Here is a 57,131-nt window from a genome sequence, read left to right as displayed (position 1 = left end):
GTAACTTTTTCTGTCGGGTTACTGTCTGTCTTACCAGTAAATCAGACGTAAAAAAGAATATAACTGGTTTGTGTGTTTTGTTCTTTTCAAACTCTTGTGTCTGATTCTACACTTTTAAATGTAATTAGCCTGAACTCTGACGATAGCGGGTTGTAAATCCTTCTGGTCTTTTAAGTTAAAGCTGTAATTAATTTGTGGTTGATGTAATTTCCAGATCCAATTGTCATACAGTAATTAGATCAAACAGAACATGCTACAGTTTGGCATCAAAGAAACGATGAATGCATGGAAAAGTACCTCTATGGATGTGATGCTGTGGACGACTTGTCTTGCAACGACCTTTGGAACATTTTTAAAGGGCATCGCCTCGTAGATGTATCAACTTCAACTTTAGAATTAGGCAAAGGGCACTTTTGAGCTCTATTTCGTGTGATTATAAAAGCTAACAATTTGGAGCACTGACAATTAATAATTAAGCAATTTTCATAAAATCATGTTAAGAAAAACGTTTAAAGATTTAATACTTAATTAGTTAATTTGTTCTTTGTGGATCAAGAGTTGACTAGTAAATAAAATGTACGTCAATATTATCTCCACATCTTATGGTGGCTATAGTGCATGTTGTGAAAGCTTTCCCCCCATTACCCACTGCTGCTTTTTTTTGTCCTTTTATTGTCTTAAAAATGTTGTTGTGCCCTGAAGCCACTCAAGATATAGAAAACACACAAAGACAAACTTGTTTCGATGCTTTAGAAATTTAATTTTGAAATAGAAAACAGGGTAAGGTTTAGTTGAGCTAAAAGCATTCTTTTCAGACTACATCCTGTTTGCTCTTTGCCATGTGAGCAAAGAGACAATCCACCTCCTGAATCTTGTCGCTTCACTCATTTCTCAGCGTTACAGCAGCGGCAGAGAAGAAAAAAAAGAGTAGAATTGATTAGACGTCTTGTTTGGGATGTTCCTTCAGCTCTGGTCTTAACCCCGTACACAGACAAACGGGTATCGGTATGAGCATGGGTAGTCTATCCCACATTTGCGAGCTGCAAGTACAAAAAACAAAGATAAGGATAAGGATTGCAACGTTCTTGGCAAGACATGTTTTTTTTTAGCTAAACAGACAAATGTTGTAAATGTAAATATTTTCTCTGTTTATGATTAAATGTCTTGATGGTGTTTGTGTGTGTTTTCTGTGTTAGATTACATGAATAGTTCATCGCGAGGCAGTTAAGACTACGGCTGCTTGAAGGCCTTGATGAGCACCAGTTTCTGAAGAGGAAGCGAGAGCCATCACTCCAGAACCAGTTACGCTCCTGGAAAGTAGGAGGAGAAAGCAGAATAAAGAGTGAACGTATGAAATCTATAAACACTCAGTTCCTTCAACCTTCATTAGACAAGAAATGGATGAGGAAAGCTGATATTTGAAACTTTAAGCTTGCTGTTATTGAGTAAAAGTATCACTTTTACTCATCTATTTCCTATCAGACAGACAGACAGACAGACATACTTTAATAATCCCAGAGGGAAATTACAGAATTTATACTGAAATTCTGGTAAATTTTCCTAAATAAAAGACAAGAAAACAAAAATAAAAACATTTCTGAAATGTCCCACACAAGTTTTGCAGAAGAATAACTAATTGTTTCTCAGACAATACCTGCTCTCCGTCGGAACCGCCGATCCAAGTCATTTTAGATGAACAATCCTTGCTCTGAATGTAGCTTCTAAGCCAGTTGTATTCAGAGGAGCTCCGTACAGATGCAAGGTTTCCACCCCGGGCCACACAGTAGTGCTAGAGAGGCAGTGAAAAACAAAGAAAAGAAACACAGAAACTATATTGACTATATATTGACTTACTTAATACTAAAACAAAACCAAGAAAAACTTAGGAGCAGCAAAAAGATCTAGAGGCCTACCAGCTGCTTTGACAATTTCTCTAAAATACAACATGCTGAGTCTTGGAGAGTGCATCTCCTCCGGTGTACGTGGAAGCCATTAAATCTCCCTAATTGTAGAATTACTATGAATTTCAGGTTTATGTTTACATGTTGCTGTTTGCAATTGTTTTCTGTACAGAGTTAAAAATGGCCAGACTTATTATATATGAACCGATAGCATTAAATAGTTTGCCGTGTGATTGCAGGTGTTACCTCAGCTTGAGCCCAGGTGTAACTGGCTCCAACATAGTAGAAACAGCGAGATCCATATCTTGTCCAGCCACCGGGGCAAGATGTCGCTCTCTTAGCCACGTGACTTTTTCCTGATGAAAATACAAACAAGGATGTCATTCGTTAAAATCTCCACATGTGTTTAAAAGAAAGCTTTGCCATCTTTTCTTTGGTAAAGATCATTCTTGAAAAATAACATCCAGATATAAATATTATCTACCTGATTTGTCAGCATCACTTTCAGTTTCTTCTTCTTCTGAAAGATTTACAGATTTCAAGGTTGTTAATATTTGTAACATTACTTTGTTATTGAATAGTTACTGTAACTATAATCAAGTGGATTTAATTACAACCAACCCTCTGGAGCTGATTTCTCCTCCTCAGATTCATCTTCTACAGCTAGAAAGAACATAAACATTATTTCACGATTTGATCTAGTGTATATTTTGAAAATAATGAGGGATTACCAGATTTTCTAAACCCTCTTTAAGACGAACATTTCATTTTGACTTACCTTCTGGAGCGGTTTCCTCATCCTTGGATTCTACAAAAGATAAATTGAGTCAAATGAAATCTAGAAATACGCAAAAAAGACCTTAATCAGAAATTACTTCTAGTATAACAAAGTATAAGTCACCTCATAAATATGTGAATTAACACACATACATATGTATTTATATACATCTATACACCCAAATAAATATTAAAGCAATGAAAGCATGTCATTTCTTTATTTTTTAGAATAGGCTTACCTTCAGCAGCCTCCTCAGCATCCTTGGTAACAGTTCCCTTTGTGGTATCTGTGGAGGTTAAACACATGGTTCTTGCAGGTATACTTTAAGAACCCAGCTCTTCTTTTTGATCAGAACAGACCATTTGGTTCATTCTGAGCATTGAAGGACTTTCAAACCAGGAATGTTTCAAACTGATCTCCTCTATTGCATTGAGCTTTCAATAGACATAATGGATTAATCACACCTGACCACACTGTAGGCCTCTGTGTTGTGACTGTGGGGGAGTGTTTGCCTACTGGTTAGAGCACTGTGCTTTGCTCCTGCAGCTTCTGAGTTCAACTCCCACAGACTGCCACTCTAGTTCCCTAAGCAAGACCCTTAACTCCGGATGCCGGACAGTGGCAGGATGCCACACAGTGGCAGCCCACTGCTCCACCAGGGGGATGGGTTAAATGTAGTAGTGAATTTCTCCATTGTGAGATCAATAAAGTTAAATTATTAATATAAATGACTGGCCTTAAATTAAGGAGTATCACAAAATCTGCCATATTGAACTATTTCCTTGCCTTCTTGTGCTGCAGAACTACTGATGTTTCAAACATACATCATTAGTTCAAATAGACTTAATGTAGTTTTTTTAACCAGGAGATTGCTGGATTGGACGTTTTCATCAGCGGTTTATGATATTCAGGATCTCCATACTTCACATGTACAGACAAACTTACCCACAGCCAAGCTCAGAGCCAGCAGGGCACAAAGCAGGAACGACAGAGTCAGCAGCTTCATGGTGGAGAAGATGCAGGTCAAATATTCACCTTAAAACAAAGACGATAAGGAAATCAATCAAACAATCAACCAACCAAACATTGTTAGTGTAATAAAAAATATTAAAGCTGTTTTTCCAAACCGCAGAGCAGATGTACCTTATTTCCTTTGGTTGAGATTCAGACTGTAGCCTTGGCTTTCCTGTCTGGAAGTGATGAACAAGTCCAAGACCTGATCTTATATACGATTTCTGCCCGGTTCCAGAACAGGAACTGGGTCCATGCATGTCAACATTTATCAAACACACATGACAAAGCAAACATATAAAATATCTCATGTTCATTCTAACTGGGGTATTGAGTTTCACCTGTCATGCCTGTATCTTAGAACACAAATCTGGGTGTAGTTTCAGTTTGGTGTTGTTTGTTTGGAAAGGAGGTAACAAGAACATTCATCCCTTCAGCCAAAACAGCTGTCTCACGTTTAGTTTAGTTGAAAACTAAGTTTCTGCCTTTCTTAATACTGTGCAATCTGAAGCTAGTAAAAACAAAAGATAAATTGTCAGTTGATCCAGCATCAGTTTTATAGCTTAGTTGCACATCTAGGCTGTTAAAAATGGGCACCAGAATAAATTAAAGGCCAGGTTTAACTGATGAATATTGTCACTCTTTTCAGCAAGACAATTTCACAACCATCAGACCCCAGGAAATAAAAGGCAAAATGTCAGTCACAAAACATAATCTACATTGCTGATATAAAACTATATATGTGGATAGGGCTGGTCAGTAAATTAGCATGGTTTGAGCTGAAACCAAATGAAAGAGCAGCAAGATTTATTTTAGCTGAAAGCCAGCAACATTCTTCAGGTCACATGACACAAAACCATACCGTTTTGTCAGAGTAGAGCTGAAGGTAGATATCAGAGATACAAAGGCATCCTATAAAAGGAGGATGACTCACACCATGCATGGCATGGCATAAGTCAACTTAAAGACATTGACATCAACACAACCACCTGCCGTTTGTAAGGAATGGCAGGTTATCCCCCAGTATATTGTCCCACATGCCAATCATTGTGACGCACTCGCGTAACGCCAATGTACGTGCACGTCCCTTGTTGATTTCCGCTTGATGGTTGTGCACTTCTAGTGTTTATTTATTCGGTTAGCTTAAGTGTTAGCTCCGGTGTTAGCCATCTATGCTGCTCTCACTGTATACTTTGAACATGGCTGAGAGTTGCAAGAAGTAAACTGTATTCACGTTTATGAGAAGAGGTCGGCCTCAGTAGAAAGAAATAAGACCAGAGTGGATTTGGGAGAATTTTTCACATGATGAAAGGTGCGGAAGGTAGTGGGTAAGACGGTCTTGCACATGCAAAGTTATTCAAAAAGGGGCTTGAAAAACTTCTAGAAAATTTGCACTTTCACATGAAACTTACTGGGGACACATCAGCTGCTTCTGATCAAGTTTGTCTCTGCCTGCATCATCTGGTCAAGTTTGTCTCTTCTTGTATCATCTGGTCAAGTTTGTCTTTGATATCAACACCCGGTCAAGTTTGTCTCTTCATGTATCATCTGGTCAAGTTTGTCTCTTCCTGTATCATCTGGTCAAGTTTGTCTCTGATACCAACACCCGGTCAAGTTTGTCTCTGCTTGTATCATCTGGTCAAGTTTGTCTCTTCTTGTATCATCTGGTCAAGTTTGTCTTTGATATTAACATTCGGTCAAGTTTGTCTCTGCCTGTATCATCTGGTCAAGTTTGTCTCTTCCTGTATCATCTGGTCAAGTTTGTCTCTGATATCAACACCCGGTCAAGTTTGTCTCTGCCTGCATCATCTGGTCAAGTTTGTCCTTGATATCAACACCCAGTCAAGTTTGTCTCTGCCTGTACCATCTGGTCAAGTTTGTATCTTCCTGTATCATCTGGTCAAGTTTGTCTCTGATATTAACACCCGGTCAAGTTTGTCTCTGCCTACATCATCTGGTCAAGTTTGTACCTTCCTGTATCATCTGGTCAAGTTTGTCTCTTCCTGTATCATCTGGTCAAGTTTGTCTTTGATATCATCACTCGGTCAAGTTTGTCTCTTCCTGTATCATCTGGTCAAGTTTGTCTTTGATATCATCACCCTGTCAAGTTTGTCTCTGCCTGTATCATCTGGTCAAGTTTGTCTCTTCCTGTATCATCTGGTCAAGTTTGTCTCTGCCTGCATCATCTGGTCAAGTTTGTCTCTAATATCACCACCGGGTCAAGCCTGACTCTGCGGTCTCCAGCCATTGCTGTCTCTTCTGCCACCATCTACATCTTTTATAAATAACTTTTACAAAACACTGTGTCCGGTTCCAAACTCTGGTTTGCAGAACACCCCACATTACATGTGGTTGCAAAAAAACAGCTTTAACAAAACAGCTTCTTCCAGCAGGCTGTCAATCTGATGAAGTGTTAACAAAGTCCCCCGATTGATACAATGCTTATTTAAATCAATCCAACAATTTCTTTCGTTTCATAAAAAAGATGTGTATATACACATTTATATTATAAAAAATATATTTATATATTTCTTCTCGTATGTTTGTGTCACATACTTGCCAATTAAAGTGGATCCTGGTTATTTTTATTAGCACGGTGCGACATGTATTGTATGTGTTTTGAGGACAACTGTTGTATGCACTTAATTAACATTTAAAATTAGCAAAGATCTGCCCTTGCAGCGTTTTGAGTGGAGTTGACTTTCTTGGTTTCTGTGATGTCGTGATGTTGCTTCCTAAAAAAAAAACATAATGTGGATGTGCTTTTTAAACAAAAGGTACTGTTTTCTTCACCCCAGATGTAATGTCTTGCCTAAAGCTAAAAGTGTATTGTAGCTAAATCAGATAAAAAAATGTTTGTTGATAAACTATTGAGGTGCATCGGGTGAATTGAAGAGAAAAACTAAAGCATATGTGATGCCTCTAGAGGAACAAAGCTGGCCCCCACAGTGTTGCTGTGAAGGAAAAATACCAGTGAACTGACTGGTGTATTCTGATAAAGTGTTTTTAGGAACAAATGAACATAAAAGCATATATTTATGAAATGTTTAAGATAAAGTCAAACAATGGAAAATAATCACAAAATAAGTAAAATTTTAGATAAGACACAAGAGTCCCACATATATTTGTAACAATCATAGACAAGAGATTATCAGGGAATGAACTGGAACTTGGTAAGACAAAAGGAAACAAAAACTGTATAAAACCATATTTTTATGTTTTCTAAAGTTTGCAATGAGATGCAAGAGAAACAAACGTGAAAGAACACAAATTACTTTCATCAACATGGTTTTAGAATCCACTTATGTAAACTACATTAAACTGCTACATTAAAAGGATTAAAAGACTATTAATGCAGGCTTCCCAGAGAGAAGTACTTGCACTTAAATACACACATCGGCTCGCTGCACAATGGAAACTCTACACTGTGTTTGCTTGCCTATCGCATTTGCCAGATGCATTACACCAAACTAAAAACATCTCCACCCAGACTGTTGGATTCCAAAGTTTATCTTAATTAACACTGTATGTCATCCATTAGGACATACGTTGCCACATTTATGAATTTGAGGCAACTTTTTGAAGTAAAAATACAGGGAAATCTGATATTATATTTTCTTTATAAATGGGTCCAATAATTTAGTAATTTAAGAGCTCGATTTTTCAGCCCTCGGTTGCCTTCATCCTCATGAGGTCTGCTAAAATTGTGAATTTGTACTTCTGCAAGGAGACAATTGCCATGAGTTAATATCAATTAAAACAATTGTGAATATTTTCTCTCAGTATGGCACTGAAAATGCATTTACTTGTTAATTCTAGCTGGAAGTTAGTTAAAATTTCACTGAAGTATCTTTAACTGTGGTCAAATAATAAAACACCAACTGAGTTTATTAAAAATACATAATTAATTCCACATACAAATTCAATCTGAAAAACTCACACAGAAAGAAGAGACAATTAGAAGAATTTATTGATACAATATTTTAAGACTTTGGCGCTCAGACCTCGGCAGGAAACATTCACGCTGAATTATACTTCAATATGCATAAGCAGGTGTATGAGAATAGGAATGATCCCCCAGGCCTGAAACTGGTGGTGGAGTGGAGATAGAAGGAGTTTGTTCTGTCCATATGGTGATCTGTTTGAGCTAGATGTCCAATTTGATAAACACAGGTTTGCATGATTGTCCATGATGAGCAAGCTTGAAGCGACTGTGGAGAGGAAAAACTCCCCTTTGGGAAGAAACCTCTGGCAGAACCGGGCCCAACATGGCGGTCTTCTGCCGGACCGATTGATATATGACAGCAAATTCTGTAGAGTCCAGGAGGAATTACACTCTAATAGGAACAAGGTTGTAGGAGCACATAGGAAAGCCAGATGGAGCTGCTGATGGTGGAGAAGGGGATGGAGGTGGGTTGAATCCAGTCATCAGAGTCCAGATCCGACATCGCACAGCGACTGCTTGCTTGCTGGGTAGAAGTTGAGCTGGATTTGAAGTTCTTTTAAGATGAATCCAGGACACCGATTGGCTTCTAGGAGGAGCAGTTCAAAGCTGATTGGCTTGCATCGGAGGCGAATGAGTCCCTGATTGATGGAGATAAGCAATGAGTTTCTTCAGTCTGAATTTCCGCATTTAGCTTCATATAAATGTTGCATTTTCCTACCCAAAATTTTACATGTACAAGCAGTTGTCTAAACCTGACCACAAGAAAACAATAGATTTTTTTTTTCTGCACCGGTTGAGACTCAGAGATTAATGTTGCTAGCTGAATACTCATCCATGTACCAAAGTATCTTTTTTCACCTTAGGCAGAAACAGCATATATATATATATATATATATATATATATATATATATATATATATATATATATAATTTTTGGTAGACTGCAACAAAGCTGGTCAAACCTAATTAACATACAGCCTTGGTTCTGCTGTTTTTGCCTTTGAGAGATATATAAATCATGTTAAATCTCAAAAAACAATAATAATAAACATTAAATGCAAAATGACAAACAAAGAATAAAATAAACCCAGTAGGTGACTCCTCCTTCTAAGTGTCCACCTGCCTATTTCTTAGAATAATTGTGCCGAAAAGCATCAGTTTTTCATCTCTAAAAAACAAACCATACGGATGTTGGAGGGTGGATTTATATTTTTGCCATACAATATTAACAGGTCAGATTTTTATCCACTCAGTGATGGAATACAGTAAAAAAAATTCTGCTATTTGCTCTGTCTTCTCTAAAGGTGATGCAATAATAAGATGGTGGCAACATTTTGAGTCAAGCATGAAACTCAGAAAGTTTGTTCAGTGTCAAAAGCCTTATTAAAACTAGTGATGTTAGCCATTGCTTTAAGCACAGGTATTATTCACTTCTGTATCTAATTACTGATACCTGATTGTTTGCTTAAATGACACATTATTTGCATGGGAAACATTTACTGTAAACTCTTTAATGACAGGATTAAACTTGTTCTACTGAATAAAACATTTTCTGAAGATAATTTGCATTTGCACAAATTTTGAAAAATAAACTGTAAAAACAAAACACACGTATATTTCCATAAAATTAACCCCACTTCTCTGAAGCATTCTGCATGTTAGTCAGTTTTAGATTTCACTGTCATGGTTTTGAGGAGGTGCTGCTGAGTTTTAATTCTACTGGAATTCAACTTAAAGAAATTGGTTTGGCTCTTTAAAAGGTCAATGAGGAAGTTCCTTTGTAAGTATTAAACCACAGTGAGATTCAAATCCTCCAAATAATCTAGGAAAAATGAGAAAACCTCTTGGAAAATCAACCAATCCTCAACATATATCTTTTTATTTCATCATGACTCAGGTGTTGATTAATCTTTGTACTTTGTGACTTTTTGCAAGGTGTGTGTCGGTTCAAACCATGAAACTGAATCAGGGAGTTGTCAGAGAGGACTTTGCTCTGCAAACTTCCTTCACTGTATCAGTTTCATGAAAAGTAAATATAAACTTCAGGGTAATTTTGAAAGATTTCTTACTAGATAGCTTTATACAGCATGTTTATTTAAAACTGCAATTATGTATTATGTGGTCGAAAATATCCTTGTTGAGCAATGAGTGGTTCACAAACAAACCCAACTTACTTTTCTAACTTTTTGACAGAGATGATAGGCAAGTCAAGGCAAGGCAAATGTATTTGTATAGCACATTTTAGTAGAAGGACATTGCAAAGTGCTTTACATGATTTAAACATAGGAAAAGAAAAACAGGATAAAAGCAAGTTGGAATAAAATGTAGAAAAATTTAAACAAAATAAAACATGGGAGAATGGAAACTAAGAGTAAATATTAAAAAGAGTCTGTTCTGGTTCTGCAGAGTAAGCTGGAGCTAGAAGACCTTAGTGGTCTGGATGGTTGATACACTGATAACAAGTCTGTAATGTATTTAGGTGCTAAGCCATTCAGGGATTTATAGACTAACAGAAGTATTTTAAAGTCTATTCTCTGAGATACAGGGAGCCAGTGTAAGGACATCAGAACTGGGGTGATGTGCTCTTCTTTCTTAGTTTTAGTGAGGACGCGGGCAGCAGCGTTCTGGATCAGCTGCAGCTGTCTGATCCACTTTTTAGGCAGACCTGTGAAAACACCGTTGCAGTGATCAGTTCTACTAAAGATAAACACATGGATTAATTTTTTCCAGATCCTGCTGAGACATTAGTCCTTTAATCCTGGCAATAGGGCAATAATTAGTCCAACAGTTTAATTCAGAATGCAGAAATCCCAACAGGTAAGAATTGGGTGATACATAAAAGAGCAAAAACCCAGAAACTACAGATTTGATGGGCAGAGTTTAAAACGGGTAAATTTCCTGATAACACAGTTACCTTGTTGCAAGGCCTTCTGTAGCCCCCACTGTTTGCACCATGCTTACACAACCACCTACCTCACTTTGTGTAGACGCACACTGTGCACTAGGTCACTATGACCCCCAGGTAATGTGACCTGGGATGGGGGGGGGGACGGGGGCACTGCATCCATGTTGTCGTCAGAGGATCAGACCAAGGCAAGGGGCCAACGATGTCCTCTATTCACCTGAGGAGCACCCTAGCTGTCCCTCTTAAAGATAGGGGACGTCTTTTGAGATCATTTGTGTGGATATTTTATGTGTTGATCATTACTAAAAGTTCCAGTACTTTTGGGTTCCTTTGTGTTTTGTTCACATATTCATGTTCACATATTCATCTTGTTTTGTGTGTGATCACACGGATAAAACATTATCCATGTGATCAAAAGGGTGGAGTGTTAATGGAGTATTATTCTGAAGTCACTATGGCCTCACACCACTCAGACATGGGAGGCTTGGAGACATGATGGCTGTGTATGAGATCCACTGTTTGGTGATTGCAAGGCCAAATGCTGCGTAGCTACTGTGCGAGATGTTGATTGTCAAGGATAGACTGTCTCTGTTTTGTCTCATGCCAAGGACACTGTGTAGTATTAGGGAGAGCCGAAAGCGAGGAGGGGCAGAGACAGGGCAGACCCAGACTGCAGCGGGACCGTGTGGTGCGATTACTTCGATCTATGTGATCTCTGCTCTGTTTGCCAATAAAAGTGCTGGAACTTCATCACTCTGCTGTCTCCTTGTTCAGTAACTCTGGAAAGTCAGTTGTTATTGTTTAGAATTCCAACCACACAGGAGGGCAGGTATCTTAAAAGAAGACTTAAAAAAACTATTTAACCAAAAGAAATCATTAAACACACAAGCAGGCTTCAGATTTCTTTTTCTGTTAGACCATCTATTGGTACAGTCTTCTTCTCAACCAATCCCACCTTGAAACATGTGACATTTTGGCCAAATTTCTAAATGACATTGTTCAATCATGATCGCTGGATGGGTCAGTGAATCATTTGACCTGTTGCTTCTAACAATGAACTGAAACTACTGAGCCAAACTTAAAAATAATGTTGGGTGGGAGGTACAAAATGTTCAAGAAACCTCTCCGGAAGCACACATTGAAATCATTTCTGCATCTCTTTTTTTTTAGCACATTAGGGGAACTAAGCACTATCCTTCACGTGAAGGAGATAAGACTATAAACACTTGTGCAGCATCATTCTTGCAGAGAAAAAGGTTGATTTGTATCTCTGAGGTTGTTGTGTCACTTCTGTTCTATTTTCTAAGTTTTTTTTTCCTATTTGCAGGTGGGTGTGTTTAAAACCATTTCTTTTATGGTACATCCCATAATATCAATGCTCCAAACTCTCCCTATTTGATCTGCTTCAGTTTGCTTACTGTTCCACAGAGAACGCTATCTTCTCTAAACTCCACCTGAGCCTGAAGCACATGGAGGAGAACAAAACCCACATCTGAATGATTTTTACGGTTTCCTTTAAATCCCCCAGCACCTGGTGAGCAAACTGGCCCTCCTTTGAATCAACAGCCCCCCTGTGTAACTGGCTGCTGGATCTCCTCACAGAGAGACCTCAGTCTGTCTGGGCTGGAAAGAACACCTCCAGTGTCATCTCCCTCGGTAGCAGGTCCGCTCAGGGCTTTGTACTGAGCCCATTGCTCTTCACCCTGATGACCCAGGACTGCTGTGCGATGTTCAGTACGAACCACATCATTAAGTACGCAAACGACGCCCTAAACAAGAAAAAACACCCAAAAGTCCCAAAACAACCCATACAAGTTTGCTCTTTGTCTAATGTAAATAGTGTTGTACTTTCCCTTTTAATTTGCAGCAACCCTAAAAATGAAAAATGGTAAATGGACTGAATCTATATAGCGCTTTTCCAATTCATACTGATCACTGAAAGTGCTTTACTTTAGTGACATTGACTGAATTGCACTCACTAACATGCACACACTTATCTACTGATATGCAGATTGGTAGGCAACTTGAGGTTAAGTGCCAGGGGAACATCGACATGTGACAGGGGGAGGCTGGACTCAAACCTGCAACCTTGCCAGACGACTACTGTACCCACTGAGCCACAGTTTGTCATTTATTTTTCATGGTTTGGTGTTGGTGGTTCAGTTTGTTACACTGTTGGATAATAATAAAAAAAGCCGTGAAGCTTCCATGGATGACACGTCTATTCAATTCAGTTCAGTTTTATTTGTCTAGCGGCAATTCACAACACGTCATCTCAAGGCACTTTACAAAGTCAAATTCAATCAAACCCTCCAGGTTGGTCAGAAAGTTTCCTCTCAAACGAAACCCAACAGGTTGCATCAAGTCTCTCCAAGCAGCATTCACGCCTCCTGGAGAAGCGTAGAGCCACAGTGGACAGTCGTCTGCATTGTTAATGACTTTGCAGCAATCCCTCATACTGAGCATGCATGAAGCGACAGTGGAGAGGAAAACTCCCTTTTAACAGAGAGGAAAACCTCCAGCAGAACCAGAACCAGGCTCAGTGTGAACGCTCATCTGCCTCGACCCACTGGAGGTTAGAGAAGACAGAGCAGAGACACAGAAAGCACAGAAGCTTACATTGATCCAGGAATCTGTTCTACATTAGATGGTAATAGAGGATGATCTGTCTTCCCTGGATTATGTCACAGCTAACAGAACGTCAGACCAGGTGTACCTACTATGAAGAAAAAAATGAAGTTAAAAGCTGAAATAACAACAAGCAATGCAGATTGTAGAACAGTAGAACTCAGTAGAGTGAGAAAAATAGACCCTGATGTCCTCCAGCAGCCTAAGCCTATAGCAGCATAACTATAGAGGTAGCTCAGGGTAACATGAGCCACTCTAACTATAAGCTTTGTCAAAAAGGAAAGTTTTAAGATTAGTCTTAAAAGTAGACGGGGTGTCTGTCTCATGAACCAAAACTGGGAGTTGGTTCCACAGGAGAGGAGCCTGATAGCTAAAGGATCTGCCTCCCATTCTACTTTTAAAAACTCTAGGAACCACCAGCAGACCTGCAGTCTGAGAGCGAAGTGCTCTGTTAGGAACATACGGGGTAATCAGAGCTCTGATATATGATGGAGCTTGATTATTAAGGGCTTTATACGTGAGAAGGAGATTTTTAAACTCTTTTCGTGATTTAACAGGAAGCCAGTGAAGGGAAGCTAAAATAGGAGAAATATGATCCCTCTTGTTGATTTTCATCAGAAGTCTTGCTGCAGCATTTTGGATCAGCTGAAGACTTTGAACTGCGTTTTGTGGACTTCCTAACAGTAAAGAATTACAATAGTCCAGCCTTGAAGTAACAAATGCATGAACTAGATTTTCAGCATTGCTCCGGGGGGGAGTGGTGGCCTAGTGGTTAGAGCATTGAGCTCTAACCACTAGGCCACCACTTTGACCCTAAATCAGATCCATACTCAATGTTTTTCTTCAAAGCAGCCTCAAAATTATTGATCATGTCACATTTAATTTGAGTGTCTGTTACGTCACACAACAAAACCAGATGTTAAAAATGGACTAAACAAGTAAGGTGAATTTTGTCACTGCTTCTTTCCTAAAAATGGACACTAAGGTTCTGCTCCCACTGCAGGCAAATGTGGCCAAGATCTGATTTTTTGGAGCTTCAAGTGACCAAGTCAGACTTTTAAGAACTAGTGTAAACACTGAGATCTGGTCTATATGTGAGTCAGATTTGTGAAACTTCCATATGGGGTCCAGGCCCAGTCTGGCATCTGATCTTAATTGACTCCAGAGAGAACAACCAACACAGATTTGATGTGACGTTGACATCACTTTGCATCAACATTTGTCACAACTTTATGCTGGGGGGATGAGATTGCAGTTAGCAAGACAGATGGCAGCTGTGACAGTACTGCACAGTGGAGGAAAGAGTAAGATTAAACCTTATTCATTATGTAGCAAAACCTCTACTCAAGTCAAATTTAAAGACTTGTATAGGAACCCTTTGGATGAGGCCCGTAGAGAGCCTGGCCGTGCAAACTCTGTCTACAATCCTACATGCGGACTTTGTAATGCCAAAGATTACGATATGCAAACCAATTACACAAAACAATAAGCAAACACAAGCATGCAATGTTATGAACGTGAATCAGGCAAACCCAGTATTCAAGCCAAACAAGTGAGGTTAAGGCAAAAAAACAGGATTTTAATAATGAAAACAGGGACAGGCGGGCTCAATAGTCAAAAGGGCAGTCCAAAATCCGGTACACAAAAAGCAGTCCAAAATAGGCAGAGGTACAGACAGGGCAAAGCAAGCTCGGATAACCATGGGACAGAAACTAGTCGGTAAACCGGTAAATCAGTCAGACAGGGCAGGAAAAACAGATCAGGGAACAGGCTGGCTCAGAATCAAAAAGGCTCTCGGGTTATCATCAACAGGTCAATCAGAATAAAGAATGCTGGAACTAAACTCACCGTGGCTCGTTAATGATCTGGCGGAGAACTAAAGGCCGAGGCAGAACTATATAGTGAAGCGCACAGGTGAAATGGAGTGAAAACTAATTACCGGGAAACAGCTGGAACTAATCAGAGGCAGGGAAGTGACTGACAGTGAACTGAACTGATAGGTTGGTGACTGCTGACAGGGGAGTGAGCTGGCAGGTGAACAGAACTGAGCTAAAAGCTTACAGAACCCTAACAGATAGTATAACACAAAGAACAAAATCAAATCACAACAAAACTCAAACTATTCCATGAATCAAAACTAAGACAGAACCTAAAATCATGACAGAACCCCCTACTTAAGGCCGGATTCCAGACGGCCTAAAGCAAAAAAAAAAAAAAAAGACAGACTAGATCGGGTGGGTGGAGGGAGGTGCAGGACGGAGGGCTAGAATCAAACAAATGTCCAAATACAAACTAAAACAAAGCAAGACGAATCAAGTTCTCAGGCGGGCGTCCAGGAGGACGGCCCCGACGAGTCAGGTTCTCAGGCGGGCGTCCAGTAGGACGACCCCGGCGAGTCAGGTTCTCAGGCGGGCGTCCAGGAGGACGACCCCGGCGTGTCAGGTTCTCAGGCGGGCGTCCAGGAGGACGACCCCGGCGTGTCAGGTTCTCAGGCGGGCGTCCAGGAGGACGACCCAGCCGTGTCAGGTTCTCAGGCGGGCGTCCAGGAGGACGACCCAGCCGTGTCAGGTTCTCCGGCGGACGTCCCGAAGGACGGCCTCGGCGTGTCAGGTTGTCCGGCGGACGTCCCGAAGGACGGCCTCGGCGTGTCAGGTTGTCCGGCGGACGTCCTCGGCGTGTCAGGCTCTCCGGCGGACGTCCTCGGTGTGTCAGGCTCTCCGGCGGACGTCCTCGGCGTGTCAGGCTCTCCGGCGGACGTCCTCGGCGTGTCAGGCTCTCCGGCGGACGTCCTCGGCGTGTCAGGCTCTCCGGCGGACGTCCTCGGCGTGTCAGGCTCTCCGGCGGACGTCCCGGCGGACGACCCCTGTGAGACAGGTAATCCGGCGGGTGTCCTGTAGGACGGCCCCGGTTAGCAAAGATGTCCGGCGGCCGGTGACGGAACAGGTCTCTCATAGACCGGCGGCGGAGCATGTCTCTCGGAGACCGGCGGCGGAGCAGCAACCTCTGATGCCGGCGGCAGAACAGGACCCTCAGGAACCGACGCCTGGAGAGAGAGAGAACAGAACCTGGCGCCGGACTAAGAGCTAGAAGAGACGCCTGGCTAAAGAGTTCAGGAGGCACCTGGCTCAAGAGTTCAGGAGGCGCCTGGCTACAGAGTTCAGGAGGCGCCTGGCTACAGAGTTCAGGAGGCGCCTGGCTACAGAGTTCAGGAGGCGCCTGGCTACAGAGTTCAGGAGGCGCCTGGCTACAGAGTTCAGGAGGCGCCTGGCTACAGAGTTCAGGAGGAGCCTGGCTACAGAGTTCAGGAAGAGCCTGGCTACAGAGTTCAGGAGGAGTCTGGCTACAGGCTTCAGGTTCAGACGGCCCCTGGCTACAGGCTTCAGGTTCAGACGGCCCCTGGCTACAGGCTTCAGGTTCAGACGGCCCCTGGCTACAGGCTTCAGGTTCAGACGGCCCCTGGCTACAGGCTACAGGTTCAGACGGCCCCTGGCTACAGGCTACAGGTTCAGACGGCCCCTGGCTACAGGCTACAGGTTCAGACGGCCCCTGGCTACAGGCTATAGGTTCAGACGGGGCCTGGTTACAGGCTACAGGTTCAGACGGGGCCTGGCTACAGGCTACAGGTTCAGACGGGGCCTGGCTACAGGCTACAGGTTCAGACGGGACCTGGCTACAGGCTACAGGTTCAGACGGGACCTGGCTACAGGCTACAGGTTCAGACGGGACCTGGCTACAGGCTACCGGTTCAGACGGGGCCTGGCTACAGGCTACAGGTTCAGACGGGACCTGGCTACAGGCTTCAGATGCTCCCAGACCCTTTAACACCCAGAACCTCATCAATAACCCTTCCAGAACCTCCGACAAAGACAGTTTGGTCAGCCACTTGGGAAATTGGCTGTCAAGCCAAAGATGAGGGGGTAAGAGCTTCAGAAGAGGTCCAGGGGCCTCTAAGTCTCCATGGGGCTCTGGGTGCTTGTCTTCTCGGCGAGGCCCCCGACGGAGCTTGTCGTTCGGGCGAGGGCCACGACGCCGCTTGTCGTCTGGGCGAGGGCCACGGCGCCGCTTGTCGTCTGGGCGAGGGCCACGGCGCCGCTTGTCGTCTGGGCGAGGGCCACGGCGCCGCTTGTCGTCTGGGCGAGGGCCACGGCGCCCAGTGTCCCGATGAGCCCCCGAGTTGCGGCCTGAAAGAGGGCTCGTCTGAACCCCCTCATCGTGGGCCAGTGGTAGACCCTCCTGGGTTCCCACGTCGCAGACTGGCGGCGGACCCTCCTGGGTTCCCACGTCGCAGACTGGCGGCGGACCCTCCTGGGTTCCCACGTCGCAGACTGGCGGCGGACCCTCCTGGGTTCCCACGTCGCAGACTGGCGGCGGACCCTCCTGGGTTCCCACGTCGCGGGCCGGCGGCGGACCCTCCTGGGTAGCAGCGTCTCGGGCCGGCTGCGGACCCTCCTGGGTTGCAGCGTCTCGGGCCGGCTGCGGACCCTCCGGGGTTGCAGCGTCTCGGGCCGGCTGCGGACCCTCCGGGGTTGCAGCGTCTCGGGCCGGCTGCGGACCCTCCGGGGTTGCAGCGTCTCGGGCCGGCTGCGGACCCTCCGGGGTTGCAGCGTCTTGGGCCGGCTGCGGAGCCTCCGGGGTTGCAACGTCTTGGGCCGGCTGCGGAGCCTCCGGGGTTGCAACGACTTGGGCCGGCTGCGGACCCTCCGGGGTTGCAGCGTCTTGGGCCGGCTGCGGACCCTCCGGGGTTGCAGCGTCTTGGGCCGGCTGCGCAGACAGTGCTGCCTTATAGCTGCCGGAGGCCGGCACTGGAGCTGAGGTAGGAGGCGGGTCCTCTGGGACAGGTGCAGGTGCCGGGGCGTCGGCTGGACCCTTGGGGACAGGATTGAGTCCACTATAGAAACCCTGGAGAGCCGCTCTATAGTGCCCCTCGACCTCCTTTAATTTTGCCTCCAGCTCCTCTGAATACTGGCAGAAAAGAGCCTCCCTAAGGTCTTTAATAATAGGGGCAAAAGCTCTTAACTGGTCCTCCAGAGCCAGATCCTCAGCATCACGGGCGCCACCAGGAGGCGCTGTGGGCTGCTCAGCTCTGGGGAGCACCGGACTCCGATCCACTGGGCAGGAAGTGGCAACGGACGGGCGCGGTACTGACTCGCCTGTCGGCCGAACAGAACGGGGGAAGGAGCGACCCACAGGTTTCCGTCCCCTCCTCCGATGGCGGGACGGCAGGACTTGCTGGAGGTTTGATCCTGTCGGTAGAGCCGGGATCGGCGGAGCCCACAGCGTTCCCTGCATCTCCTCCTCTGGAGGGAGAGAGAGAAAAAGATCCGGGCGAAGATCCCGCACCACCTCCGCTTCGACCTCCATAAACAAAGTTGGGTCTGGATAAAACCCATGGGCAGAGCCGACAGCGGTGTCGCTGGGTGAGTGATTCCCTCTATTCTGAGCAGAACCTGAATTAGTGACAAAAAGCCCTCCCAATCGTAAGCTCGGAGCAGGCAGCGGGTTACTGCTGCTGCGGCTGCTGGAGAGATGGCGTCTGGGACCGATACCAGGGGGACAGAACGCCAATCTGGAACCCTCCCAAGCCATAGCGTGTGGAGGGGAAAAAAAAAAACCTCTAAAAACTTGTTGGGCGATAGGTTTTACTGGGCCAGATCATTCTGTTATGAACGTGAATCAGGCAAACCCAGTATTCAAGCCAAACAAGTGAGGTTAAGGCAAAAAAACAGGATTTTAATAATGAAAACAGGGACAGGCGGGCTCAATAGTCAAAAGGGCAGTCCAAAATCCGGTACACAAAAAGCAGTCCAAAATAGGCAGAGGTACAGACAGGGCAAAGCAAGCTCGGATAACCATGGGACAGAAACTAGTCGGTAAACCGGTAAATCAGTCAGACAGGGCAGGAAAAACAGATCAGGGAACAGGCTGGCTCAGAATCAAAAAGGCTCTCGGGTTATCATCAACAGGTCAATCAGAATAAAGAATGCTGGAACTAAACTCACCGTGGCTCGTTAATGATCTGGCGGAGAACTAAAGACCGAGGCAGAACTATATAGTGAAGCGCACAGGTGAAATGGAGTGAAAACTAATTACCGGGAAACAGCTGGAACTAATCAGAGGCAGGGAAGTGACTGACAGTGAACTGAACTGATAGGTTGGTGACTGCTGACAGGGGAGTGAGCTGGCAGGTGAACAGAACTGAGCTAAAAGCTTACAGAACCCTAACAGATAGTATAACACAAAGAACAAAATCAAATCACAACAAAACTCAAACTATTCCATGAATCAAAACTAAGACAGAACCTAAAATCATGACATGCAAAGCTAAAAACATTTGTTTCACTGAGTCAAAAGAAGATACCATAAAACATTTGATAGTTAACCAGTCCCGATAAAATTTTGTTCTTCGCCGTTACATGACATCCATGCCAAGTTCCTTCGTACTGCAGTTCTCAGAGCCATGACAAGGGGAAAAGATAAGGCATTCATCTGGGGTTGTGATCAGTGATGATGCATTTTTAGGTTAAAAATGTTAAATTCTGAGCTATTTTCTGCTTCAATTCCCTTTTTTATGGTCAGTTCCTCATTTTGTGAGAGATTGTAATTTGACAACAAGCTGTATTTATACCCCCTGTGATCCCAGTTTGAAGGCTAGAAGTGCTGGCTGGTACAGAGCTAGGGATCAATCTGCATCAGGTTTGCTACAACCTTTCTGTTCATCATCTCTACTGGTTCTACTGGGACTGTGATTATTGCTAATACATTGCTTTTTTTTACTTTAGGGTGTAAATCTGCATAATTTCCACCATGAAGATATTGACTCTAGCGTTTCTATTCTTGGCCTTGATGGCTCTGAGCCAAGCTGCCGGTGAGTTTGTCTTTAAATATGGATTCTAACTATAATGTTTTTCGTTTCTCTCAACATCAGAACAAGCTTATGGTACAGCCTAAACCACCTCTGATACAGAGAAAGAAGGAATCCCCTCAGCTGTACATTTGTTATGAAAGTTTAATTGTTGAGCTGACATTAAATCGTGGCATTAAGTTAAAACGATAGTTACTGACAATTAATGTTTCAGAGTATTTGGTTTAATATATTAATTATATCTTAAGGTTCTCCAGTTGCTGTGGCTGAAAGTGAGACTAAAGAAATTCCTGCAGAAGGTGAGCTCAACGTTTCTCCATATTGGTTTAATGGGCAAAAGCTCCTAAAATGAAATCCTGTGTGAAATACGATTGAATACTTTCTAATTTAGGCTTTCATGGAATATCAAATGTGTGAATATGTTAAGCTTTAGACAAACTTTTTTATTTTAGGATTTAAGTATTTCAGCTTTATCAATTACTCAGTTATTTTGTTGGCAGCCCGAGGAAAGGAGAAAGAGTCTAATTGATTTTGGCCACACAGAAAGTTGTACAATGCTGGACTCTCTCCATAAAAAGAGTTTCGTCCATTGCATGAATGCAATGGAAGTCTCAATAAAATATCATAAAATAAATAAATGAATGCTATCACATCACACAAACTAATCAGTATATGTCAAATATCAATTCAAACACAGCTGATAACAAGTAAATGACTATTGTAGCTTTAAACACAATTAACCACAAAGGGCTGATTCTAGCAAGTAGTATATTTCAGTGTAATGTGTTAGTTATATTTAGTTAGAAAATCTTTTGGTTTTCCAGCTGCCAATGATCAACCTGAGACTTTTCCAGAAGATTAGCTCCTGTTTCCCGTATTTCTGATTGTGGAAACAAAATTGGAAATTGTTTTCTAACATGGCATTCTGCGGGATCACATAAGTGTGTGATATGTTCTTTTGTTGAAAAACCAATGACTTAAAATAATTGCATTACTAAAAGTGTTGGACAAACTGTTCCCATTCAAGGAGCCTGTTTCATTGTAACGTGTTGATGATATTCAATGATAAATCCTGCAGGTTCTCCCGATGAAAACGACGAAACTGAGAACGAGGAAACCGTTTCAGAAGGTCAGTTCATGTTTTCCCACTTTTGTAATCTTGTTTTCATTTAACGACTTCCACTGTAATCAAGTGAGAGGGATGAATTACTTTGTAAATCCAGGTTTCCTAAATATTTCTACTGTAAAAAAACAAACATCTCACTTACAGAGATAAAAACAAGAATTTCCCAATTGAAAACTTTAGAAGCGCCAATAATTAAATCAAAACCTTTAGACAAACCACACATGTTTGCTGGTGTCTATTGTTCTGGACAAAAGGGATAAAATAAAATAGGTTTGTTGGAGGAAAAGTTTAAAAAGGACTAAAATATATGTTGAAGCCACTTACTAACAAGATATGGACGTATGAAATGTTATCATTTTATCCCCCTTCTTATTCTAAATTCAAAGTGAATGGGACCTCCAGCCTCCAGTAGGCGTCGGCATTTATTAAACTATATTTGAAAAAACAAAAAGTATTTTGCAAAAAGAACAACTTAAATCACTTTGTGGGAGTTCAAAGTACACTCAAAAAGCTTTCTAAATAATAAAAAAATAGAAGGAACAGGCAAACAAAACCTCTTTATGTTTTGTATTTACAATGATTTGCAAATCCTTATTTTACAGAAATCACATTACTTATTTTAAGTGTTGAGTTCATTGTTGTGATTGTTAAGATTAAATGTTTCAACTACATTTAGGAAAGTTTTGATTTCTCTGTTACCAGTGCGTGCTGCACACCTTCTTTTAACTTGACCTAAAACTCTGTTAAATGAAAAACAGGAAAAAAAAAACAAGAAACACAAGAAAAACGACATTATTTTTCTTCTTGGGATGCATTACCAACCAGCATCATCTTGTCATCTTTATCTGTTGATTTAGAAATTTGTTTTGCACAATTATAAGGATTTCAGTGTCAAGCAAATATAATAAATGATACAATTTTAGGTGATTTTAGACTTCCACATGAGCAATCGTTAGCTCAAAAACTGAGGAAAGAATGACGTGTAAAGTGTAAATAAGCGGCTCTGTATGCTTGTCAGTAAACTCTGACCTGGTCAAGAGGTCTGGATGTTGTCCCGATGGCTGGCATAAGCACAAACGCCGCTGCTTCCGCTTCATCCCAAAAACCATGAAATGGACTGAAGCTGAGGTTTGAATGTCATCATACACACCCTTCCCTTGCACACGCTGTTAAATGATGTTCTGCTTTATCGCAACTCTCTGTTTGACTCCACCGCAGAAAAACTGTGTGTCCTTGGGGGCAAACCTTGCGTCTATCCACAACATTGACGAGTACAAGTTTGTCCAAAAGTTGATAAAGGGTAAAGAAGCATGGATCGGAGGCGCTGATGCGGAGGAGGTATGTTTTACAGAACAGTTGGATGTTTTGAGAAACACTGAATAATATCTACAGAACATTAATTTTATGTTTTTTGTATAGCCTGGTACTTGGTTGTGGAGTGATGGAAGTGCTTTCCACTACACCAACTGGTGCAAGGGAGAGCCCAATAACGGACTCTCCCAGTACTGTTTGCAGATGAACTTTAGCGGTAAGTTAACGTCTGAAACTTCTGAATGTTTTACTGACAGAGAGCTAGATGTTGCTGAATTTTTCAAGTCTTCTTGGTAACTCACAGGGAAACCCTGGTGTTTTAGCAAAGGGTTTCAAGCGTTGGTGACACGCAAATAAGGATTAATTAGGCACCACCTTTATTGTGAAACAAAAAGTAATTACAACATCTTTTCTTTCATAAAATGTGTCAGACTTTGGATTTTTCAGCCTCCTCGATCCATTTTTGGTTACTTAAGATTCTGATTTTGTGCAAGCCTCCTAATATCTAAACCATAGGGTGCTAGACAGGTGACTTTGTATGTACGTCCTAATGCTTTTGTCTGTCTGTTGTGACGTCATGCTGGTTTCTTATATGTTATTTAAGGATTGTTGGGCCACAGCTCTTTGCTCTCATTGCCAATCGGTACAATATGTGTCGTTTTCATCCAATAAGACTAATTCATGTTGGTCTGTTTATCAAAGTCCCCGGCACCCCCGAGATGTGCAGGCATGAACGTTCTGCTAGCATTACAATGCCAACGGAAGAGTCAGATAGCAGATATGACACGACGGAAGAGAATGGTGCAGCAGAAGAAGATTTTGTAATTTATTTACAAAATAATTTCATGAGGCTTTTATTGAAGGGACAGATGCAGTTAAAGAAACTTCACGACCGACCAGACGTGAAAATTCAGCAGCAGACAAGTCACTGTGGATTAATTCCTCTTTGAACAGAGATTGTTGTTGTAATCCTCGGCCTATAGTACTGTCCGACCCCCAGTTGCAGAGCTCTGATTCACCATATTGTTATTGTTTCTAGATGCCAAGTGCTGGGATAATTTGGGTTGTCAAAAACACCGTCCTTTCGTCTGTGCCATGAAAGTCTGAGGGATGACGTCAGCGCCACAACCAACGGAGGATGTGCGTCCATGTTTTTTTTTTTCAACTTCATCTTATGAGCCCTAACCCTCTGAGATAACCCAAAGGCTCTTTCTACCTTTTCAAAGCTTTGCTCATTACTCTCTCTGCAACGCTAACCAAAGGAATAGAGCGACAACTAAGAAACAGCAGCTGGATTTCCTCTCTTTAAAAATAAACCTTTGAAGCATCAAAATGAAATGGTCTGTGTTTCAATTACTATGCTTTAGTTAGTTAGTTAGTTATATATATATATATATATATATATATATTAGGGCTGGGCAAGTTAACGCGTTAATTTCGCGTTAATTCATTAGACTATTAACGGCGATATTTATTTTATCACGCATTAACGCATGTTGCTCACATGCTTTCAGTCAGTGTCAGTCAGCAGGCACACGGCAGCACTCTCCCGCTCCCCCTCCCCTCTCGTACATGGCTCAGCGGCGCCAGCCAATCAGCACGCAGGCTCAGCCTGGCCCGCCCACTTAGGTCTCACACAAACTTAACACACAAACAGCTGAGAGAGAAAGCAGCAGCGAAAAAACATGAACAGAGGAAGTAGCACCGTTTGGCTTTATTTTAATACCGTAAATGAAATCAAGCTGTATGTTTTGTAAAAAGCCGGTTCATTTCAGTGGAAACACAACAAATTTATCTAAGCACGTGAAAAAACATGAAAACGTCGAGCCCCAGAAACGGAGAGAGGAGACGAAACTTCTCTCATTGCCCCGACAGACCCACAGACGTCTCTGACTGAGGCGTTTCAGTCCTCCAGGGAACATCCAGGTAGATCAGTGGATGGATGGATGGATGGATGGATGGATGGATGTTACTGGAGCCCACACATAACATGTAATTAAGACCTTGAAAGAACCAAGTACATATATTAAAAAGTGTTATTTAAGATAAGATAACATTAGCTAATCCTTTTTTTATCCCACGACGGGGAAATTTATAGGATTAAAGCAACAGGCAGGTGCACACAACACAGACAAAATTACATAAGGATTGAAATATATAAGAGGTGGATTAGCGAAAAAACACTGAACATAACATTATTATTATTATTATTATTATTATTATTATTATTATTATTATTATTATTATTTAATTGTAATAATAAAATAAAAACCACAAAACCCAAAAGGTCAACAGTTTCATGATACATCAAGCTTAGGGACTGGCTAATATACAGCAGGTCAAAAAAGACCATATTTTGGCTGCAGTGCTTGCTGTTCTCTTATGAAGAAAAGATCAACTAGTGCACTAAATTCAATAGATGGGTTGAAAATATCCAGTATAAAATAAGTGCTACAAATGTTACAACACTTTTGTTCATATGGCAGCAGGACATTAAAATAAAAGTGCTCTTTACACTACTTTTGAATTCATTCTTGGAGTTTGTAAATACAATGCAATTAATCGCGATTAATCGCGATTAATCAGGGCGATTAATCGCGGTTAAATATTTTAATCGTTGCCCAGCCCTAATATATATATATATATATATATATATATATATATATATATATATATATATATATATCCAACAAAGAGTGATGATCCTGCAGCTCCTTTTAAGCGCCAGTCAGCCTGATCAAGAGATTTGCTCCAGGTGTGCAGGATCCAGAGCTGACGGACTGACGGAGATCTTCTCTGAAACAGGAACTCACTCATACCAAACACACCAGAATCCTAACAAGGCCTCTGTAATACAGCGGGGTGGGTTGCCTAATGGGCTTTTTTTTCATTGATCGGGTTGCTGGTTCCTCTCATAAGACCTAGCAACACTGCAACAGACATCCAAATCCAACCTCCGTGTGGCTCAAGAACAGCGTGGAGATGAGACATGGAATGAATTTAAATCGTCAAACTGCTGCATCCAGACCTAACATCACTGCAGGCCATGGAAAGCAAACAACCTCAGAAGTTGTTACACAACTCTGTAAGTTGATTTCTTTCTGCAACTCTCAAAGTCAAAGGTTGTGGCACGTATATTGGTCATTGAAAAATGTTTGAACAAGTTCTAGTGGAGTTTTTGTCTATAAATATATTTGCAACAGTCCTTAGTTCCTCCATTTGTGAAAGTTGACATGGTTATGGTTGCATTTAAAGCTGAAACCTTACTGTGGAGGTTAAAAGTTCTGGTCGACATAGAAAGACGAGAACCACTCTGGATAAGGTTGGCTCCAAATATTCATCATTTTCTGACTTATTTTGTTTTTGTTTTTTTGTATTCAAACATATCTCGGCTTTGCTCTTTTCACCAACACGTTGGCTTCTCTTGAATTAAAGGCAAATTAGTATGATCTCTTCTCCTCCATCATGAAGATGTTGGCTTTATTTGTTCTGTTTGTGATAGCTCCCAATAAAGCTGCAGGTGAGTGGATACAAAACAAGTAATGTTTCACTCTGATATTTTACTATAAATGGTAACTTCTTTTATCAGCTTGATGAAGATTTCCTTTAAGGTTGTCTAAAAAAACGGCACATAGATACACACTGGTATTAATTAGTTAAAATACATATTGCAAAGAATAGCGTCTTTACATAAGCGTATAATTTTTTAGCAATAAATGAGCTGGTAAAGAGGTCTGGTTCTTGTCTTTCTGGCTGGTCTCTGTTCAGTAATCACTCTCTCCGTTACATCCCAACCCCCATGAGTCTGGCTAAAGCTGAGATAACCTTGCAGCTCGTTTTAAACATTATTCCCCCAGACACTCTTTGGTCTGATTTGGTTTTCTTCATTAGGAGCACCACCAAATTCAGGGCGTGGTAAAAGCCACCAACATTTCAGTTGAAATGACGCCTGGAAAGGAGGCTCTGATGCACAAGAGATCATTTTAATCGGTACAAAGTGATATTTCGTCATACCAAGATTATTTTACTTCTTCGCTTCACCCTTAGGTCGTGAACGGATGAAGCCCTTTCCAGTACTTAAACTGGAAAACAACCAATCCAATATAGATAGATAGATAACAGTCCACTCATTATGACTAAATGGAGCTTACGGTCTTTTTAAATTTGACTCAAATGTTCACCAACGCAACGCTATTAGCTTCCCAGAGGAACAACCGCATTAATAAAATAAAACGTCCTAAAGTTTAGTTTTTAGTGAGCAAATCATTCTCTAAAATGTTATTTTCTCTAATAATGTTTTGTGTAACTCAGGCTTTGCATTGTAAATGGGTTGAAACACATGCCAAATGTTCTAAATTAATTAACCTAATTTGACCTTATTCCACATTCTTTAAGATGAACTTTGGTTCTCTAACTTAGATCTGCAGTGAACCAGGATTCACTGAATCATGATGATGGTTTTCAACCATTTTTAGTTTTTCTGTTTCTTTTGTGTGTACATAGTTCCTTAGCTTCTTTTTATCTTAGTTTTGCTTAGTAGTGTTAAGTTTTACTGGCCTAGTAGAGAGGATTTGTTGATTGAAATATAGTGTTAATTTGGATAAACAGCATTAATAGCAACACTTATCAAGTTTGTTTGACCTCATTTCCATAATTTTAAGTAAAATAATTTCTGCCTCACTAAATCCCCTGCCTTCTGGAGTATGAAAAGTGGTTAAAAATGGATATCAAATCCCGCTATCCCATGCTAAGGAAATTGGGGGAAAATGTTGCATATTGACATGGTTAGGATAATTGTTCTTTTCTTAAATTTTACTACTTTAAAGTTAAGACTTTCACATTTGAGAGAAAATGCTATTATTAGCAACAGATATGTGATTCCTCAAGATAATTGATTGCATGTCACCCATGCTGCCAAAGAAGCTGGTTTCAGGAATTGCCACCATTTTGCTCTGTTAGCCACACCCAGGATGTCATCTCTACAGCACAGTAGAACTATCCAAGGGAAAAAATCCATTAGAGGTCTGGATGCCATGTCCCACACAGTGGGCAAACATTATTTGGTGGGTCTCTGGGGTACGTTCTTCGTACGTTGCTTAAAACATCCGAGATCAAATCACACATCCAAGATGATTTCATCCTGCTAATCATGATCCGGCTAATTGGGTTCTTCCAACACACCTGTTGTTTACGATTAGTATGCCTGGATTGAGTTATCTGAGACAACTGTGCGTTCATGCGTTTGTTTAAAAGGGGAAATGTATCGATAGTAGAAACAAATAATCAGCAACGCTGCTATTGGCTGTTCAGCATGAAAAAAGAACGCCCACAGTTTTTCTGCCAAGCAGAACACGAGCTTTTAATGGAAGGTTATGCCGAATTTGAGTCATTAATTAAAACACCTAAAAATCTGTTAAAGCCAGGAGAGAGGGCAGGCAAAGAGTAGCAGACAAATTAATGCGTAAATACTGTCCATGGTATGGTCCATGCATTTTAATAATTTCATATTTACTTTGTTCTTTTATATCAGAGCCTCCACGGGACCCACTAGAACATGGGGACAAGTAAAAGTGAAATACAAGAATAATCTACAAAATGGTAGCCTTTAATTATTATACTTTATTTTAAAAAGGCACTTATGTCAAGAGATCCAAATTTCAGTGTCATTCCTTAGACAGGGGAAGTAAAGGACACATGCAAACTGGGAATTTTAACAAAAAAAAATCTTTATCCATAAAAAAAGATTTTCCTTTTCCAAGTCATCCACAGTTTACACGGTAAAACTGTCTGTGTCTAGATAATCCAATCATAGTTTTTTCTAATACAATATACGGCTCGACAGGAAGCAAGCCTTTCAAAGTAAAACTAAACTTCACAATAAAATAGCCTGAACAAATCTTCTTACTATAGGATAAAAATAAAAAGCAAATAACTTAAATATTTTAGATTTATGGCTCCAACATCACATTTTCCTCTTTAAAAGCCACTGTTAAATGATGTTTGTCTGTTTATAACAGCCACCAAGAAAATCTCTCTACAATTACACTGTCGCGCTGCGCCAAAGGATCATGCCTATTGCGCAATACGCGATTAATTCGAAAAACTCTGCAAATTATTCTTGCACCTTCCTCAACAGGTTGCTGTCGTAAAAATGGACAGGGCTACGGCAGACTTCTCCATCTCCTCCGCTTATACAGCCGTGATCTAATCTTGTTTACATGAAATAAGCCTGCTCTGGAGCAGGCTTAAGCTGGCGCACATGTTGCTATGACAACAAGTGCAGGATGTCTTTCGAAGAACCAAACGATCCAAGATCAGGCCAAATCGTCAACAATGAAATCCAGCTAACTGAGTTAGCGACGTACGAAGAACGGGCCCCAGGAGAGCTAAACAACTTTTGTAATTTTTTATTATTTTTTATCTCATGCTGCTGAATGTGTTTTGACGATTTGTTGCGTTATGTTGATCACCCTTTTGTCTGAACCAAGAAAATCTGACTTGACACCACAGAGAGGTCAAAAACATACAGTGGGGCATCTGTTTTAGTTTGGTTTCCCAGATGACCTAAAGCCTTTCCTTCCTTCATTCATTCTCTTCTCTTTTCTATTACCATTATTTGTGCTTTTTAAAGAATTAAGCTGGCATCTGTTGTTCATCTGTGTTCCTCAGCTTTGCAAGCTAAAGTTTTGATCTATGAAAGATGGAATAAAAAGTGTTTTATTTTTTTCCCCTGCTGCACAGTTTGTATATCTCAATAAGGTTTTTAATAGGGTTTTGTTTTGACATTCCAGTGAGCAAACACCTTTTAAAATTGCTTGGAGTTTTTTTTTGCATGTTTTCACTGGTATATTATCTAAATTTCTTTGGTGAGCTCCACGTCTTTGATAACTCTTGCTGAGCCACTCCAAGCCATTTAGTGTTCTTAAAGTGATTAGAAATAAATCCCTAAAATATGAGAGTACTTTAAATGTAAAAGGAGAAAGAGATAATATAACAATAATATTATAAATGTTTTTTATGAGGCTCTGGACTACAGTTTCTATAAATACTTTACCTAATCTATGTTAGGACAATGAAAAATAACACCAGCAGTAGTGGTCACATATATAATATTTGAAAATTACTCATTGATAAGAGATGGCTGGACAAACACACGAGGCATTGCTGACGTTTTTGTCTCTACTTTTGTGAGTTCTCCTTTTTTTTTTTTTTACAGAAGGTTAGAACACACAAGAAATTAGATGGTATTTATGATTGATTTTTGTCACTGGCTAAATGGCCAATTAGAAAGTTTTATTGACATAAATCAGAACGTTCTTTGGCACTCAGACCCCAGCAGAAGGCGTGAAAGCTGCGAATGTCTATGAACTTGGATGTTCATTTTAGGATTAGGATCAGTGAAGTCTTCCCCCAGGGTCCGGACACTGGTGGTGGAGGCCGGAGGAGAAAAAGGAAGCCAGTTGGAGCCTGCGAGAGGGGAGGAGGAGAGGAGATGAGGTGGAGGTGCGTCGAAGCTCAGCTGAAGATCAGGAGAATCCATGGATCTAGAGATTATATGTAAAGACTTGCAGAATGATTGGCTGAAGACAGATGAAGACTTGATGCTGATTGGCTGGAGCACAGGCACATCACCCAACAATCAGGGGATGATGCCGTGCATGGAGTGAGTCTTCCAGTTTGAATTTGCGTCTAAACGTCATATCTCCTTCTTTGTTGCGATATGATGTTATATCAATTTGTCTTGATGATGATACGATATTTGCCGATATAACTGTTACGATTTCCAACTAATGCAATATTATGGATATTATGCAATATTATCCAGCATCTAACACTATTATTTACATTAAACTTGCTAAAAAATATGATTAAACCATTTTATTTCTGAGCTCTCACGTGTATTAGGCATTTAATTGGAAAAAAAAAACATTATTCTAATTTTAAAATGATACTAACACGTCAACTGTTAACTATATTTTTATGCCTGAATTTCAAAATAAAGGAGTATCTTAAAAATTTTCATCAATGTAATTGGTTCTTTAATCACTGAATCGTTCCATCGTTGTGGATCGATGTACTGTTACACCCCTACTAAATAAGAAAGCCCAGCAAAATAAAGGGAGTCTGAATTCTAACGAACCTTCATGCAGAGCAAGCATTTTTAAAGAAAATTTTTTTTTTTTTTTTGCTGTCACCTTTGGGTCATGTTGCAAGTGTCTCAGACGATCATATTTTCTGATCTTTGTTTAATTGTGCCACCTGCTGGTGTTTGCTGGTCACTGCAGGATGCTTGATCTGAATTTGTACCTCTTGTTTTAACCTTGCACACTGTTTGTGCTTTGAGAAAGCTGAAAGTACCTGGTTTAACTCCTGCAGACAGTGGCTGTGAGCAAGACCCTCAGCCCTAGAATGCTCCCAGAGGTGTTAAGTAAATTTGGGTTATTTATAGTTTACCGGAGTAGTTATTCTTTAGCCTACTTTTTACTTCTACTCTTTCATGCAAATATCTGAACTTTCTAACATTTACATTTTGAAAATAGTCTCAATACTTCAATTCTATGCCACTTTGTTTTTCCTTCTGGCTTATCAAAAAAAAAGATAAATAACGCCCCCCCGGCAGAGTGAATTTGATTGTAGATGGAGGCAGTATTGCGCCAAATTGTTCGCCAAAAGCCCTCAAAAAAGCCTAAGAAGAAGAAACATCAAAGAACAGGGCTTTTTTAGGCTTATTTTTCTTTTTCTTTAATTTTTTTGATTAACCACATGGATTAATAATTCATTTTGACAGCACTATCTACTGTATATAGACAACCATACCAAGGTTTTTGTTATGAGGGCACGAGGGTAATGCACTCAATTTCTTGTCCAGTTAAGCTGCACAAAACTCATATTCCAATAATAACAAATAGGAGGTTATTGATAATACGTCTCTGAAGTTTTACTTTTTGCATCAAGACGTATGGTCAACGAGACATCAGATCTTCTGCTCCATGAAACGCATGTTGATGCCCAGTATTAAACAAATATGGACCTTTTAATATTTTTGCATTGTACTAAATGGTTTGTTTTCAATGGAAACATATGGGCCAAACTGCTTATTCCAGCGTATTTCAACATTAACATTATATATAGTAATAATTACCTTTTAGAAATATGTCTTTTGTTTGGGGGGGGGGGGGGTAGTGCATTGAAGGCATCTCTGGCGTGCGACGTCTAAGCTTTTGTCCTTAATGGAACTCTTTCACTTTAGTACTTTAAGTAGCTATGAAACTGGTCCTTTTTTATGCTTTTAGCTGAGTAAAAAGTTTGAGTTGATACTTCTGCAGAAATATTCTTAAAACCCTTGTATCTATACTTCCGCTTGAGTAATAAATGTGAATACTTTTGACACCTCCGTATGCTTTTGGGCACTGGACAGCGGAGCCCCCTGCTCCTTGAATAGATCCGTTGAATGAGGGCAAATTTTATGGAATGTTTGTCGCAATGACAAAGGTTGTTGTTGTTGTTATTATTATTATTATTATTATTATTATTATTATTATTATTACCACCAAAGACTTTTGTCTATTCCCTGTGTGTCAAAAGTACTGCCTGCTTACCATGTTCTGCCCAGTACTTATTTTGTGAGGCCCCCAACTCCAATTTAAATATAATACAGATTTAGCAAAGGCGATTGATCCATATTGAAACTTTTTTTTATTCTTGTTCAAAATTATTACAAATTGAAATGGAATGAAATGGAAAATGTTAGGTACAACAGGAAGTGTTTAACACAGCGTCCTATTGCATTTCTTAGAAATTAAGTCTGCATCTACTCAGACATTGACTGAAAGCAGATTTTGGTGAAATCCAAACTTTGCTTAAAAAAAGAGACCCAAACTAGATGCCCTCCATTCACTGAGGTAAAGATCTGAAATCCTTCAAATGTCTTGGACCTATAAATACATGGTTAGTTTATTGTTAAAACAAAGAGAAATACAGCTTTTTTTCATGTTTAATTTTTTTTTTTGTTGTTGTTATACATTGTTGCTGTGCAAACAATTCTGACTTCACGATTTTAGTCCATGTGGCAAAAGGTGTTATCTCTGATAAATGATTGCCTTTTTATTTTAACCTTCCTCATTATGTCTTCGTGGCTTTAGAGAGCTGGACAGGACCATCAGCGGTCCTTAACCAATCAGCAGGACAGGTCTCTGGTCCTTTGTGTGAAGAAGTAGAGAACGAATACTGCCAGAGGCTTACAGTGACCTCCAGTGGCCTGCTGGAAAGTCTCTGACTAAACACTTAGAAACAGGCATGAAGGTATCCTCTACCTCAGTGTCCCCTAAAAGGCCCTGTGCTCACTGTCCGGCACCATGGAGCTCATCAGGCATTTGCTGGAGAACACTAGAAATGTGCAGGTTTGGCAACCGTGCCCTGTTCTTTTCCCAGAGGAGAGCGGGGTCACTCTGAGCTCACATGACAAACATCAAAGGAGCTGGAGAAGCTGCGGTGAACGTTAGGCTGCCTACATTGCTCATCCTGAATAGTTTGGTGGTGGGTGAGTGATGGTCTGGGAGGCATCCTTATGGAGGGACACACAGGCCTGCACAAGATAAACTGTGACACCCCCCCCCCCCCGATTGCTTTCAAGTACCAGGATAAAACCCTTAGACCCATTGTTAGACCTTTCTCTGGTGCAGTGGGTCCCTATGCATGGTAATGTCTGGGCCCCATACGGTAAGACTATGCAGGTAATGCTGACCAGCTCAGTGGCCCCCACTCTCCCATGGGGAAAAAAAAAAAATCCTTTTAATTTTGTTTGACTGACTTCAAATGAAATGCAAATTGAAATTGAATGCAACATTTAAAAACAAGTACCTTCCGGTACTTTTGGAAGGCAAGCGGGATGAACAACCGTATCATCCATGTGCCTACTTAAATTAAAAAGATAATCCCTGAACACCGTGTTTCTGATCCGCTACGCATTGAGAAGCTGATGCAAGTGCGTTATATTAATGTTTCTGTTGTTGCACAAGACAAACCTGGTAGAAAAATATGACTAAATAAGGTAATGTCAATAAACATGTCAAGAGAGCCTCCGTTAAAAATTTGCAGAAGTGGAGAACTTTCGTTTGTGAGGTAGATTGGTCACTGATTAATTTATATAAGTCATGTTTTTTATGTCTCCCACCTATGTTTAAACCAGTATCAGTGTTAAGTGCTTGTTCATCCTTAAGTTCTTCTTTTTTCCATTAAAACAGGTCTTTGTAGCAGCACCACTACACCGAAACGACATTTCGTATAAATATTGCACTTTTTGCACAGTATCTGCTGAGTACACTTCCTTAATGTAACTATGGGTCTGAAGTTTTGTTAATTTTTAAATACATGTTTGACCAAAGTTAAGTCAAGAAGAAACCATTTGTGACTTTAGCAACCATTTAACTCAAACACTCCGATGTTTATGGCAATGCAAGCCGTCACAGGCTTTTTCTGTCAAAGTACTTCTCCAGGTGCAATTTTTTACATTTCTCTAAAGAGAATAATAGAAAAAAGGAAGAAATGGAACAAAACACATATGATAAATTTAAGTATAGTGTTTTTGGCTCTGTCCAAACACAATACAACCAAAAATAATCAAAGATTTAATTAAAGTGATTTTTGAGTTGTTTAATCATTTAAATTAATTGACATGGCGACTGTGCCCCTTGGCAGGGCTCTTAACTCCACATTGCCTACTGATCTGTGTATCAATGCATCAATGTGTGACTGGGTCGTTGTGGCTCTAGTGCAAAGTAGTTTGGGTCGTCAAAAAGACGAGAAAAGCAAAATCCAGTCCGTTTAACTTCCGCCCTGAGTTTGATCGTCTGACCTTTTATGAGAACTTTCACGTAAGAGGAGTAACCTTTCTGACAACACAGAGAAAGAGGAAGAACAGACGTTTCTTCTTGCTTATATTCTGGCTTTCCTTCAATGCGCAAACAGTCTGCGTTGCCCAGCTCACCCTACAACATCAGACTGAAGCTACCAGCATCTTCCACCTTCAAGATGAGAGCCTTGCGTCTTTCAGCATCCATCTGTGCCTTGATGGTTCTGACTAACGCCCTCGGTGAGTTTTTTCAAGTTTTACTTTCATTGACCAATACTAACTTCATTTATTACATTTTAATTTGACAACCAAAGTTTAAACCTACATATACCATGAAGTACTAAAGGAAGTTATTCAATTATTTCAAACTTAACTAATTTATTTCTTATAATGTTGAAAAGCATCACTAAGTCAGATTTAAGGAATTAATAACTTCTCTCAAACTGTCCAGCTGTTCCAGAAGCAAAGTCGGATGATGACGAAACAGGTCAGTGGATAGAGTTCTCACCTTTACAGCATTTTGTCATATTTACACATATGTGCACCTTTTGATTAATTACATATTTTATTGAAATATATACAATTTTATAAGATAAAAAATATGTATCATATGTATAATTTTACATATGTTGAATCCCTTTGGGGGATTATTTTGCTTATTAAAACTTGTTTTAATGTTCAAATGTTTTTGAAAAGCCCCATATTAAGTTGGCCTATTTTCTTTTAACACGCTTGGATTTATGATGTCTCCTAATACTTAATTACATGCTTTAAATTTAAATCATTTAACATAAACTATTTTGTACCTAAATTAGAGTAGTATTGAGTGATTAGATGAATATAAATTATAACACTAATTTCATTATTTACTTTAAGTATTTTATGTGAACAAAAGATGAAGGTAATAAAAAAAAATTAGTTTTACAAAAAGACAAGTTAAAATTGAGGGGCTAATCCAGGCTTCAATGCTCTCGACAAGCATTAGGCTAACAGTCATGGAGAACTTCTTGACTGAACACTCAATGAACATTTCTCCTTTGCAAGTCATTGATTTTATTTCTATTTCCCATCTCGTTAAAAAAAATTAATGTCTTCACTCTCTTTTTCAAAGTTGCCATTTTTAGGACATAAGCCCATTTAGGTGTGATTATTTTTTGCGTGACATCTGTCATGCTAAATCTAGATGTAGAAAGACTACTGTATTTTTCAGTCCATAAGGCACACCGCATTATAAGGCGGATTAAATGTTCGCCAAAATATACCTTTATATTAAATTAACTTATTAAGTTTATTGTTGCTAGCGCGTACTCCGGGTATGGGCTACCTTACACGAATGCACTTCTAGTTTAGACATTACAGTCAGGCAGTCTTGTAGACAGCTCAGGGGTCCTATCAGGTAGTGATACAGTGTACCGTAATGCTTTGAATATCCGTTGAGTGGAGCGGCTTGTTGCTAACCAAAATCGTACTTATCCATTTTAACAGATTTTTGAGTACATTGTATCACATAAAATCATTCAGTAAGCAAAACGGTGATTACATATCACCATACATTTTTGTGAAATTGTGAAAAGATTTAAAGTGTGCCTTAAAGTCCAAAATACGGTGAAAATAGTAGAACGGATCTGATTAGTATGTGTAAACTGTTTATATTGAGAAGCCTTTAAAATGCTTTCAACCTCAACAACTCGAAGATCTAACAGGAGTCTCCATGTGAACTGTTTATTCTCAGCGGAGATCAACCTGGAGAAGAGGTCACCCTATTGCTCAAGTGGTTGGACCAGATTCAACGGTCGCTGCTTCCGCTACATTGCAACCCCCATGAGTTGGTCCAGAGCCGAGGTAGTAAAAGGCCTCTGATCCTGCATATCATTCATTTTTATTTTAGCGCGTGTGACGTATTGGGTAAAAGGAGTATCTCACTTCTGTATTTGAACACCATGTGTAGAAAAACTGTCGGTCCATGAATGCAAACCTTGCATCGGTCCAAAACATCGGGGAGTACTACAAGATCCAGAGGCTGATATTTATGAGAAGTAACAAGTACACAGAGACCTGGATCGGAGGCAGCGATGCGCAGCAGGTATTTCACTTATCAAAATATTTCTAGTGTTCTTCAATACAATTGAATTATTACATTTTAGCTCCCCCCCCCCCCAGGAGAGACTGTGGTTATGGAGCGATGGTACTCCTTTCCGCTTTACATTCTGGTGTTCTGGAAAGCCCAAAAACTTACGTACGCAGAATTGCTTACGCATGAACTATAGAGGTAAGACTATGTTTTACTTGAAGAAAAAGCCTTGTTCAGAGTGGTTTATTTTTGTGCTTTTGACCTTGCATGTGTTTATCAGTAATTCAGGTTTTTTTAAGACTAATTGGACAAATACTATTGCTCTTCTTTTGTTCTTTGCAGGTCAGAGGTGCTGGGCTGACTTTCAGTGCTACTACCTAAGGCCTTCTGTCTGTGCCAAGAAGGCCTGGCCAATCCTGGGCTGAGTGCATTTCTTTGGTTCATTAAAGTCTTTAAATCTCTTTTCATTGCTCTATCGCTGTCAGGCAACTTAAAGAAATCCCCAACATGCAACATTTACAGATTGATGACTGTCTCTTTGGTCTTGCGCATCAAAAAACGGTCAACTTAATTTGTTGTTGTGATACCGCTTTTCTGCACGGCTTTACTCTGTGAAAAATAAAACGCTCAAGCAAGAAGAAGATGAAAGTTGTCTGTTTTTTTTTTAATCACAAGATAACCACCTTAAAAAGCAGAAGTATGACTAAGAGTTTTTTTGTGACACCTATAACCATAGTTTAAACGTATAGCAGGAAAAAAAGAAGTGCGACAAATGATGGATCATGCTGGATTTACATAACACTTATTGTCTTCTTTCATCATTTGGTTCATCATGAAACTGCAAATCTAATGAGAAGTGTCACAGACCACCTAATTTAAAAGAAACCCACAATGTTTCCTTCAAGTTTGTTTTTTTTAGCTCTGAATCATCACACCAGCTGAAATGTCCCCTTACAGTAAAACATCTTCCCCCGTCTCGGCTTGACTGAGCTTGGTTTTATTTTATTGTTTTATCTTCCATAAAACATATCTGGGTCTGGAACAATGAAGCTGAGACCATCTGTCATGTTTGATCCTTCCTCAGCCTGGAAATATTGTTGTTGGATTTGTGTTGAGAGACAGTTTTATTTAGGAAATACATTTACAAAAAATTCACTGAATCATTCTTTTGCCCCCTGGACTTAATTACTGCAATATAACAACTATAGTTGTTGTGCCTCCCTTAATTTTAAAGGAAGATTTACTGGTAACAAGATATTTCCCCACAATATATTAGCAATAATATTTTATTACACAGTCTGACATGAAATCCGAATAAACATTTTCTTTATTACTAAAGTTACAAAAGTTTCTACCTATTAAATGCAATAACCATGAGAGACTGTTTTTCTTTATTTTATTATTTATTCATGTCTGAAGTTTACATTCAAAGATTATGATTCATTTAATTAGTTTGAGAATGCACAGAAAAGGATACAAAGTTGTTGTTTTTTGTTTTGTTTTTTAAAACCTTTGTCATAGGCTGATATCAATTATTAAAGTAAAATGGCGGAACACCTGTATAAGTATTTTAAGGTACTCCCCCAAACAAGAAGAAACAACTACGCTAAAATCAACATAAAAAACAGACATATTACAGTTTGACAATTGACTCTGAGACAAAGACATTCAGTTCTGGAGACATGTCCTGTGGTATTATGAAACTGAAAGGTTTATAATGACATGTTTTTCTGTAAATGTAACAGGAAAACAGCTTTCAAGCTTGAGAACACCATCCCAAGCGTGAAGTATGGGGGTGGCAGCATCATGATGTGGGGTATTTTGCTGCAGTAGGGATGGTTTATTATCACAAAACAGATGTGAACATCCTGAATACGTCAAGACAGGCTAACAAAAACCATGCTAAACACTGATGAAATGGAAGTAAATGAATTTAAATTAAAATAATTTGAGAAATGTACACAACAAATAAAAAAAAATAATTTGAATGTTACCCACATTTTCTGGAATTTAGTGAACAAAAAACTAAGGTAACAGAAGTGAATTTTACCGGAAAAAGTTAAATTTCAGTCAGGAGAAAAAGTGGTTCTTATACCAACATTTTTGTTTAAATGAGTTTCATAAATAAAGTTGATTTAACATTTGATTTAAATGTAAATCAAATGGGGTAAAAAAAATACTGTTTTCATTGTAATTTTCCCAGCAGACCGGTTTTCAAAATATATTCTTCATCATACTTTAATAGTGTTTGCAATTTACTCACTCGTTTCACCTCCTGCCAGTGGCCTTGCAGCTGTGTACATTTTACTTTCAGATTCATCAAGACAATTCATCATCAGATAACAGCAGTCTTGTCCCGGATGTCATTATTGTCCTTTTGTTTACTTCTCACGCAAAGTTCAGTCAGCTGCTGACATTCTAGAGAGGCTGTATTTCATCCTCTGACAATCACAAAGATAACTATTGTATAAAAAGCCCAACCATATGACTGTAGGACTGGTGAAAGAGGAACTGTTAGAACTCCTCAACAAGGAAGCTTGATCCTCATTTAGTTTCAGCCCTGAACCAAACCTTTCGTTGATACCTGCAGGTAAGATGTTATTTATATAGATATGTCATTTTAAAAGTAACATTTCAGATATCAGAACAATGAATTTGTAAATCTGATATATACACACATTTTAGATTAACACGCTACAGATAAGAAAAAATACATCAGCTTAATTTTAACAATGCCATTCATGATACCAATGTAAAATGTACATTAGAATAGCAGTTTTCTAGGACAAAAAACAGACTCATTGATACAAAGAGAAAGAAAACATAGATAAAGAGCTTTGAAGATTATTTCAAAGACTACGTTCCAAAGAGTTTAAATGGGATATGGATCTACATTTTTTTTTTTCAAATTGTGAAAGAGACTATTAAGATTAAGGTGAATTGGAAGCAGTTGGAACAATTATAGTTGTAAAAGAAACAAAATAGGAGGCAGCAAACTTCACAACTGAAGAACTATTTAGTTTGGGAAAATCAAAGAATATAAACTAAGAGAGCCATTAAACAATATTTGTAGATGAATGTAGTAGTTAAACATACAGTCCTTATTCTTTTTGTGTGTGCAAATTTAATAGTGTGATTATTTTCATTTGCTTTGTTGTAACTTTTACATGTAATGTGTAAAACATTTGCAGCTAAAAATATGTTTGATTCCGTTTCATTGGCTGTGATATTTTTTGAAAATATAACATTGTAAAATACCTCTACATTTCTTTTAGCGGGCATTTTTTTATACTTTTTACAGCCTTTTCAGTTATGTTTAGGCTTGTTGAATCCAAAAAATTGTTTCATTCTCCATCATATCTAACATCCAGAGACATTAAAAAAAGAATGAAAGTAAGAAAGCAAGCAAGTGAGCAGCCAAGAGAAGCTGAAGACTCCTGTCTAAATTATTAATAATAATGCATAACTCACTATCCAACCCAGTAATGGGTTGGCAGACAAACATTGCCCCCTGGTGGTTTCCATGTTACTTTGAAGTAAAAAGTATGGAGTAGGAAAATAACTCTAAGATGTCCCTTTTTATGTACTCAACAGCAAAAGTAAGTTGTTACTACTCACCTCTGGTACACAAAAAACAAAAAACAAAAGTGACAGCAAGATATCTGGCTCCAACATGATTTCATAAAGTGAATACTTCTCTAATTTATTCAAAGAGGAGAAGGAAGTCAGTTTGGAGAGCTAACAAACTGGCACACCACAATGATATTTAGGAGTCCACCGTCATAAGCCAAGGCTGCCCGTAATTTGCCGTAGTGGCAAAAACCTATTAGTGACAAAAGCAGTGCTGTGGAAAATTTTTATTGATGTGTGTAACTCTGATCCTATCTTGTCCAGATGCACCTGCATAACTTTCCTGTGTGAAAGAAGCTCTCATGCTTAGACGGAAATATTGTGCTTTCTTTAGCCAGGGACTCGGAGAGTTGTGTTAGGTAAGAACTGGATCGGACCAGTGTCTGGGCTCGTATGTTCTCAGATGAATGCTACTCCTACTTCCTAAGTTAAACCCAGAATGTATAAAAGTATAGTGCGGCCTTTGGCTCTGTTTCCTGGCTGCGTTGGGGGACAAAGACATTCAAACGCTCAATGCCTTTGAATTATATTAGCGAAAGATAAAGATTGCATCTTTCGCCTAATTAAATCAGTAGTGTGCTTTCCTCCTTGATAACTATTAATATCTACCACAAGCTCCAATTGGAAAAAAAAAACTCATTTTCAAAGTCACTATAGTTTATTCTCTACATCTGATCTGCACAAGAATGCATCAGCATTTTTCCATCCAATAACAGTGTAACCATGACAATATATTAGCAAACTACTGGCTGCGCAATGATTGCCTTTTCCTCATGTTGTACTTGTGATGGTTTGACTGCACCACGGCCCTGTTGATGTCAACACCTATTTTGGGTTGGCTGTTCCATTAAAAGAAACATTGCTTTTGTATTTGTGGTTAAGGAGAAATCCTTCTCCCTACTTGAGCTTAAATGAAGCTCATCCACTTCTTTAGTATGGCTAACTCAGAAGTCTCCCGTGTTTGTTGTATTGTGCACTATATTCCATAATATGATGATATATGGACATGAAAATATTCTTTCCATAACCAATATGAAGCTAATGGGTTATGCTTGTGTTGGGAGTTTTTCATTATACATATAGAAATTCAACAATAGGTAAAAAACCTTCTATCTTGTTTCATTTTCCCAGCAGATTTCTCCATGGAGGGTTTGCTTGTCAAGATACTCTGTCTGCTGTATTACAGCATCACAGTCTTCTTTGTGCTCATTCTTTTGCGGAGAATAGGGGTTGAAATCCAGAGATTTCAAAGGAGTGACAGCAACGCTGGTAGGTTTTGAAATTCTTGTTTTTATATAATAATAATACGGGGCCGTAAGTTGCGCAAAAAAGCTGATCGCTTTTGGTATTCACTTTTGACATTAACACTGCCTCCTCACTGCACAACAGAGACCATATTATACCTCCAAAACCTCAGAAAATTTGAATTTGTTGTCATGGCCCCTTTAAACTAATTCAAGAACTAAAGCTGGTTTGGGTTCAGTCAGTTCACAATCCAAACAAGAGGGGGAAATAAAAAATTAAATTTTTTTAAAGAAATCTGTCCTTTTTTAATAATTTGTCGAATTTGATATTTGACTTTTGACTAACTGGATTAAAAAGCTCTACATCCCTAGCAAGGGACTCAAGTTGGTGAGTATGAAGACATTCCTCATAATGTGGGTGTAGACCATCTGAAAGGTCACGCTAATGATGTTCCTAAGTTGGTGGAGGCAACTAACATTTGAGGAAGCAAATTAAACTCTTTTCAATTTATGGATGAATAATTATTTCTACTTTATTTACTACAGTCCAGTTAAATTTCATCCCGACTAATAAAAAATGTTGAGATTTATAGCTTCATACAAAACAAAAAGTTCTCAAATACTGAATCAAAGTAAACAAATTATGTACAATAAACAAACTAAACATATTATATTGCAGTCTGGTATTCTTTCTTTATATTACAATAATCATCTTAATAATGACATAAATTAAATGCTTAAAAATCATTCTAATCATTTAAAAGTTGCATTTTCTTTGTCATACCAGTCACATCTTTAAGCTAAACTTTAAATTGAAAACGCTTTTTTGTTCCAAATCTGCCATGGGTGTAACTAATTTTGGGAGCTTAGTTGTAAATTTAGACTAAAAAAGGGCATTCATGCATAATTATCAAAAGCAGGGAGAACAGTTTCCTTTGTTTTGATTCAGATTTTTACATGGCTTAAGCAAAATAAAGTGGTATTATTTTTTTAACAAATGATATGAGATTTTTTTTTAAAGAAATACTGTACATGTCTGTGCACATCAAACAATAGGATAGTAATTATTTTGTTTCATTCTCCCTTATCTCAAACTATATATGTAGTCTCTTTGTCAAGTTTTACAGCCTAAATCTATAGAGAACAGCAGGGGGATTAGGGTAGTGATGAATATTTTATGAAAAGTGAGAAGACATTCAAAACTGTAAATTCCAACAATATCCAGGGACATTAGTTAGCTTTACAGCTCTAGTGAAGGTCACTAATGATATTATCATGGCCTCAGATACTGGAGTCATGGCTTGGACTTGTCTGTACTTGTCCTGTTAGATCTCGGTGCTGCATTTGATACAGTTGATCACAGTATTCTCCTAGAAAGACTTGAGCATACTGTAGCCAATTCTCTTTACTATACATATGCTTCTGATAGGCAAATGTATCTAACAGCATGGGATTAATTTGTATGGTTTGATTGAATTTTACTTTGTAAAGTGCCTTGTGATTTTTTTTTTTTTTTTTTTTTTTTTTTTTTTTTTTTTTTTTTTTTTGGCTATATAATGTATAGGTATAATGAAAATTTAATTGAATTGAATTCATTTCCACTGTTATGCTGATGACACTCAGCTATATTTATCCATAAATCTTTATGAATCCAATCAATTACTTCGACTACATGCACGTCTTGATAACGTCAAAATCTGGATGACTTTAAACTTCCTGCTTTCAAATTCTGTCAAAACAGAAGTTGTAATCTTTAGATAAGAGTTCTCTAAAAAAAAATTTTCTTAATCATTTACTTAATCTGGATGGCATTACATTAGCCTCTGGTAACTAAAGAAAAAAATGTATGGTGTTATTTTTCACCAAGACATGTCATTTAAATCCCATATTAAACAAGTTTCCAGGGTTTCTTTTTTTCACCTCCAGAATAGTGCTGAAATTAGAAATATTCTGCCCAGGAGTGAGGCTAAAAAGCTAGTCTATTTGTTACTTCTAGGTTGGCCCATTGTAATGCTTTATATTCAGGAAGTCCATGCTGATTCACCAGGAGTGAATGCTGCTTGTCAAGACTTGATGCAACCTGCTGGGTTTCCTTAAAGAGGAAACTTTTTTACAAGTCTGGATATATTATTGAAATTGACTGTGTAAAGAGCCTCAAGATGGCATGTGTTGTGAATTGGCGCTCTATAAATAAAACATTTTGGAAATTTTATTTAATTTTGATCCTGAGGCTAGAAACGGCAAAACATGAAAAAGACAATGCAACAGACAGGCTGCAGAGCTAAAGAATCTGTGATAGAAACTAAAAGGCTCATTTAATGATTGTACAAAACATGATGGCTAGGAAAAAAAGGCTAAAATACCCACACAGAAATTAAACGGTAATGATCAGAGGTAATTAAAGACAGAATAACAAAGCAACATAAATGCTGTTTATACATTGAGTTTCTTCTATGTTTTGCTTAATTATTTTCCCTTTTCTTCACAGTATACCTTTGTTGCAGCTTGTTATTGTATGGCATCCCAATGCTTGGTATCATTCTGTATGCAATCAGTGTTGCCACGCCAGATTCAACTCACATAGAGCTGTAAGTTACAAATGCATCACATCCCTTCCTTTCATCTTCAAAACACTAAAATCTTCAAAACAAAGATTTTAGTGGCTATTTCACAGCTTTTCCTTTGTTGGTACATAGGTGAGCCACCCTGGTCGCAGATGATCAAAGGAGGAAAGAAAGGTTTACCTACCCGTCTTCAGAAATGAAGCTGATGTCCGAAGCTGTGTTCTGCATCTTTTAATTTATTTTATGTGTGAAATAAAGCTGTGTGGCAATTTTCTATCTGATGTTGCGTAGATATAGTCCTAACTTTCAAGGTTTTCTTGTTCCGTCTGAAGATTATTAAAGGTGTCTGGAAAAGGCTAAAAGGTGCCTTACTATGATGCAAAAGTCATGGACAATTTTAATTATATTAAAATTGTCCTTATATTTTAATTTAATGGACAAATATGTCTGGTTTTGGTCTGGGTGATGTCCTTCTGTTTGAGCCTCAAACACAGTTCTTGTGCTTACACTATAGAAAAGTTTACATCTTCTTGACCTTATCTGATGATTTTTATGACTGCAAGGCAGGGAAAAGAAAAACAGTTCCCTGGAACTCAATGAAAAGGGAACTGGATTGTTATCCTAACAATACTGTGAGCTAAACTTCCATTTATATCTGCAAGTAAAAGGTATTTTTTGTAGATTTGCAATTTAAATCAACATGACATCATAAAATCTGATTTATAAAGTTATTCTGCAGTGCAGTGTAACCTTTAGCCACTAGGGGGTGCTTGACAGGTCATTTCCAGATTGAGACCTGCTGAAGGCTCTGCTCTTAACCCATCACCCTTGGGGACTTGCATACTTGCATCCTTCTCTGAGTGCGTGCTTGCACTTAGAGAAGGCTCTAACCACTAGGCCAACACTCCCCATACACCGAGACGCTAGGCAATTTAGGGTTAAGTGCCTTGCCCAGGGGCACATCAACATGTGGAAGCTGGAATCGAACCCACAACCTTCTGATTGCCAGAGAACTACTCAACCCATCAAACCACAGTCACCTCTCAAATTTCTCAAATCTCACTGCATCCCTATTGGGGAGCAGTGGGCTGCAACTGTAGGGCGCCCGGGGAGCAGTTGGGGGTTGAGGGTCTTGCTCAGGGACCCAGAGTGCAGGCAGATGGGATCGAACCGGGTACTTGCATCCTTCTCAGAGCGTAAGCGCACTGCTCTAACCACTCGGCCAGCACTCCCCTCTTGAGAAACAAAAATCAATAAATTCCATATCTTGTGACCAGCTAAGACGAAACTTATATAAAATCATGCCAATAAATAACATCTGTAAGGTACACTTGTTGTTAGTCCATTTTAAGCTATTTATCAATTTAAGATATTTTTAGAAACAAAAGTTGGGACTTTTCTTCACTAGCTTCCAGGTCATGTGACCCACTGACTCAAATCTTTTGTGAAATTATTCTACTACATTAGCCTGGTGAGGCACACATTTTTATTCCATTTTAAGCCTTTTTATATTTTTATAGATTTTCTATTATAATGAAATGTGATATTTTCTCAATAGCTTCCAGGTCATGGAAGCTATTGAAGAGTCACTGACTAAATACTTTCAAAATTGTCTAACAGAGTCAATTAATACAGTTTCATAAATTCACATTAATATCATGCTGATGGAGTAAAACAAGTTTTCTAGTGACATGTAGTACACATACTTGACACTAGGTGGCTTCAACTCAAACCATCACTATGATGAGGATTTCATTCTGAGAGAAAACCGCGTAAGGAAAAAGAGCATTTGGTTGGCAAAAAACTTTTTTCAATAATTGTTTTATCATTCTCTTCCTTTTATCTCCTCTTTTTTCACCTTTTGTTTTTTTCTTCTTGTTCTTCCTTTCCTCTCCTACTTTCCCGTTGTAGTGTCCATATCATTTGAGATATTCCCCGCATGAATCATAATAAAACTATTCACATTCACAAATCAAGCGGAGCACTATGGCAAAAGCAGTACTGCTCCACTTGTCAAAAGTGGCAAAAAAGTTTTTCAAATGTTGGTAAAAATGGTAGTTTCAGAAAAGGACAGAACCTTAAAAACACAAATCTTTGGCAAAAGGCTGGGGGTTTAAATGCCATTACTCGTGTTTTCTTTCTTTGGGTTTTGGCGAGGCAGTTGTAACTCATGAACAGTGGTTATCTCTTGCTCTTGCTCTGTTTTAAAACGAATGAGAAAAGTTATATGAAGTGGCTGAAGGTCGACAATGAATTCGGACAAAGGTTCTTAATGCAGACAATGCCTCTCCCCCACACACACTCCCAATGGGCCTGCAGTACTCAAACACCAATAACACATACATGTTACCCTTTTGTCATAAAGTGCTCCCTTACAGACAATGCCCCTCCCCCACACACATGGGACCCCCAACTGTCACACGCATTGCTCTCTCCTGGAAACCCACAAACCCCACCAGACACACTCAAATCGGGCCAGCCAGCAGTACTCAAACACTTGGTAAAACCCTGTATTACACATGATACCCCCACGGTCACACTCCAGGGCCTCCCTACTTGACGCCCCAAAATGTAAGGCAAGACTGCCATCCAGTGGATTTTACTTAGATTGCAGTTGCTCCCATATTGAAAATCTATAACTGATGTGTCCAATTCATGAGAATACCAATCTGTCAAAATCAGCGCTCCCTGAAAATTGGGAGCACCAACTGCATTATCCCTGGATTTAACAGGTGACAAATGGGTACCAGAGGGTAAATACCCTAACCCATTACCTAAACCTGATCTTAATATTCCACAGAATCATAATACTTGACTGTGGAAAAAAAAACAGACAATTCAGGCCAGCAAAATACCAGAGAAGAGGTATAATTGGCAAAGTTTTGGCAGCTGGTGTCAGCCATACTATTATTCAATGTTGAAGCAAACACCCACTGAAGAAAGTATGGCTGGGAACATAACAAGAAGTCTAACCAAAGATGTTCCGAAAAAAAATTTGTCCGAGTTGAAAAACAGTACATGGCTCCATAATGACATTATACTTGAACTCGTGCAGACACTGCTTTAAGGATTTTGGCACAACATCTAAGGCAGTCATCACCCGTTACCCTCCACCTTGATGCAACAGGCAGCGTTGTCCAGAAAATCCCTGATCATGACAAGCAAGTTTTATATTACGCTTTAGTTTTGCCTGGTATGGGCAAGGATAAACCACCTTTGCCTGTCCCAGAACTGATCACCAACAGCCACAGTATTCCTTCCATTTCTCGTTGGTTAATGGAATTCAAAAAGAAGCTGTCACAAATGACAAAACTACAAACTGCACAGGTTGATATCTTTTAACAAGGAAGACATGTCTGCGTACCTTTCCAGAGCATTTAACATTGTGCATGGATGCAATGGTGGCAGGTCACTCTTCACTGTGTTGCATCTATGTCTTGAAAGCTGTGACACAAGCATTTGGCAGAAAAACATCCGACTGAAGCATACAACAGTATGCAACATTCTGCTTTACTTATTTACTCAACCGCCAAAGTATGCAGCTTGCCACTGATGTGTTCTATAACATGTGTGTACTATTTGATGCAAAACATTGTACTCATTTGGTTAAAACAAGCCAAACCTACCTCGACAGCTGCATTTCTCAAAGCCAGACAAACAGGGATGAAGAAAGTCGCTATGTACCAGAAGCTGAGGAAATGATCTCTGATAATAGTAACAGCATTGTCAGAAAGTCACCTTTCACACATACTTTTCAAGTAATACGGGACCAAGCGGAGTGTGACTTTCTGTCCGATGATTCAGCCAACATTAAAAACCCTTACACCTGTCCTGGGACAATTGATGCTCTGCTGAAAAACTACATGGGGATCATCCCACTGTGGAGTGCTTTGTTGCTTGGAGATCTGACACGACATGAAGCACCAAAAACCGGTGAAAGAAATGAAACTAGAAAAACCAGAGAAACCAACTGCCATGTGGATTGGTAAAACGGAACATCCTGCCAAAGAAGTACCTCAGACCAGCAGAGTTAATCTCCAAAATGTTTTCCTCTTTACAAGGACGATACATAGAGCACATTATGCAGCATGGTCTTCCAATGAAAATTCTGGATGAAGCTATTACAGTTTCTAACAAAAATGCAGATGTTGCAGAAGAGAAATGGAAGAAGAGGGAAAGTTCTGCTGCTCAATCAAGGTCCAAGTCCAAGTACTTCAATCCCCCCAAGAAAATACCGAATACGAAAACTTCACAACGCAAAAAAAAAAAAGCAAAGATCAAAGGAGCAGATGCCGATCAGCACATTAGAAATTCTCAGGTAAATATGGTTATCACTGTTTCAGTGAAACTTAAACGTTTTCGTTTTTTAAAGACCTACCACTATACTTATATAATCTAAAAAGGATTGTGTTTGACCTAAATTTAAAAAAAGTTACACAGAATATGGTTAGCATAAGATGACATTACTGATGACAGTTAAGCAGTATGCAGCACTCAAAGTACTGATTTAGTGGGGCTCTGAAAGTTTCTTTATTCTAGACGACTGTTAACAGATATGAGAGAAACCATGAGCATCTCCGCTTATCAACATCTATTACAGCACTAAATAGGCGTTGGCTTGTTTAGTCAGGAGTACTGTCAGGAGCCGGGACCTTAGTGAATAACATGCATATTAAAACCGGAAATATTCTGTTGAAATATCAAATTAAAAGGGAGAGGGGTGAAACAACATCCAACATGTGTTCTGTCACAATAATAGCCATAGAATTTACAAACAACCAAGTACTTTCAACATGTTATTGTCTGTCTCAATTCTGTAGAAAGCTCTAGTTGTAAAACTAAAACATTACATTGGTTCATGTTTCTTTTATTCACCTAATAGGAAATTGAACATAACTCAAGCTATTATTTAAAAACCAATGTGTGAAACAATATGGACCACTTAAAATTAAAAGTTGCTATATTAAACTGTTTAAATCTGTAACTATTCATTTAAATAAACAAGAGAATGCCACAATGCATCTTACAGAGCCACATTACCTGATTTATGCCTTTTAGTGGGCATTATTACGCGTATGAAATTCTTTTTTGTATTATTTCTTTTCTCTCTTTGGGAGACTTGCCGGTTATCCTCAAAGGCAAGGCAAGGCAAATTTATTTATATAGCACAATTCAGTACACAGACAATGCAAAGTGCTTTAACTGATTAAAATACAGGAAATAAAGCAGAAAAAAAACCAAGTAGGAAAAAGCAGTTGGATTATATATATATATATATATATATATATATATATATATATATATATATATATATATATATATATATATATATATATATATATAAAAAAGTTCAAAGACTTCTTCTATCTTTTAAAAGCTCCAGTTATATTCTAAGAAGCAATAATTGAAAGGTTTTACGTTGAAAAGGTGCATCAAAAAGTAGATGAATCAGTTGTGGTGGAGAAACAGTAGGTTGATGTTAAATGTATCTAAACAATCATAAATTACTTTTGTCACAGCTGTGTAATTTTCATATTAAGAAGTAAAACTTGAACTTTCTATCACATTATATTATTTAATTGAAATGGTGATTTTGATTGGCAGAAGTATTGATTTTGTTATACCATATTTAAAATGTTTTAAAAATGTTTTCCTTAAAATGTGTAATTAGTTTAAACAATGACTAACATGTATTGTAGTCAGCAGAGAATAAAGTGAGAAACAGTAGTTATGATACAGGAAGAATGATCATAGTAAAAGAAGTGTTTGCTGTATGTACAGCTAGAAGTCCATAGAACACAAAAATTATTAAATACATACTGTAGTGTATCCGTAGACTTATCCTTAAAGACAACAATTCTAAAACCATGTACAGAATATGTATTTGAGAAGATCACTCTTAATTGTTTTTTGAAAATATCTATTTTTACTGAATAACTGAATCACTGAATGATTTCCAGTGAACTCAGCCTTGGAGAAAGAGGGATGCAGAAGTTGTTGGTTCAGTTGTCTCTTCACAAATTAAGGGTCAGCGCTTTGCCGTTCACCATTCAGAGCTGTGCTCCCTTCGTCCGCATGAGTGGCTGAGTGGGGAGGTATGGGTGTGATCGTCTACTTTCGTTTTGTTTGTTTGTTTTTTCCACAAATCTCTGCAACAATTTGCATCCAGATCTGAAAATTTGTTAGTATGACTCTTTATGATGTAATGTTCTGTTCTGGTTTATGTTTATTATTTGGTTAAGTAGCTCTTTTCTACCTTCTGTTTTGGATTCTGGTTTAGTCTCTTTATTGTGTTAGTTATCTGGTCCCTGTATTAGTTCTGTTCTTAGTTCTGTGCTTTGTTTGTTCTGTTTTATCTTAGGTTTATTTTTCTAGTGCCTTATCTGCACCCTTAATCACTTCCACCTGGTTTTGGTTAATTAGTCCCTCCCTGCTCACCTGTCCGCCCGCCTATTTAAACCTCCCTCAGTTTTCTGTTTGTTTGTTGCCGGGACTTCGCTTATGTTTCACTTGTCACACTGTCATTCGTTGCTTCAGTTTGGTCCTTTTGGTAAGAGCTCTCAGCACCTTGACCCCATCTGTCTGTTTCTACCCAGTTCTGTTCGCCTGTTTGCTGTCAAGTTGTAGTCTGGATGTCTGCTTTACCACCTGTTGGATTCTGTTTGCCCATCTGGTTCCCTCTCATCACCATCCCTCCAATAAACACCGTGAAACTCATGTGAGACCGTGTCTGGCTGAATACCGGGTTCATCTCCAGGACTCCAAAAAATGCAGCCAAAACAATACAGTAAGTCTACCTTAAAGACATGTCTAAAGTGATTGTAGAAATAAAAACATAACCTGGGAAAAATAATGACATAGCTTAAATTGGAGATCCATAAATTAAAGTGTCATTTTGAGAAGTTGATAGTAACTAGTGATGGCGAGATGAAGCCTCATGAGGCATTGAACCACTCAGCCAACTGGTTCGAGAAAAGGTTCATTTCTTGACGGTTCATGTGCACACAGCACCACCTACTGGCAAGTTGTATAATCACAGCCAGCTGGATCTTAACACGTGTGATGCATATCATTTTTGTCTATTATGGCTCTTGGGAATGACTTCACAGAAGGTGTAGGACGAAATCATTTGTCTACATAAATTTTGTAAACACATGTGTACAATAAAATATTGTTTGAATGTATTCTCTGTGTGTAATTATTCCCAAAATAGTAGTGACATGATATGGCATGTTATGTAATAATGTTTTTCTGTGACTCTAGAAAAATGGCATGGGCTTAATCAGGCAGAGGACAATCAAAGTGCTTGTGGAACTAGAGAGGGGGTAGTGAATAGGCTAATGCTTGTGTAACTTGGATGATTTCATGCATTTTTATTAAGAAACAACAATTTCTCCACAGTTTTTGGTTTCAAATGATTTCTCTTTTTTGATACTACTTCTCCAACCTTTGAAAAGACACGCTCACATGGCACAGATGATGCCGGGGTGCATAAATAAATAAGTGCAAGTATGTACAGATTGGGGTACTGTGACCAATGATTAGCCCAATACTATACGGTCCCACAGTTTCCCCTCAGCAGCAACACTGAAGCACACAGAGGTTCCCGCTGCGTCTTTACGCACGATCCAGCTGCTGATGTCTCCTCTCTTTTCAGCTCAATGCAATTCTAGACAGTAACAGTTTATAACCTTTATCACCTTTCACAGCAACAGGTTTCTCATCTCAGTCGACCAGACAAATCTCTATTGCTCTAGGTGGGAGGATTTTACCCGATGGTGCGCTGCGTGCGAGGGATAAACAGGGGGGAAATGCATAAATAAAAACTGTAAAGGGCTCCTATACAGTGATCATAGGAGCTGACCGGTCTGAGATCAGCCTCCTGATGTTACAAGTTCTTTAAAATGAAAGCGCGCACCCAAATTACAAGTAACGTAATTTTGCGCACCTGAAAAAACCGCACGGCAGCAGCGCACCGAAGCGCTGAGGCACAGAAATACGGTGCATGTAGTTAAAAAATGCAGAATTGATAAAAACAACTTATAACCAGACGTAGCGTTTTTAAACTGCATCTGGTGAGCAGAACTGTTTTATGATCCAGAGTGCAGCCATCACTGGTTCTGAATGAAGGCAATATCTGGCAGCAGCTCTCTTCCCCCGCCCCCTCCCCTCCTGCGTACGTAGTACAGGACCTTACCGGCACACTTTCAACCGCTGGTTAAGACTAAAATTATTCATAACTCTGATCGCTCTTCCTGCTGCTCTGTTAACATGAACTGCAGCAGGAATGAGGGCCATAAGCTGTGAAAGAAGCTTAAACATCTCAGCAGAAGGCAGAGTTTTATTGTCCGCTGCCCAGATGGGCGTTGGGATTTTTATGCGTGAAAAATGCCATGTTTGCGTGTGACCGTGTGAAGTCAGTGACGGTCAATGCGTGATAGTTGAGAGCACTGATCTCCTATCTATCTATCTCTCTCCTAAACTCTCCAAACACCAAACTAACTGTCTCAAACTAAATAACCACTATCCAAACTCTGCTATCCAAACTATCAAAACTCTATCCACTCTCTCAACTGACCGCAACTCGCCTACAACAACCCACATTTTGAATGGAGCCTGTGGGCTTTCTAAAAGCTGTCGAAGCCGCGCCAACATCTGAGCCACTTCCCGAAGCAGTCACGTGGTACAGCCGGCCAGCGAGGCTTCGGACGTCATCCTTTTCGGTTCCTCCCCTAAATGAAGCAAGCCTCGATACGCGCTTTACGGAAACGCCCCCTCCATTACTCGACACACGCCTCGAAGCCTCGGCACATAACGTAACATCACTAATAGTAACATAATATGGTGACGTCAGTTGTCATGACTGGAATGACAAAGTACAGTTGCTCATATACAAATCATTTCATTCCTTATCCAGGGAATACTTCAAGATGAGAAGGATATGGCATGGTAAAACCGACTGGGTCGGTGTCCAATGGAAAGGGGGGGGGGAGGGGGCTATGAGCCACCCTATTTAACGAGATGGAAGCAGCTGTGGAGTCATTGTTGTTCAGGTACATTGAGGAGTTGATGTTTGGGATTGCGCAAGCATGAGATTTGTGAAAGTGAAAACAACAATTTATGATAGAGAATATCAAAAAAACAACGGTTTGTCTGGCTAGACTGCATGTGTTTTCTACATTTTGCTAAGTCTTAAGTCATTCTCTCCAAGGGAGCGTGTAGGGGGGAAAGAAAAGGAACACCAGAATGTTGGACAGTGTAACATGTCCTGTTACAGTCTGTTGCAGTATTATGCAATAAAAATCAGTGTCTTTCAACGCAGTGCTGTTTCTTTTAGATGGCGACAGCATTGATGGAAGCTTTTCCTGTTATTCCAAATATGGAATTTGACACAAGCAAAAAGGCAATTAGTGTTTGACCAGACATGCTGTGCAATGTGTTCTGTCTGCAAGCCCCCAGTTTCTGGACCTCCAGTTACAGACTGGGTGACAGTACGAGTTGTCAATGTGTAAATTTGAAGCATAAATACGGACAAACTCCAGGTAGTCTTGAAGTTCTAATTTATAGATGACCAGCAAATAAACACCCTACGCTGTGACAGGAGAGGTGCATGTACTGTTTTACTAGACAACTGACCGGGTATCTTTTCTGTTGTATTTTAACAGATCCAGTGTGACAGCTGTGACTGACCGTTCCATGCCCTGTGCCTTGACACAAAGAGCACAGAATACGGAAAAGCAAAGAAAGGCAGCTGGAAGTTGTCGTGGTTGAGTTTTAGTTTGGCTTTGTTTTTCTGTTATTTTTTTTCTTATTTGGGTTAGGTTTTGACTTTTATTTTCATTGTCATCAGTTATTTTCTGTCATCTTCATTTCACCTCCTCAGCAGTCAGTCACACCTGATAAAAATGTACCAGTTAATTAGCCAGACCCTTGTTCCACCTGTGAAGTGCTCTATTTAAACCTCCCTCTGCCTTCAGTTCAGCACTGGGCTGTCTTCTGCTATTCACCACTCCATGCCAGTCCTCGTTTTTGCCTTGGAAGATCTGTTTCTGTCAGGGGCGGTTCTAGACAGGGGCCAACAGGGGCCCATGCCCCTGTAGAAATGGCCCTGGCCTCTGTTATGGCCCCTGTACTAAAAGCGTGATGTTAAATAAACTTCTCATAATTATTTGCAATGACAAAGAAACCATAACTGATTGGTCACTTTGACCAATATTATTTTGTACCTATACAGCTTTACTCTAAAAAGAATTTAAAACTTAAGATGTTTCACGTTTCGCTTTAGCCGTATTGAGCAGGGGGCAAAGTTTTCAACTGCTAGATCAGGGCTCTGAAACCTGCAGTTCCAAAGCCACAAGTGGCTCACTTAATATTATTACACAGTTAAATATTGCCGTTTTATTGTTTTTAATTTTTTTGTTCTGTGCCCCTGTGAAAAACCACTGGCCCCACCTTGGCCCCCCTTGTAAATTTGGTCTAGAACCGCCCCTGGTTTCTGTTGTCGTTTAAGGTTAGTCCTGCCAGTCGCTTTGAAAGACTTTGTACCCTGCTGTTCCTGGAGAAGCTCTGTTCTGTGTCCTGGTGTCTCCAGAGAGCTGCTAACCTGACTAGCCGCTCTAGAGAAGCTCTGTTCTGTGCCCTGGTGTCTCCAGAGAGCTGCTAACCTGACTAGCCGCTCTAGAGAAGCTCTGTTCTGTGCCCTGGTGTCTCCAGAGAGCTGCTAACCTGACTAGCCGCTCTAGAGAAGCTCTGTTCTGTGCCCTGGTGTTGCTACGAGGCCTCCTAGCCAAGCAGCACTATGCTTTCCTAGCGTTTATGGACTCTCCCTCCGGGCCGTCGGCTCCTGCCATAACCTACATCCCAGACCTTCTACAGCCCTGAATGTCTGGTGTTCATCATCCGCCATCCAGCACACTTCCTCTAATAAAAACTCTTAAACTTTAGTCCCGTTTGTGCTTCCTGAGTTCTTCGGTAAACAAACCCTGACAGAAGTGTCCACTGTGCAACTAATATGCAAACTTTTTACTTTGTTCATTGTTCAAAATAAATACTTTAGTGTTGTCAAAGCTGTACTTTGTTTCAACATCAAGGCTGTGCCTCATCTAGCTAGTGTTGTAGAAAAATTTGACATAGATTTGGAGTCAATGGGTCTCATGACCTGGAAGCTATTGAAGAAAAGTCCTAACTTTTGTCTTTAAAAATATCTTGAAAATGGCTTAAAATTTAAATGTGCCTTACAGATATCTATTGGCATGAATTTGTATTAGTTTCATCTTGGTCACAAGATATGGAATTTTGTTTCTCAAGAGTGCTTGATACAAAGATTTATTGACGGTCCCTAACTGCACTACGTGTGAGAGAGGGGAGCAGCTGAGAGACGCTGGCCGAAATCGGGGTCCCGAAGTCGGATCAAACGTGAGCTAGATCCCGCTGACTCCACGGAGCTTGAATGTCCAATATCCAGCTTCAAATCAATTTCACCGCGGTCATGCACCCCTCTAGATAAAACCCTACATCAGAAAGCTAAAAAATGTATGACCAGGTAGGTGTGGTGTTTTGTTACGGCAGTGGGAGCTCAGACAGACCTGGAGACCCACATCAGTGACACCGCAGCTGGAGCTTTTGATCCTAATCATTTAGCACAGTCAACACAAACAAACCCCTCTGTGAACCCGATGAACTAAAGCAGCGTGTTTAAGTATCAAAATGACTGTTTGGGGAAGTTCTCTGTTAATCACTGCTGATGTCATGACTTCTTGTTTAGTACCACTTCTACGTGGCTCATGGGCAACTACAGTTATAAGTTACACCACGTTTAAAGCATTTGAACACGTCATGAACATCCTTTGAGGGTCAAATATTAAAATACTGAAATGATTTATACTTTGCTAAATCTTTGCAGTAAATTTAGTTCGAAATCTTTTGCAAAAGCACAACCCTATGACGTACTGACGGAAGTGATTTCCTTGTTTGGAAATCCCGTGGTCGCCTCTAAGTTCCCTATTCCCTTAAATGCGCTGTGCTCTGAACGTTTAACTTTAGAGCTGGACCGGCAGTTCGCTTGACCAAGCTTTTCATATTACAGATCAATTGGCCCTATAAAAAAAAAAAAAAAAAAAAAGCACTCCTGAAAGACTCGCAGGTGAGCGTAGCTGAATGTTGCGGGAACTGGGGCTTTGAGTGCATTACAATGTGGACGTGACACGTACAGGAAATGCCTTGAGAAATCCTCACCGTAGCATTAGTCAGCACATAGACATATCATAGACGCGTCATTGGGCAGGTTCTGCTTATGCTGCGATACGTCAGAGCGTCCGCCATGTTAAATGTGACAAATCTGCAGTTACTCAGTCACTTAAACGGTATCAGATGGACTTTAATCTCAGAATATACTTTGTATTCGTAATATTTGTATTTTTGTAATATTACAAGTTTATTTTCGTATCCCTTTAGCTTCATTCTCTTGAATTTATTCTTGTAAAGAATAAAAATATTTTAAATAATCTAACCTGGCCCTATTACTCAAGGAGTGAAATAATTCTGCAAACTGTGACTATTCTGGAAATGTCCCCCCTTAATTCTCATGATATGACGTTTTTCTCATATCATTACCACTTTTGTGTTCGTTTTTTTTTTACTTTATTGACCTAGGACTTTTTTTCCTCATATTATTAATTTTACCTCTTTAATACTCCCCCAAAAAGTCTGTTCCTAAAGGTTCACATGTGACACGGTTTTATGAAATAATGAAGACCACAGTGTTTAGATTTAACAAATTGATCCTTATATTCATAACACACACACACATATATATATATATATATATATATATATATATATATATTCTTTTTTTTCTTTTTTAGAAAGATATAGATATGTATAGACAGCTATAATCTTGACCTATAGTTATATATAATCACACAGCTATTTATTTGGCTTATTTGTAATACTTGAAAATCTATATATGCACATTTATGTCTAAATACAATAGTCTGTACTGTATGCAAGCTAAAAACCTTGAAAAAGAATGGTCTTGCACAGCTTTTTTCTAGTGTTGCCACTCTGCAGCTTTAGTGTGTCCAGTTTTGCAACATGGTGCAGCCTTAGTTTATAGAAGGTAGATACAAGTAGTGAAATCAGCCAGAATACATTTCCATGCAGCACAGGAATGAGGCATCTTCTCTGATTCACGTTCACAATAACAGAACTCAACTTTTTTCTGTCACATACAATATGGCGGTGACGTTGACGTGCGAACCTGCGCCCAACGACGCGTCTACGTATATGATGTCTATGGATCAGC

At 39.6% G+C, this 57,131-nt stretch overlaps 3 protein-coding genes and 1 long non-coding RNA gene across 5 annotated transcripts; 3 read left to right on the top strand and 1 right to left on the bottom strand.

Moving 5' to 3' along the window:
• Positions 1 to 623: 623 nt before the first annotated feature.
• LOC118558718 (type-2 ice-structuring protein-like) lies at positions 624 to 2,984 on the bottom strand. The gene is made up of 8 exons (XM_036129262.1): positions 2,918 to 2,984; positions 2,680 to 2,709; positions 2,523 to 2,564; positions 2,386 to 2,421; positions 2,148 to 2,257; positions 1,655 to 1,789; positions 1,202 to 1,310; positions 624 to 1,040 (listed from the first exon to the last, which is right to left on the bottom strand). The coding sequence occupies exons 1-8, from the start codon at positions 2,982 to 2,984 to the stop codon at positions 976 to 978; spliced, it is 594 nt and encodes a 197-aa protein (XP_035985155.1). The 3' UTR covers positions 624 to 975.
• Positions 2,985 to 19,843: 16,859 nt separating this feature from the next.
• Positions 19,844 to 23,801, top strand: LOC118558719 (type-2 ice-structuring protein-like). 2 transcript variants are annotated; one of them, XM_036129265.1, is made up of 8 exons: positions 19,844 to 19,862; positions 19,949 to 20,034; positions 20,280 to 20,330; positions 21,110 to 21,160; positions 22,176 to 22,285; positions 22,376 to 22,495; positions 22,577 to 22,685; positions 23,508 to 23,801. In XM_036129265.1, exons 2-8 carry the CDS (start codon positions 19,974 to 19,976, stop codon positions 23,573 to 23,575), a joined length of 570 nt encoding a protein of 189 aa, XP_035985158.1. In that variant the 5' UTR covers positions 19,844 to 19,862; positions 19,949 to 19,973; the 3' UTR covers positions 23,576 to 23,801. The 2 variants fall into 2 exon arrangements, with proteins under 2 accessions (XP_035985158.1, XP_035985159.1); XM_036129266.1 differs by lacking the exon at positions 21,110 to 21,160.
• A 1,432-nt stretch (positions 23,802 to 25,233) lies between these two features.
• LOC105922472 (type-2 ice-structuring protein) lies at positions 25,234 to 37,031 on the top strand. The gene is made up of 7 exons (XM_036129251.1): positions 25,234 to 25,553; positions 34,436 to 34,559; positions 34,771 to 34,806; positions 36,052 to 36,161; positions 36,268 to 36,402; positions 36,480 to 36,588; positions 36,733 to 37,031. Exons 1-7 carry the CDS (start codon positions 25,515 to 25,517, stop codon positions 36,813 to 36,815), a joined length of 636 nt encoding a protein of 211 aa, XP_035985144.1. The 5' UTR covers positions 25,234 to 25,514; the 3' UTR covers positions 36,816 to 37,031.
• A 1,861-nt stretch (positions 37,032 to 38,892) lies between these two features.
• On the top strand, positions 38,893 to 44,185 carry LOC118558711. Its single transcript, XR_004928442.1, has 4 exons — positions 38,893 to 38,980; positions 41,155 to 41,289; positions 43,753 to 43,852; positions 43,961 to 44,185. It is a non-coding gene; the product is annotated as an uncharacterized LOC118558711 (long non-coding RNA).
• Positions 44,186 to 57,131: the final 12,946 nt, after the last annotated feature.

Source organism: Fundulus heteroclitus, unplaced genomic scaffold (genome assembly GCF_011125445.2).
Source record: "Fundulus heteroclitus isolate FHET01 unplaced genomic scaffold, MU-UCD_Fhet_4.1 scaffold_149, whole genome shotgun sequence".
Lineage (NCBI taxonomy): Eukaryota > Metazoa > Chordata > Actinopteri > Cyprinodontiformes > Fundulidae > Fundulus > Fundulus heteroclitus.
The sequence above is the reverse complement of the archived record's forward strand: the minus strand, read 5'-3'. Positions and strand labels throughout refer to the sequence as shown.

Bases quoted from the DNA above. Each gene is read 5' to 3' on its own strand.
- LOC118558719 (XM_036129265.1), top strand. From the start codon at position 19,974: ATGAAGATATTGACTCTAGCGTTTCTATTCTTGGCCTTGATGGCTCTG. The intron at 22,286-22,375 runs GTTTGAATGTCA...ACTCCACCGCAG, and splicing joins TGAAATGGACTGAAGCTGAG to AAAAACTGTGTGTCCTTGGG. The intron at 22,686-23,507 runs GTAAGTTAACGT...TATTGTTTCTAG, and splicing joins TTTGCAGATGAACTTTAGCG to ATGCCAAGTGCTGGGATAAT.
- LOC118558718 (XM_036129262.1), bottom strand. From the start codon at position 2,984: ATGTGTTTAACCTCCACAGATACCACAAAGGGAACTGTTACCAAGGAT. The intron at 2,422-2,522 runs GTTGGTTGTAAT...TAAATCTTTCAG, and splicing joins GGAGAAATCAGCTCCAGAGG to AAGAAGAAGAAACTGAAAGT. The intron at 1,041-1,201 runs GTAATCTAACAC...TTGTACTTGCAG, and splicing joins CCTCGCGATGAACTATTCAT to CTCGCAAATGTGGGATAGAC.
- LOC105922472 (XM_036129251.1), top strand. From the start codon at position 25,515: ATGGAAAGCAAACAACCTCAGAAGTTGTTACACAACTCT. The intron at 34,560-34,770 runs GTGAGTTTTTTC...CAAACTGTCCAG, and splicing joins GGTTCTGACTAACGCCCTCG to CTGTTCCAGAAGCAAAGTCG. The intron at 36,162-36,267 runs GTAGTAAAAGGC...CACCATGTGTAG, and splicing joins TGAGTTGGTCCAGAGCCGAG to AAAAACTGTCGGTCCATGAA.